This window comes from Heterocephalus glaber, unplaced genomic scaffold (genome assembly GCF_053883595.1).
Source record: "Heterocephalus glaber isolate CG9 unplaced genomic scaffold, H.glaber_assembly_v1.0 deba00001550, whole genome shotgun sequence".
Lineage (NCBI taxonomy): Eukaryota > Metazoa > Chordata > Mammalia > Rodentia > Bathyergidae > Heterocephalus > Heterocephalus glaber.
The window spans coordinates 1,017,412-1,089,500 of NW_028258343.1; the positions used below are offsets into that span (position 1 = coordinate 1,017,412).

General features: G+C 37.7%; 1 long non-coding RNA gene across 1 annotated transcript; it reads right to left on the minus strand.

Annotated features, from left to right (window-relative positions):
* Window positions 1–4,813: 4,813 nt before the first annotated feature.
* On the minus strand, window positions 4,814–34,498 carry LOC147824199 (uncharacterized). The gene is made up of 3 exons (XR_015442476.1): window positions 34,110–34,498; window positions 12,336–12,421; window positions 4,814–7,579 (listed from the first exon to the last, which is right to left on the minus strand). It is a non-coding gene; the product is annotated as an uncharacterized LOC147824199 (long non-coding RNA).
* Between the last annotated feature and the right edge of the window lie 37,591 nt (window positions 34,499–72,089).

Below are 72,089 nucleotides of genomic sequence, written 5' to 3' on the forward strand. Positions count from 1 at the left end.
AATGCCCACTATGTTTCATAGCATGTCTATTAAATTTCTATAAATTATACTATTCTCTTTTTTATTGTACTCACGTTAGACTTTTTTGTTTTAGTTCTGATTATGTGCTTCTTACATCCATGCATGTTAGTATTCTGTTATCAAAAATGTGCTTCCAGAGAAGAGACCATGTTTCACTTTAAACAATGCCTTTGTTTTGTATGGTGACAGTGACAATGACAAAAAAAAGAGGCATTGACCTACTAGTTAGTTTTAAATACTGCCTGAGACTTTAAAAATATCTATGTCACATGGTATTTATAAACCTAGTTGATGCTCATAGTTATGCTTGAGATATAGACTTCTATTTTCTTTTTCATGGTCATGCCAAGGGACTCTGATGACACTTGGACCAATTGGTGACAGAATGGTTGGCACAGCCTTACTTTCCTAAATAGTTTGCTGATTCACTTGTTCCTTTTTTAAACATCAGCAGATTGCCATTGGTGACATCTGCTAATTACTTGGTTTTACTTGTGGCTGATATGAGACTTCCATCTGCAGTAATCAGTAAAGCATGATCAATAGGAGGTTAATTTTCTTGATCCATGACCAATTTGTAGTGATGAATAAGTAGCCTTGTCTATTTTTCTGTTTTCCCCAGAGGTATTATTATTTATCATGTGCTGGAAACATGGCCACCAGAAGTTCAGGATAAGCCTGGAGACACTTTTCCAACTTCGCTCAAGTGGAGGTTGCACCGTCTTCCTATTAATAGCCTATCAATTCTCAAATGGCACTAGCCCACCAATGGCATATTGAAGACCTTCTCTGTCTCTCTTAGAGTCTCCTCCCAACCCTTATTCCTATGGGGAAGCAGTCTTGGAAGACAGCTGAAGATTATGTTTTCATACTCTTTGTCATTGCTTTCTGGGACCAGATTTTTAGAAGTTCTCTCAAAGGACTCTTTTTTGTAGTTCACTTTTTTTGTACCGGGGATGGAACTCCGGACATTGCGCTTGTGAGGCAGGCGGCAGAACCACTGAGCTAATTCCCTGGCAGGTCTCCTTTAAAAAAAAAAAAACCCATCATCATGTGACTGCTATAACTTCATTAAGACATATTAGATATATTTCCTGATTTAACCCAGAGTGAATTAAATCATACCCAAGAAACTCACTGAGTTTTGCTTGTTTATTACTGAGGATCGAACTTGGGACCTTGTGCTTGCGAGGCAGGCAGTGGAACCACTGAGCTAAGTCCCCAGCCCTGTTTGTTCGTTTTTGCAATGCAAGGCTAAGATGAAAAGAGAAATGACCTCCAACCATGGTAGCAGCTTCATTTGCTAATTTCTTATTTAACACAGTGAAAATCAATGTATGTTTTCCCCAGTTAGGGAGCTATCAAAGCAAATGAGGAGAATCCTTCCTGCCCCCTGGTGCTCATTGTTTGCTATTGCAGCCGATGACTGGTCAGAGCCCTTCCAGGCAGGAGTAGGATTTGAATGTCCACTGTTAAGGGCATCTGGGGAAGTTACATTTGAGGGATTTTCATGTCATGTAGGTGCTCATTATGTAAGTAGCAGGTGAACAAATGAAGAGGAATACTCGAGCCAATAAAGCCCTGTTGAGGAGAAAGCTTCATTTGCCCCTCCTCTGGAAACTCCTGGAGTGCTATCTGGGCCACACTGGCCATGTCTCCATCTCCTGATTTTGCCAGCCCACTACCTGGCTCAACACATGAACATCTGATTCTCTTTCTACCAAAAAATCTTCCTGAGCCCCTTGACTCACTAAACCCACTAAACTGAGTTTAGCTGAAAAGCCACTTTCACAGGGACCTGTAAATCAGATCAGCCCCATTTAATCTTCTGTTACCGCCTGGTTCTTCTCTTTCAAGGCATTCATTACAACTGTACCTGAATTGTTTTTTGATCTGTTAAAATGTAAGCCGTTCCAGGGCCTGATTTATTTATGTTTGGACCTCTGATTTTTATACCGAGTAGAAATACAATGTATATTTTTTAAACAAATGAATTCTGAATTGAAAATTTGACATTCTTAAATTTGAAAATTCTTCTCTTAGGGTTTTCAGACAAAGTAAAGTTTATTATGGACTATAATTTCAAAGATAACCAGTAGAAGGAGAGAAGAGAAGGTAGGGGAGGCTGGGATGGAATCGGGTCAATATTCCCTTCGTTCCGTTTTACCTAGGAGTAGTTGTATGCTAATATCATTACATGCCAAGGCTAGATTTCAGAAACTTTTCTTTCTTCAAACTTTCCAACTACAAAAAGAGTAAGAATTATTTTCAAAGCACTCTTGCTTTTTACTCTTTGCCTGTAATACTGATTTATCCTCCACAGCTCTAAAAGTTTTTATTGTTATTCTTGCTCTTGGAACAGAGGCTTAGCTATTAAGTCAATACTCACTGCTTTGCATTTCTACCACCAGTGCTTTTTGAGACTGGGCAGAAGCTCCTACAGTAATATCTTCTATAACCTTATACTGGAAATAAACAGTAATTTTGATTTCTCTTTTGCAGATGGAAGCAATGGGCAGATATAAATCTGGAATCATTGCCCATTGTCACACAGAGCCTTGGTAGCAGACAGACCTGCCTGGATCTTTTCCAGAGCATTAGTGGAGGGAAATTCCCAGAACTCCAGGCCTCCTGGCAGTTTCCAAGGCCTGCAACTGGTCACAGATCCTGGTTTTCTTCTCATTGGCTAAAAGTATACAAAATACAATTTATAGCCTGACAAACTTTGTAAATGGTTAATATGGGAAAGAAAGGAAAGTCCAGATGTTTGATTTTTTAAAAATGTTTTTGTTCTTGCTTAGTGTGAGTTAAATGCTAACTTGAGAGTAGCTTTAAAGGTGGACTGGAAAGTATTTTCTCTTTATGACTCAACCCTATGTTGGAAAAGTTGCAGGGTAGTTACCATGGGACATAGGTGAGGAAGGGAGGAGAAGTCACACATGTGTGGTCAGTATTATTATCCCACCTACTTAAAATAGAAGACAAAAGGAAAGGCTAAAAAGCAAAAGCCATATGTGGATTCCATTGCTTTAACAGTACATTGGTTTTTCATTCATTTACTTTCAACAAGTATTTATTGAAAATGGACACCGTGCTAACCTTGGTGGATACAACAGAATAAACTAAAACCTCTGATCTTCTGGGCTTTGCATTTTAGGGTCTGGGAGCTGATAGAGGATGGAAGGAGAGATAATGTATGGGGGGAATAATCAGGATAATTTCAAACACTAATAAGGGTCACAGTGATGATAAAACAGGGTGATATGATAGAGTAAATGGGGCTTGGTTCTGTGTTGTCCAACATAGTGGCCACTGGCCACATGTGCTCTTGAGCATTTAAAATGTGACTAGTCCAGCTGGGCATGGTGGCACATGCCTATAATCCCAGAACTCTGAAAGGCTGAGGCAGGAGCACCACAAGCTGAAGTCCAGCCTGAGCAACTTACCCATTCAGCAAGACTCGGGGAATAGAGCTCAGTGTGAAGGCAAGCAAGCAAGCAAGCAAGCAAGCAAGCAAGCAGGCAAGCAGTTCAAATGAAGACGTGCTTTAAGAGGTGGGCTGAATTTCTAAAGGTTACTAAAGATAAAAGATAGAACATAGTTCATTAAAAACTATACTAACTCTTGAAATGATAGTATTTTATGTACACATTAAACAAAAATATCATTAAAATTAATTTCATACCCATCAACAGACAACTGGATAAAGAAAATGTGTTATCTACATACAATGGAATACTACTCAGCTATAAAGAATGACACATTTGAGACATTTGTAGGAAAATGGATGCATCTGAAAAATATAATGTTGAGTGAAATAAACCAGACACACAAGATTAAATAGTGAATGGAATTTCTCATTTGAGTGAAGAAGTATAAATAAAGAAAATAATAAAGGATGGAAAGAAAGGGACAAGGGGATGGATCTCTTGCAATAGGGAAGTGGTCCAAGGAATAAAGGTGAGGGGTCAGGAAGAGGGTAAGGGGAAATGAAAGACATAAAGATATGCCATGCACAGGAACCTAATAACCCCAATTAATGTAAATACCATATGCCATAACAGAATTAAGACAAACAATATCAACAACTATGAAAAAGAGAATAGGGGAACCGGAGGAGGAGGAGGGAGAGGGAAAGGGAAGGGGATTCAAAAAAAAGAAACAAGCTGTAATATGTACATGTAACCACTCCCCGAGATGATTATAAACTGCCTGAATTGCAAACATGTACTACTAAAATTAAAAACTATACCAAAATTATTTCACTTCCTTTTTAATGTGACTACTGCAAATGTACATACACGGCTTACGTGTGCCTCACTTTGTGTATCTCTTAGCCAGCAGGGTCGTCAGGGTAGGCTGCCTCACGAGGTGAGCACACTTAGGCGGGCCTGACCGTAGGAAGGTCTGCGAGCAAAGTGATGTAGGCAAAGAGAATAGCAAGTGCAAAGAAGCTGGGATGGGCATCAGTGTGGTGAGTTAGAAAAAGAAAGAAAGCTGGAATCCCTGGGCAGAAGGCTGCCAGAGGGTGGTGGGAGCTGAGGCAGATCCCGAGGTCAAAGCTTGCTTCGCTTATGCAGGGCTTCATAAACTAGAGTAAGAGGGTAGAATTTTATGTAAATGCAGATTTCCCACAAAACATCACAGCAGATTTGCTTCTGTGCAATTTCCCAGGAACTATTCCAGAATATCAATATTCAGCATAAAAACCTCATCTAAAAAAATGCAATAGAACCCACTCAGTTTAGAATAGCTGCATGCTAATGAAGGCTTACACTGGAATATGCATTTATTAAACTCATTTATTTTCATATACAGTAACAGTTGTGATGTTTATATATAGGTGCTTTTTAGTGAGAAGGAAGAACATAGACTGACAGAATGTACTCATAGAAACCAAATGAGAATCTCAGGCTCATCTTCATTTACTCATTTCAAGCTCAAACTCTGAGTGTGTGTGTGTGTGTGTGTGTGTGTGTGTGTGTGTGTGTACCTGGGGAAGGCAGACAAACCAAACCCATGTCCACCCAGAAAGTATGAGGTGTGGTTTGAGAGGTAAATACTGAAGCTTTCCTTTCTTTATACATGTGAGTCCACTATATATAGATTTTCTACTGGGCTACTTCCAGGAAGAAAAAAATAAGCCAGATATATTCTTTTCCTTTTTCTTCCTGGGATGAATGGTTCTAAAATTAAAAAAAAAAACAGTATATCCTTTAATAACCAAATATTCCTGATGTATTTTAGAGTTTCTCTAATGAATTTATTGCCATAAAATGAACATTTTGAGTTTCATAAATGGAAAACTTTTATTCTGAAATTGCAAAAGGAGACTGTCATTCACATTGTTAGGAAGCTCTTACACACACACAAAGCCAATCTACACATGTCCTCATGAAGGATACATGGTCACGATAAGGGATTCTACCCAAATTTTCAGTGCAGGGGCACTGTCAACATTGGTGCCTACTCAAATTATGTCAACCCTGTCAGTCACTGGGGTGACGAACATAAGAACTGATGTGGAGCTCTTGATGTGCCTGGATCCCTGGGAACCAGCATGTGGGTAACAATGCTGGTACAGGTGGAGCCAGGTGTAGTCCTTTTACTTAAAGTTTCTTAATCTCTGACCTTATGGATGGGTGGGATCATAGTACTTTATCTGGTGCAGTGATTTCAAAAATTCTGTAATCATAAGCAGTTAACAATCTAATTTAGAACCTAGACTTCGCCTTGCTGATGGATGGTCCAGCAACAAATGACAACTCTGAATGGTGATGCGTGAAATGGATCCTAAGTGCATCACCAGCTTACTTTCTCAACATAAAAGCCTCTATTTAAACAAAACACAGAAGGCCACTGACAGCCTAAATTAGTTCCTGGTGATACTAGGTACTTATTAAATACTTGTTGAATATTAAAAAGTCCAAATGTTAATTAAGATTTTGGGTACTTTACTGTGAAATTAGTCAACAATTCGATGAGCAAAGGCCGACCCCTATTTTGGCTTAATCATTTCTTCCTTTCTTCATAGGAAACTGTGAATACAAGGAACAAGGACGTGTAAAAAAATTAAAATACTTATTATTTTCAAGAGATTCCAGGATCACAACAGTGCAATCTCTGACTGGCTGAAACTCACCTTGGGGTTCACTACACCTCTGAGTCAGTCTTTTCAGTCTAACTTTGGAGCTGAAGAGCTGAGTTCTTCGGTGCTTTGGAAGCTCATTGGTGCAATAAGACAGAAAGGAAGATGGCCAAGCCCACACTTCTGATGCAGTGACCTTTCCAGACAACCAGCATGGCCCACACCATTCCTCTGAGCTCAACAAACAAATTTGCAACTCCTTCTTTAGGGGACCCAAGGGTTCTCCACACAACAGTGAACTCAGTAGGGAAAAATCTCAACTGAAAATAAAAGACAGTTGTAACTTGTAACTAAAAAATTTGAGAACTTGAAGAACAAAAGTGAGTGCAATTTTGAAATGTGGGTGCATACCGTAATTACCATTACTAAGAGCAAAGTTTGCCTAGTAAGTTTTATGAAACCTATTTAAAATTTAATCAAGTGGAGGTTCCTGGTAATTAAGGTACTTGGCAGGGCCAAAAAGTAATGAAGAGAGGGGGCAGATACTTGAGCCCAGGTTTGAGCTCCTGTTTTCTGACCATGGTACACATGGCACATTTCTGTGAAGTAACGTCACAACAGAACACCTTACCACTTTAGGATTGTGAAAGCACTCGTGGAATTTTCCAAATAAGAAATTGCTTGGTTATTACATTATATATCCTCCTTTATTGTTATTGATATAAATTGCATTAATTATACTTAGGCAAACATCAATAATTAATAGGAGGAGATGTAGCAAGGAAAAAACATTCACAATGTAAGAATTCCTCAGGGCTACAGCAAGAAAATGAAGTGTGTATTTGGTTTTGGCTTTGTTTCTTAGCATGCCGATCCTGAACTTTGCAACATCTTCACCTCACACTCAAGATGAATACATAAAGTCTGGCTTAACAACTTCTTTCCCAAACCAACTCATCTTTTAAGTCCTTGTTTTTGTGATTTTTGTTTACTCTCCCAATGAACCAAGCAGCCCTCAAATCATAGGCCTATCTCTCTTTTCCACTGAATCAGGTAATTGCCCCACCTCACCAATCCTACTGCAGCAAAGATTTGTGTCTGGGTCTCCCTCGTTTGGTCTTTACTACTTTCCTTCTGTTTCAGTTCTAATTCATACTTGCATTATTTCATGCATTAGAAAATTCCAACTCATATTGACATAAACATTAAGAATATTAATTAGTTCATATAACAAATGTTTAAATGGAAGGCAGTTACAGGTTTAGGTAAATCAGTTGTTCCATAGCATCACCAAGAAATCAGGTTCCTTGTTGAATATAGGCTTTGTTCACAGATGAGCTCCTCTTAGCATAGCAAAATGGTAGCGTGGCAACTCCAAGCGTCACATGGAGGCAATCAACTTCCAGCAGAAGGTGAAATTGTCTCTTCTCAAGATGCTCTTTTCAGAAGAAGATATTTTCCACAAGGACCCTAAAGGATGCATAATAACAATTTATACCCATGTCCTCCATGAAGATATTGTTCTAGAGCAGAGGCCTAATTATTACTATTAGTTATCTCAGTGATTAGAAATGGGCTCTATGGACTCATCCTAAAGTGAACTCATCCTCTAGACACATGGGACTTTCTCTTCTGAAAACCACAGAAAGGGGAGGAGGGAGGGAAATCATGAAATAAAACCAGGATTCAGTGAGGAAGGATGAAGCAGAGACAGAATGGCTGGTATACTGACCATCAGTGGAATATGCTGCATCTATCTCCTGCCTGGGCTGTCATTTTAGACTCCAAATTTGATCCTAGGCCCTAGAATTTCTTGGTGTTCATCCATTCCATAGACTCTCCGGGGCTGAAAGTTCATAAAGTATAGCATCGTCACAGAATTCAGCACCAACTTCTCAACCTGGCCTCCAAAGCTCTCTACAACTTATTCTAAATTTTCTTCTCCTAATGTTATCACATTCAAGACACATTCTCTCCAGAGCATCATCCCCTTCCTTCTCCTTCTCAAGTATCCACCTCTATCCTGTCACCAAAGTGATTTTTCTAAAAAAAAAAAAAAAGATCTATTGTACTTAAAATAATTTCTTACAGGATAAATTTAAAATTCTTTAGCATGGCATAGAGAGCCTTTCACAAATGAGCCCCTGCATGTCTTTCCCAGCAATTTCTCTGTTAACCTCCAACTCCACCCCCTCATCCTCACTCCAACCACACAGAAAGTCTCACCAGTCCCCAAACCATTACCCTCTTTGATGTCTTCATGCCTTGTCATGTGCTGTGCTCACTGCCTGGAATCTATTTCTCATCTTTTTCCATCTGGTAAGATTCCACTCATCATTCAAAGCCCAGATCAAAGCTCATTTCCTTTATGAATGCTTTCCCAATTCCCTAGGCAGAACTAATGTCTTCCTCCCTAATTGCTTCCAAAGAGTTCTATTATATCAGTTAGCACATTGTATAGCAACAATTTGTTGACATGAACATCCTCTACAAGACATTTTCTATAAGAGACTTTTATTATTATTGTTATTATTTTAATATTTGCACTTTAGCTTCCAGTACTGAACAAATTCTCAATAAAAGGTTGAGAATGATCTAGCATCCACTTTGTCTAAATTTTAATTATACTTCAGTGCCCAACTCGAATACTACGTTTCTAGGTCTTTGTTTTGATCCCTCTGCTGACGGGTTTTTCTCATTCATTATAACTTTGATATTTGTAACTAAAGGCTCTCTATCATATCTTGTTGTACCTTATGATTCTCCTGCCCTGCTCTCCCTGCCTGCAATACAGCCTGTGGCCTCCCTCCATAAGACTTGAATTTTACTACTCTGTGCCTCTGTTTAAGCCCAGGAGTACAGGCTCTACTTAGTGGTACCAATTCATACTATGGTTTGTTAGTACAAGTTCAGATATTGTCAGGAAAGAAGTCTTTCTCTTTCATCTCAGCTTGAGGGTCATAATTACTTAGGGATTTTTAGTTTCAAAGACTAGGAAATTACAAAAAAAAAATAGCTAAGCTGATATGCCAAATGTTTCCAAACATCCAAGGCCCAAAGGGAATGCTATGCACATTTTGTGGTAAGCTCCAGAAATTGTATAACAATTTTTATTTTAATATTTTAGGCAGTAATTTTTTAAACATATAAACATTTTTGATCATCTATATGATGATCCAACCGCAAGATGTTTTGCTTTCAATTCTGAAGGATAAGTACAAAAAGATTAAATAATGTTTTTATCTTCTTTATTTCTTTTAGAACCTATAAAAAGTTAAAAGAATATAACCACAAGTTGTCTTTTGGGAATGCATTTTCATGCATCAACCTTAATTTTAATCATTGGAGCTTTTCAAGTTCAAAATTTTGCCTCCACAAATATATTTTAGAGAGTGTTTAAAGCAGCAGCAGCAATTCAGCTTTGAAATTCTTAAAACAGAGACATGCCCAGAGATTTCTCTCTGCATCCCAGTAGTCTGGGAGAAGGCAGCACTGGGTGTTCAGTATCATGTGATCAGAATTCACAGTTGTGGAAGCAGGGTGGCAGAGTGGGCCTGGTGGAGGCAGATAGCATGGCAAAGAGTCTCTACCTCTGCTCAGGTATGCCACACAGTGACCAGAAAATCAGAATTTTAGCATGCAGTAAGGAAATTAAGAATAATAGAGCTTCTTTCTTCCTTCCACCAAATTTCTGTGTCCTTTTAATGGGAAACTTAGAGCCAACCTGTATGCTATACTCAGGAGAAGTACATGCCTCTTAAGTACCTAAAACACTTTGAACCTTAGCACTCACTTAAGAACTCAGTAGACTGGTTCAGCCTCTGAGAAGCCAGGAATTAAAAAGAATGTATATCCTTCTAGGTAGCTAAAGTTCTCAGGGAGAAGAAACAGCCTGGAGGGAAGACAGCTTGTTCCCTGAAGTTTGCAGACAGGAAAGCTGGGAAGCTACAGGCAGCAGGGCTTTTTGGTATTAGAAAGCAGTAGGGCCAGAGAAGTTGTGCAGCTAAAGTGGAGAAGAGCAATGGAAAGTCCAAGCTCTTGAAAGTAGGCAGGCAGATCAGAGGTGACTGTGATCAAGGGAAAAGCCAATGCTAAGGGCTCTGGGTAGAAAATTAATAAGGTTGGGAAAGAATTTTGTGTGTGGCCAGGAAGGATGAGACAGCAGGGCAGAGTTCAGGACTGAGAGGACGTGAATGTAAAGTCTTGGTCATAAGAAAACAAAAGAGATCCCCAGAAGAAGCACAAGAATAGAACTCTCCCATTAAAAAGTAAAAATTTAAAAGAAGCAAAAGCCCGTTTGTTACAACTAGGGTAGAACTAGAAATTAGAGGGATTCTGAAAAAGGAAAGAAGTAGAAAAACAAAGCCATTTCCTAAATGATCTGAATTTTTGAGGAGTTTTTTCCTTTTCCATTTGTATTTTTTGTCTTTTTCTTTAGTGTTAGAGGATTTCCTGGTATATTAGTCAGTTTTCTGTTGCTAAGACAAAATACTTGACACTTGTAAATGAGAGAAGTTTCTTTTGGCTCACAGTTTCCGAGGTTTCAGTCCATGATCAAATGGCTCCAAGGCAGAAACATCATGGCAGAAGAGCATGGCAGAGGAAAGCTACTCAACTCGTGGCAGCCAGGAAATAAAAATAGGGGAAGATCCAGAAAATGAGGAAAGGGCAAGGAACCACATATAGCACCCAAGGTCACCTGCACCTGCCATGACCCACCCAGCCACATTCAAAAGTGTTTCACCAATTCTTAGGCATCTCTCAACCCAATCAAGTTGACAATCAGTACTAACTATCACAAGTCTAACCCTTATCAACATGACACCCAAACACGTCTCTTTAAATCATACTTAATCTCTGAATAGTAACAATAGCGAGGTCATAATTCCACTTAACATGATCTAACTATCCTCAAACAACTGAAAACACAGTAATTTTCCCCCCAAATCTCAACAATTCCAGCACTGCTCACAATTCCAAGTTCAATTTCCTCTGAGACTCAAGTTGAACTCTTAGCTATAAACCCCTGTAAAATTAAAAAAGCAAATTATGTGCTCCCAAAATACAATGTCTCAAGGTGAACATTCCCATTCTGAAAAGGGGGAATAGGGAAATAGAAAGTTATTGGACCAAAATAAGAAAACTTAGCAGGGCAAATATTCAATCCTATAACTCTATGTCAGGCATGCAGGGCACATGGTGAAGTGATGTGAGCTCCAGAGAACTTGGGCAGCCTGACCCCATGGCCTTGTTGGTTGCAGCCCACATAGCCTGTCTCTTGGCCGGGTTCTCCTCACTGCCTTCCGCTTTCCTCAGCAGACAGTCTACATTCCTTGCATTTGCAACTTTCTGTGATTTCTGCTGCGACTTCAGATTCAGTTCTGAAGCTTCGTATATCACCCTGTCAGGGGCTCCCAGCAGGGACTGCAATTGTGTTATACACTGCCTGGATTCCCAGACCTTCTGAAATCTGAGTGAAGGCCTTCATAACCCTATAACTTTTTCATTCTGCATTCCTACAAAACTAGCATCACATGGATGAAGTGAAGGTCTGCCACCAACAAGAGCAGTAGGCTTAGACCATGACTGAAGGGGCCTCCAAGTGACTGGATAGCAAAATATGGGGAAATACTTCCCTAGGTGACCTTGAGTGAACAGTGTGCCCTTGGACTCTTTTCTCAAAGTAGTCTTTCAAAGTTTACACTTTTACACCATCAAGCCTCTGATGGCTGGGATCTTGCTGATTCCTGAGACATCCTCAAAGCATTTTATTTTTTTGTCTCTGTTGAAAATACTTTGTTTCATTTTAAAGGAGGAGAGGTTTATTTTGGCTCATGGTTTAAGTCCATAGTGGCTGGTTCCAAGGCAGGAACATGGTAGAAGAGCATATTTAATTCATGCAGTACTTAACTCATGGCATTCTGGATGCAGAAAGCAGGGGGAAAGCCAGAGAGTGAAGAAAGGATAAAAGATATACTCCCCAAGGTTACAGCCTCATGACCAACTGAGACATAACCAAAGTGTCCTTTACTAACTCCTAAGCATCTTTCAAGCCAATCAAGTTGGCAATCAAAATTAACCATCACACCTGACAATCCTTTGTCATCAATTAACTTTTTAAGAACAGGACACTAAGCAGCTCTGTGTGTAAGTGAAGAGCATATCGCCTGGTGACATGTTGTATAAAATAATCAAGACTGAAGTCAGTACTTTGTGTGACACTCACAAATATCACAATATGGAAATCTCTTCTTAGGTACATTCATTATCTTCAAAGAAGCATCTTCTGTTTTCTGCCTGAGAAGTATATATCTGAAAAAATAAAAATACAGTGGAAAAACTGGAAGGTTCCTACCATTCACTATACAGAGTTTTTCAATCCCCCCATCATCAGCCCAGTATCTCAATCTACCTTCTTGGTACCTACATGTCTGAAATGTGCCCCATTCAATGCTGTTTAGGAATAAACCTTAAATGTCCTGCCTCTTGTGGGGTATAGGTTAGTCATTTTCATACTAAAAGATATCTAGGGGTTCAGTTATGTAACAGTATGTGCCCAACCAGTTCTTTAACATCTCATTCTCTGTAGAACTCTGTGTGGGCAGCATGAGGCTTCTTAGGGGTTTTGTGATGGGAATAATTCATGTTCATTGGTACATTACTTTGGAGGCCCTATAAGAGATAGCCTGCTCTTCTCTGTTGGATTCATTATCATTTTCCATCTCCTTTCCATCTCATAAAAATGTTGGGATATTTCATCTTCTGATTTTTCTTCCCTCCTTTTTTTCTTGTCTTTGAATACTTTTGAGTTTTATTTATTAGCATATTATTATGTGGCTAAGAAAGATCCAGGTATACATCTTTTATTTAAAAAAATCTCTCTAGGTAACTATTGATGACATGAATAATGGGATGGAAATTTGTTATTTAACATTTTCATGGTAGCCTTTACATACTGTAAAATTACATGCATAGATATTTAGATAAAGTTATTGCAACAAGTTTTAATAGCCAGGAAAAATGATTCATAATTATCTTATTGGTTTACAGAGAATAGGAAAGATAGTACTCTAGAGATTAGTTATGATCTTCATTTAATCCCCAATATGAATATCAATGGGGGTAAGTTTGCTAAAGAAATTCTTGGTAAGAGTTGGTCCAGACTTTTCTCACAAGTTTAATCTTATTTGAGTTATCAATCTAGCTCAACTCCAAGTGATACATTCCATTTCTTACTTTCAAATCATGTATTTTGGCCCTCCAGAGCAGTTTATCCATTCTCTGGTAATCACTCATATTAAGGTAGACCTTCCTCACAGGCTCACAATAAGATGAACACCATATCCAACCACTTTGTTGATGAGTGGTTCCCAAATGCCACTGGTGTCAGGCTATTGGTGAGTAACCTGGGAAGTCTGTTTAGAATAATAGATTTACAGATCCCACACTCACATCCAGAGGAACTGACCCAACAGGTGGAACTAGTAGTGTCTCATGAAGATAATTCTGAGTTACTGTGATAGCATGGTCATTATATTGATTTATCCCATTTTTATCATGTCTGTATCTATATTGCTCACTTGCAGCTATCTAGATCATTAGGCATACAGAGACACAAAGATGAATAGTCCATCTTGACTTTTGAAGAATTGTAATTTTGTAAATGACATAGAGTCAGTAGAGTTTTATTTAAAGTCAGTAATATAATACAAGGATAAAGTGAATTATCTAAAGTGTTGTAGAAATTAAGAAGAGACAGAAAAACTGAAAGAATAAGGGAAGGTCTTATAAGGAGGGGACCGCTAAGTTGGACCTTAAAGAATAAGTGAAATTTCTATGGGCAGACATCCAGAGCATATGAGTAAATTTTTTAGGCATTTTCCTAAAAATAAAAATTGTGTATACTAGATAATTAATTTTCTTACAGTCTGTGTTAAGGAGCATAAATAAATTAAATGTCTAAGTTTATTCTTATAGGCACAACAAAATATTTTCAATAGGCTAGACTAGTGTTAATAGCTATTATCATCTGTTTTCTTTTGAAATCTGTTAACAAGTATTGGGCCACTACCAATAGCACAATATTTGTCTATCTTGGAGAAGTTAGGAAATTATAAGACATAGAAACAATACCTTAGAGAATATTCAGTATTTCCTAGTATGAGTATTCTCTCAATTTGATTTCCCTCCTTTCTAGTTAATGTAATACAAATCTTTTTGGGTAAAGATGGAACATGTTTTGTTTTCATTTTAGTATCATCAATCAGCAATTCTTCTTCCCATAATAATGGAAAAGCATTCTATATTTTTCTTTCCTTATTCCATTTGTAGTTAAAAATAATTATAAAACCTTCCCTTTCCTTTAAATATTCCATTTCATCTCTTACAATGCTTTTCCAACTTTATATCAATATGTCTTTGGCTATTTTTTGGGTTATCTTCACTTTCCTTATTAGTTTCAAAAACACTGTGCTCTTTATATTAGCTGCAAGCTCTTCTTTCAGTTAAAGTACAAAATTAGATTGGAATTTTTCAGAACATTTTTAAAGAAAAATGCTCATGACAGTAATATCTTGCACACTGTATTATTTTTAAAATGTTTAAAAATGTTACAAAGCACCTATTTGTGCTCTGTGGCATACAAAGAGATGGAAATTATTGCTACTCTCTAGGGAATCTAACAGAGATGAAGATGAATCAACAAATGACATAAACGTGAACAACAAATATAAATAACATAAAGAAACATGGTATAGGAAATAAACTTTAGACATTAATCAAGAGAAAGTGTTCAGAATATGCCTAGTTTCAGGATACACACACACACACACACACACACATCCGTGGCATCATTATGGAATAGATACATTATGTCATAGATAGTCTCCTTTCCCTCTGACTTCACTTCAACTATAATATGTTTTGCTTTTTCTGCATTTTATCCTGTCTGTTCTCCTTTCTTGCACACTTCTTTTTTTCTTCTCTTGATTCCAATCTTTTCTGCATTTAATAGAAGAAGAGCTCTCCAGCCTTTTTTATCCTACAAGGAGCATTTACTCTTCTCTGAAGACAGTCCTTGCCCACTGACATTCGAGATGAAGAGCCCTCTCACTGCTACTAAACTGTCCCTTGAGGTACTCCTAGTGAGCACCCCTCAGTTGGCTGTAACCTTCACTGAGAGTTGCCCAGAGGGGATGTGTCCTTCAGAGAATCCATCAGTTCCTCATGGAAAACATGAAAGACTGATACCACAAACCTGGAAAAATGGAAGTTAGAAGCAGTGAGTATGTTGGCCCAGCTCTGTCACTAGCTACTTCAGTGGCTTTAGACCAAGTGGGGCACAAACTCTTATCTATAAAATGTGGAGGTTTTGGCAAGCTAAATGATGCTTCTCCACTATGTCCACTTTCTAATCTCTGAAACCTATGAATGTTATCTTATATGAAAAAGGGGGCTTTATAGCTGTAATTAGGTTAAGGAACTTGAGATAAGGAGAATGCCCTGGATTCACTGAGTGGGTCCAATGTAATCACAACTGTCCTTGTAAAATAGATTCACAAGTGGTCACAGTCAGAGAAGGCAACATGAAGATGGAAGGAGGGATGAGATCTGAAGATGGTACAAGTGGCCATAAAGAAACAAATTTAGGCATTTGCTAGATGTTGGAAAGGGCAAGAAAATGGATTCTCTCCTCAGCTTCTCTACAAGGAACCAACACTGTGGACAAATTGATTTCAGCACAGTTAAACTAATGTTGGACTTCTCACCTACAGAACTGTAAGAGAGTATATATGGGTTGTTTATACCCTTAAGTTTGTGGTAATTTGTTATAGAAACAATAAGAAGCTAATACAAGCTTAAACTAGGTGACATCTATGGTTGCTTTCAAATCTTAATAGCTACTGCCATACCAATGACCCAGATTGGCCTAGATTTTTGCAGCCCTTGGGTGACTTAATGGATCTTGTTAAAGAGAACATTCTCTGACAAGACCGTTAATCCAGTGTTGCTGTTCTGAAGTTTAAGTGCATTGGAAGAAAGACAATTGAAGAAGAATCTCTGCAGTTTCAAGTGAGATTTTGTTCTAAGAGCTTAGTAGTAAGAGAAGAGCATCAGTCTTCCCCCATTATCTATCCCCAAATACCATTCTGACTTTTCCTTCTCCTAATCCTGGTCTCTACTCCATCAGTCTTCTCTTTATTTCCCCAAAAAGTCTTCCTAGTTCAATATCTTGGTTCATGCTCTCCAGGAAATGCTTTCTCTCATATCTACCCAAAGTTCCAACCAATGCACATCTTCCTGAAATTTCTCCTAACACCCACAATACTCTTAAATTTTTTTCCTGTGTTTTCTTCCAACATGTAATTTTTCCTTCTTCTATTCACACCCTTTAGTCCACTTTCCAATACCTTGAGGGCAACATCTCAATGAATGGCTAATGAATTTTGGTGGTCCCCAGGACCAGTACTATCTTAGTCACTTTCCCCTTCCTGGACACAGTGCCTGGCACCCACAATTTAAAGGAGGATGGGTTTATTTTGGCTCAAGTTACAGTCCCTGGTTGGCTGGCTCCAAGTGAGAAATGGCATGGTAGAAAGGCCAGGCAAAGGAGAACTGCTTATGTTATGTGGCCAGAAAGCAGAGAAACAAGAAAGAAGCTGGGGAGGGGGGCAATATACCCCTTCAGGTCACGCCCCCAGTAACCCACCTCTTCAGACCATGCCCCACCTCTTAAAGTACCTCAGCAATAGCTAAATCCCTTCCCATGATCAAATGACCTTCCAGCACCCCACCTCCAAGCACATGATAGTTTTCGGGGTCATTCTTGATCTGAACCATAATAAATGCCTACACGTAGTCAATGTTTATGTTTCTTGAATTAAAATCACAGAAGACTAAAAGCAAGAAACTATTTCTCCTCCTCAAAAATATTTATATCTTAGTGCAGAATTCTTCTATAGAAAAATTGCACAGGAAATGCCTTTGTAAATGCTCCCAATCTTTTCTCCTCATTTTCTGCAGCATTTTATGAGACAGTAAACTTCTTAGGCTTTCTTTTCCCCCTGCTATGCCATGGAGAAGTAAAAATCATTAAACACATCTTACTTGCACAATTTTTTCCAGTAAGAAGATCAAAAGTTAACTTAGGAGCCTAAAGAGATTTGTTAAAACACCCTATGTTGCAATTTATAGGAAGGACATAATCCCTTCTGATTTACTGTCTCTCCATAATTCTTTCTATTCTTTGAAATTCAGGATTAGGCACATTTTAAGAACTTAAAAATTGTTTTAAAATGTCAAGAGTAATCATTGATAACACCTCTTTATTTCCTTGATCCAAGCCAAATCCTAATTAACTAAAGCTTTTCAGTGTCTGGACAAAGGCAATTTATTCTACCTGCTTAATATTAAGCTATATTCCAGTTTGAATTTGATAATGGAAAATCAAGAGGTAAAATCAGTTCACTCCAGAAATATCTCCTAGCGATAGAATGCATGTACTTTTACTCATTTCCTTAATCATAGAAGGTGCTTATGCCAAGCCTTTCATTTAGATAACTAAGGGAGCTTAACTCTTACATCCTTAGTACACTAAAAAAGGAAATATGCAGGTAATGCTAATGTGCCTCTGCTATTTTTTCAGATACGTAAATAGACTCAGAGGTTAAATTCTTTTTTTTTTCCAGAGGTTAAATTCTTATTGCATACCACTAGAAGAACCATAATGAGAATGAAATTGATGAATTTTTTTACATCACCACTTGCTCAATCTAACACATTCAGTTGGAAACCTCTGCCTTGTTTGGACAGCACTATATGAATTAACGCTAATGCACATCAGATTCTGCTGGCAATGACACTGGAGGATACCCCACATAACAGATGTTCAGATGTAGCAACACTATAAACAATTTTATCTTTATAAGCAAGTGGATGCTGGTTCTCTGTAGAATAAAAATGCACTAATTCTTCTGTCTGAAAGAGAACATCCATGGCATGTGACTAAGTGGAAGTAAATGAACCTCTCAGACTGACCCCAGGCCACACACACATCCTAACATCTTTTGATCCTCAAGGACATGGTGTTCGAGAGTGTTTTCCTGTCCCTTCTCCATCTTTAGGATGTAGGTCAAGGCATCAAAACCTCGAGGTTAAGATTTGGGATTAATACATTTATACTGCTGCTCCCAGTTCCCATTTAAAAATTGCAACAATGCTAAAGTCTGAATATTTTTGGAAAAGGCCTATGGAAAGAATTCTTTGTCCTAAAAGGAATTGATAGTTAAAAAAAGACAGAATAAATTGTATATAGTTCAGAAAAATATGGCAAATTCAATGCATTCTGTGTAAAATGGCATACATGTGCTGTCTGGCAAGAAAAAAATACAATTACTGGCTGTATACAAATTTTCAATAAAGATATACAAATTCTAAATTCATTTTTCTATTACAATTTAATATCTTGAAAGGTATATTTAAAGCAAGCTTTTGATCTCTATATTTTAAAGAGAGAAAAGCCCAGATTAGAGATGGGAAACTTCCAGCCTAGATTTTGTTCTTGGCAGAATTTCATCTGGTTATCAGCTGGTTTTCTAAAATTAAGTGTTCTTTGATTTTGTCCCTAATTATTCAGATGAATCAAATTTTAGAGAAAACAAGCAAGTCATCTCAGGCATCATAATAACTGGTACAGTCAGATATATAATTTACAACAGGAAGTACATTTTAAAGCTTCATTAAAAAGCACAAACCAAAACCAGTCCAATGTAAGTTCCAGCTCTGGTTACGTCATTTGGTCTGTGTGCCCTAGAGCAACATAAACTCTCTTAGCCTTGGCCTCCTCATCCATAAGACGAGAATAACAGTACTTATTTGCAATGCTAAATAAGATGAAAAGTGTCATCAATTCTACCATATCTAAACATTCCAAAAGTGACAGCTATTATTAGTAGTTATGGGAAAGAGGCATTATTCATCCAATAGTTATATAAAATATCATTGAGAATTTTAGAAATGCTGTAAGCATTGTTCTGCCATACATCCTGTGTATCATTTTTGCAGAATGACAGACCTTATATCTAGTGGGTGCTAAATAGATATTTGTTAATTTGACTTCAGCATAAATTTTCTTCAAAACAAAGTTATTTCAGCTTTCTTCAGAGTTTCCATATTCTATGCTTCATTCATTAATTTCACTGATGTATTTTAAATTAATTTGCCAATAAATGACAAGACAGCTGAAGAATGAGTGGTAAGGAAAAGAAAAACACTAAAATCAAAACCATTCTGACCATAGAAAACTAGATATAAAAGGCAAAGCTGTCTCCAGAAGTTCATTTGTGGCCATCTGGGACAGTGTTCCAAAGGGAAGGGGCAGGACATGGTGAGTGGCTGTGTCTGCGAAAAGAAGTGGTGGACAATGTAGAATAATTTCGAACTCAACAAAAGGAAGTCATAACAGCAGCAGAGCATGAGTTAGAACTCAGGTCTTCAGATTTGCACAGTATCTGCTCAGATAACAGGTCCTAGCCATAGTGTTGTAAATTCCCTGCCATGCAACCTCCAGCCAAGAGCTTCAGAACATTGTTTCACCCCTCCAGATCTATTTCCTCATCTGTGGATGGAGAGTATTGAACCTGATGAACTCACAGGTCAGTTCCATTATTATATTCCTGAAAAGTACTACTTGGTTACCTAGATTATAAGGATTTAGATTTTGAAGCACTTCCAAAACCTTTTGCAGTTATCACTCTAATTGGCTGTCACAACTAATTTGTAAACCATGGCTTCTCATGGCCATTGTGCAGATGAGGGAAATAAATTCTGAGAAATCAAGCAAGTTGCCCAACATCACAAGATTTGCTAGCAGTAAAAAGATGCTCAAGCCCAGTTCTCACACAAAAGTTTCTCAGGTGTGTAGTTAATACTAAAAGTTCAAGGACATAATATAGAAGAAAAAAGTGCACCTACATAATGTAAAAGAAGGAAAGAGGAAATGCGGCACAGGTTAAAACAAAAAGCCAAAGGGTGAAAGGACTTGTGCAAACAGATTTTTATTTTATTATTTTTTTAGGGCTTTAAAAAATTGAGAATAAAGAAGAAAAAGAGGAGAAATGGCAAATATTTTTCTCTTGTTTTGTTTGTCTTTGAAAGAGAGTATCTTTAAGCTGGAAAGGGTAGCACATTCATAGTAAGACTTTGAGAGCAAAATAATGAGGAAATAATAAATACATTTTAAAATCAGCTTCATTTATCCATGGTCAAGATTTGGAAAGGATCCACATTCTGATCCAGAAGACAATTTCAGTAATTTTTACATTTATAGAAACAAAAGAACTATTAAATGTCCACATCCTCCCCAAGATTTTGAAATTTTTCAGCTACTATTCCTTTAAATTAAAATTTTCCTTTTTCCTATCTCTTCTCCTTCTATGACTTCCATAAAACACATATTTATTCACAAGATGCGCACACTTTCATGCTTTCTTCACTTTTTTAAATTCTTTTTTTTCTTTTGTTCTTCTAACTGGCTAATTTTATTTTATTTATTTATTTATTTGGGGGGGGGTGCCAGGGCTCGAACTTGGGTCCTTGTGCTTGCAAGGCAAGTGGCTGAACCACTGAGCTAAATCCCCGGCCCAAGCTAATTTTAAATGATCTATCTTCAAGTTCACTCATCCTTTCCTCTGTAATAGTAGATCATTGCATTATATACCAAAGTGTACACAATGTGTAAATATTACTTCAAAAAAACTAGAAAAAATAGTTTTAAAAATTAGGAATGAAGCATCTGAGACAGCCCTGAAAAAGTAGGTCAACTCCAGAGATGAACAATAGTGATCAAAACCTCTAAACAGAGGCCTAACATGCTCCTCAGATATCCATTACATTCTTTCCTCTACCCTTTGATAGATAAAAATTAGCATCCTTCTTCAAGCTTATGAAGTTACCCTAAGAATCTGTAAAACCTTTTCATCCTTGACAATAACCATGTAAAGAAAATGAACTAGAATTCCAGGTAGGATTTTTAAGTTCATATCACATACCTTACGATTTAAAATTGGTTTCAAAACTGATAATAAAACAAAGAGAAAAAAATCTCAGCAATTGAGAAAAACACTTCACCCTTTTCTTTTTAGAGTTATGCTGTCTGAGCAGATTAGAATAAAGACCCTTCTAGGTCTCAAGCCTTGAATATACCCATGATGAAGCATTGCAATGAAAAAAAAGAGTCTATGTATTTGAGTTTTTACTACATTCAGTGCAAATAGGAAGTAAACTTCCTATTTTTTGGTTATTAATAATTATATAAAGATGATATTTCAAACTAACAAAAAACTTAATAAGGGCCAATTTATAGCAATTAGGTTAGGGAGAATGTATTTCTGGCTTGTTTCTCAGGATTTCATAATGTTTATGAACCCTCACAAGTAGATTCTGAGCTCTTTTTTGGACATTCAGGATTAAATAATGGAAATATTAAGGCCCTCATATCTACTACCTGTATTTTTTAATAATAAACACAAGACAAGTTTTATTTGTTATCCTAAAATGAAACCTACAAGATCACAAAGAAACTGATCTAGATGGAAGGAGTAATGTTTGCAACAATGGCTGGAAGACAGAAGGGGTATGGACTTTGGTAGACAGAGAGAAAGAAAATATAGAATGCCTTGATTAAAGTCTTTATTTTAAAAGTTAACAATTAAAGTAAAACAAATATCTATGTTTATTTGAAAATACTTTATATTTAGTCAGCTGTTTGGGTTACTATTAGAGGGCAGGACCAAGGGATAAATTGTGCCTTGAGTCCGTCTTGCTTCCTCTCTGTCATATGTATAAGAAATAAATTAGTCAATAAGTCATCTGCATGGTCCCTCCTGAGATGGGAGGCAAAGTCCTCAAACTAAGAATATATTTCTTTCAGTGGTCCAGAATTTCCTGAAGCACATCAATACTCCTTGATGTGTGCAAGCTCCTCCTTATGGGGACTCTGGGGAGCTATTCAGGCTTCTTACCCCGTGGCCCTTAGATCCAGTCAACTCCAATCCTCTATTCTCAATGAAGCCTGATAGAAAACAAATGGGCTGCAGTAGAATTACTCTGTGTATTAGACTGTTTTCCATTGCTACAATGAAGTATCTGAGACCTGATACTTAATATAGTAAAGAGGATATAATAGCTCATAGTTTTGGAGGTTCAGAAGTATGGCATAAATATCTGTGCAGCTCTGGTGAATGCCCTCTTGGTTGTGTGACATGGTGGATGGTACCGTGTTGGAAGCATGTAGGTGAAGGAGAGATATGTAGCAAGACAAGAAGCCAGAGAGACCATAAAGGGGACAGTCATGTTCCTTTATAATAAACTGCTTTTGAAGGAACTAACTGGGAACCCACAAGAATTACATCAATCCTTAATAAGGGTAGTGACCCCAATAACATAATGACCTTACATTAGGCTGTGTCTCCTAAAGCTCCTACACCAACTCCTAACACCACTGGGGATCAACTTTCCACCACAGGAACCCTTGCTACATCCAAACTGCAGCATTCAGTTCCTCCTTCTCTACACATTGCAACCAGCCACGGAGAAGAATCCTGGTCCCTCTGCAGTGTCCAACAGGAAGCACTAAATGGGGAGGCTTTGCCTCCTCCCTGCAGCACCTTAGTGCTCTTACACCAGGTCAAGAGGCTAAGTTGAGTACTCAGTGTGTGACACTTATGGGGCATGATTCTTCATGGAAAGTGTATTACTTTTCCAGATGCCCTTTTCCTCCAGCTTTTTCTTCCTATACTCAGCAGGCCTTCGTGTGTCACATGGACATCTGGGAAGAGCTTCCCTCCAGTTAGTAATGATTGTCCTCCCTTCTTTTCTAGCTCTACTCTTGCAACAGGGGGTGAGGAGTCAGCCCTTTGATGTTTTTGGTTCCAAGAATATAGAATGAGAAGTTTCACTCTGGCCTAGGCACTATATTAGCCAACATAGTTTACCAGGAGCCATGTATCTTAGGGATTAAAGCATGCCTTCCCACATTAATAAAAGTTAATTGAATGTCTACTTGATTAGAGTTATATCCATATGTTCCACCAGTCAGACACCCAGAGGGAGCCAGAATATCTTGAAACTTGACAAGTCAAGGTAAGCAGGTGAGGCCTCTGGCCTGGGGTTCTTTGCTATCTGCATAAACCTGGGTCTCAAGGTAAAAGGAGAACCATCAACAGAACTCTAGGTGGACTGAGAAAGTCTCAATCTGTTGCCATTGTCACTGATGATCCATGTCTTTTTCATTTCTAGGAGCCTCTGAGACAGTTCCCATGTTATGAAAAGCAAACTAAATGCTGCACAAGATGCCTTCCGGCCCAAGTAGCATTCTCATCATTGCTACCACCCCTCTGAATATGCCATTTTCTCTTTCAAAAAATAATAGACCAGATAAAGAAATAGGGGATTTGTGAAAAAGTTGGTCCCAACAGGACATTATAATTGAATTACATTTTATGATTTCCAGTGAGCTTAGCATTCATTTGCCCATTCAATATTACTGGACGCCTTATCGTCAGTTAACTATCTGAGGTACTCTCCAGGCTACTATGTAGCAGAGCATTATTCTTCACTATGCTCCTATACTCATATTTTCCAAAACATATATGCAGATGGGCTTGCAGTTCAGAGCACCAGACAAGTAAAGGAGGGGAAAAGGCACAAGTTAATTACTTAAAACTACCATCCGTATTTATTATTTATCAGATCTGCACAGGGCATCTTCATGCTTCAAAAACTAAGCAGATTCTTCCCCCTATGGATCTTTCTTCGCTGCATTTTCATCCAAAGATTGCTTTTAAAGGTATGGTTTATTTGGTTGGTTCAAATGTCAAATTTGGATATCTTTCTGGTCTCTGAAAGAATGACAAACTATACTGTTTGGATATAGGGTTCTGACTCGCTTCCTTGCCACTTAAATCAGTATATCCTTGGATTTTTTTCTACCTTTACAAATATGGTTTCTTTCCTCTCCATATGCATGCAAGATGCATTCTATTTAATTGCATAGTCTGTAAAATCCCCTCCTTTGAAAATTTACTGATACTTACTTTATGAATTAAACCATCACTTTCTTAAATTTTCTTAAATGTTTCACTGTGGTTGAAAGAAGTTTCTATATTCTAGATGTTGGATACAACATTATATAAATGCTTATTAGATTTATTTGTAAATTTTGTTATTCAAATATTGTGTATATTTAAAAATTCATTGCTTAATAAACCAGTAGTTGGTACAAAAGTGTTCTACTGTGACAACAGATTTGTCTCCTTTATGTCCACCAGCTTTTGTATTTTATATTTTGAGCCCATGTAATTAAAGTATGAAGATTTAGTATATGTGCTGCCGAAGTGAACACTCAGGTATGAAAATTTAAAATTACCATTTTCTCCTAGTGATTTACTTTAATAGGTAAATAGAAGCTATCAAAATTTGCAGAGCACTGAAATAACACAAGTAAAACCACTGTTTTAATGGAAATAGTCTTTGCATTTTCATTCATTTTGTTTTTCATTTGTTTTATTAGAATAATAAATTCATCCTGGGAATGAGAAGATTTCATCTCTGGGCAGCATTTTAAGATTTGATTCTTTCTGACCTCAAGGAAAGAAAACTAAGTTGGCTTAGTGGATAATGATTTCGATTCTGTCTTTGAAAGCTGCCAAGCTCGACTGTAAAATAAAAGATATAGTACTAGGCCTCATTGTGATGATAGTGCTGGTGGAATGATAAAAAGGCTGTAGAAAATGGGAAGACAAATCAATTTTGGTTTTGTTTGCTTTGCAGGGTCAGAAAGAAAATTAGTAGATGATAATTCAACTTGAAACATATTGCTTCAGGACTAGAGGATTACATATAGGATATTGAGGCAGAGCAGTCAAACAAACAGTTAAAATGTAGCAGTTTAAAAAAACTATAGGAAGATTATGAAATAAAAACCAAAATATTTCTTTCCACAATAGTCATTAGTAACAATAATTAAAATATGAGCAATTTGGAAAATGGGATGGACATAGGCAGACTTAGTTTTCAAGAAGAACTCCAGCTACATCATGAAAGAAGGTCTGGAATTGGAAAGACCCTAGAGGGGAGATACTAGGTAATTAAAAACATTTGTTTGGAGTTGGTAAAGATCTAAACTCAGAAAATGACCATGGGAATGAAGTGTGGTGGCTGAATTTGAAATTCATATAAAGCACAGTTTAGCAATGAAAACATTGAGAGAAAAAGTGAAAGAAAAGCAAGCTTAAAATCATTTCTAAGATTTCTAATATAGAAAACTAGATGGGTAAACTCTATTAACCAGCCTGGGTATGTCCCAATTAAGATTTGCTCTTATTCCTTTTTCTTCCCTTTATACTTACATACATTTCTCATAGGTTCTGACAGATTTCAAAGGCATTAGATCTAATGTACTTCTGTTGATAAGACGAAAATAAATCCCTTGCCTTTTTAGGTACTTACAACTTCTAATCCACAAATAAATTTTTTGTAGTATTTGGAAAGGAGATTTAATAAATCATGTCCTGGGGCTGAGAGTAATTTGCTACCAACCAATGATCCTATTGTTTAATTCCAACACTCACTGTCTCATTAGCCTTCGTAACTTCTCTTCCAAGTCTCTGCTTCCCTCAGTGGACGATAATACAGACTGGCATAGCCAACTCCATTTTAGTCTATTCATCTCCATTCCAGTCTCCCTGAAACAGATTTTACAGCATCCCAGAGGCTGAAAACCTTAAGCCATTTCTCAGATTTCTTTATAGTGCTAGTTCCTCCCAAGGCTAACCTTCTACCAAGCAGATGCAGGCACACAAAGTTTGGAAGGCATAGATAAAAACCACAATTCTGAGGTCATTCCACCACCTCTGCTACTTCTAGTAGCATCTTTGCAATGGTGGCGTTTGTGCTTCCTGCAGCAAAAGTTCCAAAGATCCTGTCATGGTTGAATTGTACCCTACCCTTTTCTTAAACAAAGTCCTAACCACCAATGCTAATAAATGTGACCTTATTTGGAAATAGAGTTTTTTAAATCAAGTTAAGATGAGGTCACTAGGGTGGGCTTTAATTCAATATGACTGATGTTCTTAAGAAAGGGGAAATTTAAGCACAGAAACAGACAGACATACAGACACACAAGGAGAATGCTATTTGAACATGAAAGTAGAGATGGCAGTGATGTATCTACAAGCCAAGAAAAACCAAAGACTACTTCCAAATCACTGGAAGTTAGAAAAGAGAGACACTGAATAGATTCTCCCTCACAGCCCTCACAAGGAACCAACTCTGCTGATACCTTGCTGTATGACTCCTAGCCTACAAAACTGAGAGACGATACATTTCTGTTAAGATCCCCACTTCATAGTATTTTGTTGCAACAGTCCTGTAACAATAATATAGGTAGCCTTGTTTGGTTCCTAGCTTTGTAAGTATTAAACCACAGTGGGTAGAGAGAGAGAGAGAGAGAGAGAGTAACATCCATTCTGATGGTGGACATTATAGCATAGTGGAGTGTTCTGGAGCTAACAGTTAAAATTTTTGTTTTGTAATTTCCCAGCATTCTCATTATTTTAAAGGCAGCAGCTCCCTAGGTAGTCTGGTCAGTGGTAGCTCCATAAAACTCAAACTATACAACTTGTCCTTGCCTGAATTAAATGCCTTCTGCTTAAGTTAGATCCAGTAGCTTCTCTTCTCTGTAATATGTGTCCAGTATCCTGACCAAAGGTCACAATAACATCCTAAAAAGCATGGATAATTCTTGCCCACAGAAAACAAACATTTGATTTTTTTTCTTTGAACAATACAATGGGTGGGTCCATCACCCATAGGAACAAACCAAGAGTAAAATCAAGTCATGGGTCTAACTGAAATTAGGTCACAAATCTCCCAGAAAAGGAGTATTTCTTCTTATAGTTCCCCTATCTTAGTGAGAATTGACTTTGCAGCAGTAGGTAGTTATTACTCTGTAACTAGGTGAAGTGTGGGAAATTAGCCAGACAGAAAATGAATGAGTAAACAAGGATGGATTCTGTAAACATGAGGGTAGACATTGTAAATTTTGTCAGTCAAATTGAAATTTTGGTAGTCTCAGGGTTTTGGAAAGCTCCTTACAAAACCATACAATATTCCAGGCCCTCCTTAATGTACAGTGGGTCCTTTCTTTTTCCAAATAGTTTGGCTTAGTTTGAGGGTCCTTCCTCTCCAACCCCCTCTATATCACTTTATCCAGGTCTCCCTTTAATCTCTGCAGAGGCTTTGGTCAGAAACTTGAGGCATAACTCTACTGTCTATGTCATTTCCTTTAAGTACAAAAGGAAATAGAACAGGGAATGTGAAGTTTGTACTGTTGCCTGTTTTCTGCATTCGTGGTTGTAGTGTTCTGCTTGTCAGATGTCGTGTGGAGAGATTGGGATATAGGCTGCCATCATTTTCCTCAGGCTGCCCAGAAGTCTACATTGGTTCTCTTTGTAATCAAGGGTAGCCAGAAATAAACTATATCAGAAAGCTCATCATCAGCTTTAGTACATATTTCTTTTTTGAGAAGGAAAATTGAAGTTTTCAAATTTTCCTTTCTTGAAGAGAGACTCATGTAATTATATTTCCAAAAGAGTGATAAAAGCCTTTTAATATACTGTCTTAAAATATAGATTTTCAGCTGAGAAATAATATTTAGAAATAAATGTACAACCCATGTCTATTATTAATAGAGATTGAAATTTATAATTTCATTTTATAATCTCCTTTAAGTTTAGGATATCTAGAGATCTTCAGAATGGATTACAGAGCAGGGACTTATAATACAAGAAAATGGTAACAGCACAAATTTCAAATTACAGGTAAGGACCAACATAAAAAAATCAAAAGATAGGACTAGGGATTTAGCTCAGTGGTGCTGCCACCTGCCTCACAAGCACAAAGTCCCGAGTTCGATCCCCGGTACCAAAAAAAAAAAAAAAATCAAAAGATAATCAGTCACTCTCTCCATCTCAAAAAAAATGACAGAGGAAGTGAGGTAGCCACCATTCTCCACTTCAAGGACCAGGCCTGGTTCCAGGGCTGGGCCAAGCAACCAGAAGATGAGGTGGGAGCATCCTGTTGAACCACAGTGTACTCAGGCAGCACAACAGTGTGTCCAGGAGACAAAGGGTCCAGTGGAAAACATTTATAATGGCCACACCTGGAGCTTCTATTTGTGCATAATGTGAACTTTCCTCACACAGACACCAGGGAATCCCAGCATCATTCCGTACAAAGGGACCTGCAAGGCAATCCTGTTGGAATTCCTTTCAGCCCAAACATCAGCTGAAGAGAACTGGCATCTATGGTGTCTTACTATGTATAACATGGCTTATTTTCTGTTTATTGGATATTCTTTACATCTTAAGAATTAAGAATGTTTCACCATGCAAATACTTTACTATTTTTTTAGATTTATTCAGATATTATGCCTTTTTCCTTTCAAGTATATAAGGCATATTTTCAAAAGTAAAAACAAAAAAGACTCTACAATATGAAACTGCAGAGAAAAACCAGTTACTACAACTTAGGCCTAAGTTTCATGATTTATATCATCTCTTTATAAATAATGTGAATGATATTCAAGAGGAAAATTCAACATTGCTAATCACAATACTTTAGAATTATAAACTTTTTAAAAAGGCCATAATGCTTACTGAATCTAGGCCTTTATTTCAAACAGATAAACTAAATTTTAGAAAGGTCAAATAGCTTAACCAAGTCATGGAAACTGATTTGATCATTTAAAGGACAAATAATTAACTTTATGTAAGAAATAACTTGTCTCCTCAGCATGTTCAGAAAGTGTGTTTAAAGATCTCATTGTTTATTAAGCTCTGATAGATATGTACAAATAAATTTGGCAATTTAATGCTGTTAGCATTGATTTAGATGAACAGAAAACATTGCATAGTATAGAGTTTAGCTAAGCCTTTGAGGCCTTGCTCAAATGCCACGTCTGCTGTGAGCCTTTTGTAGTCTCCCAGCATACATGTCTGCTTCTGAACTCCTAAAGCATTTTACTTACATCTCAATCAGGACAGTAGTAACTTATTTGTTCTGCAAGTCTCCATGTAGCATTTACCTAGTAACAACCACTGTTCTAAGCATTTTCCTCAGAATAATCCTGTGACAGGCAGTATAATTATCTCCACCTTACAGATGAGTAAACAGTAGATAACTCTGACAAAAAGGATGAAACAGGAATCACACCAAGGAAGTCAAAGGCCAGTGTCCACATTCGGATCCTTGAAACCCTGCTAAAGCTATGGACATGCACCCCATTCACCCTGTCTTTTATGCAAGATTTTTTAGAATGTAATTCATTCTGAAACTTGTTTATAACTAAATTACACTTAAATAGTACCTGGGGTAGACTTAGGAATCAACCAAATGAATGAATGCGTGAGTAAGGGGTAAGCATATCTGAGATTAGGCAGCAAAAGCTTCTCTATGGTAAACACAGGTTGGTGGTGGTAAATTGCAGAAACAGATACTACTTTGCTCAGGCTTCTGAGCTAGGACTTATTAAAATATATGTGCTGTAGAGGAAAAAAAAAAACAAGCAATGGCAGGATTGTGATAGCTCTTAATGAAACTCTGAAGCACAAATGGAACTTTGTTGCTCTCTGTTTTTCCTATGTATGCCACACTTGAGCTCACTTGACGTTTAGAGGGGTCACCACTGGGCCACCAGGAAGAGAACAGTTTGACCGAAGCCCAGGGGCAATTATGTTAAGGATTACATTCACTCAGACATATGATTTAGCCACTCAAATGTTCCCTCTAGTTTAGATTTATACATTTGATCTGCCCCTCCTTTGCAATCGTCATAAAATTGCATTAGTGTGTGACTCACTTTCTTTCATTTACTTACAATTCTGTGATGTTAATTAACCTTGGCTAATAGCTCTCTTCACTAGACTGACTCAGGGTTTACTAAAGGCAACCAGCTGAGATAATGGATGGTAGAAAATGGAGACACAGAATGTAATCGGATTCCCATATTCTAGAATCATGATCTAACACCCTCTGATTCATTAGAGCTTTTTTCTGGGAGGCACTTTGATCAAGCATCATAAGTCTCTAATCCAAGTCCCCAATTTTGGCCAGTCAGCCCCAAGGCAGTGACATTCAGTAATCAGCAACAGGGACAGAAAGACAAGAAAAATAAAGTATTTTCTTACTATTTCTCTATTGTACAACAATCTGTATTATTACCTATTTGACTTGAAATTGCATGTCTTTTTCTTCAAAAGGTTAAATACAGAATTACATATGACCCAGAAATTTCACTCCTTCAAATCTACCCAGAAAAACTGAAAACAAATATATGTACGAATGAATATTTTGTTTCAAATTTGCAACAAATACACGTACATGCATAGCAGCAGTATCCCAATAGCTAGAAAGATGGAAGAAAAAATACCCATCAATGGATGATAAATAAACAAACTATTGTGGTGTACACGTCCAGTGGAAACCTTCAGCCATAAAAAGAAATGAATACTGAAACAAGCTGCAACACAGATGAATCATGAAAATATTATGTTAAGCAAAAGAAGCCAGGCATACAAGGAGGTAGCTACATTCTGTAGTATGATTCCATTTATTAATATAGTACCTCATAGAGGCAAATCTATAGAGACAGAAACAGAGTAATGGTTTCAGGTGGCTGTGAGGAAGGGGAATTGAGGAATGTCTACTGAATGGGTACAGGCTTTCATTTTAAGGGGACGAAATGTTTCAGAACTTAATAGAAGTGATGGTGGTACCACACTGTGATGTCACAGTGAGGAAATTCAATGTGGATCAGGTAAATGCTAGAAGTAATCATGTCTCTCCTAAGGTAGTCAAACATATCATCATTTAATCATTGATGCACACAAATGGATGAATGAGATTCAGACTGTTCTTACCTACTATCCAGCAAAACCATGGCCAAGAGAACAGCATTTCTTCAGTTTTGCAGAGGAAAATAAATTTCAGAGAGAAAGTAATTTAGTCAAGGTCACAAAAATATTCAGTTGCAGAACTAGGATTTGCATTTAGGTGTTCTTATTTCAAACCAAGAAAGTCATTTCTCAAGACAATTTTCAGCAAAGCAACTCAACTGCTACAAATTTTTGGAAAAGATTTTGGCCCTCTCACTGTTCTCCAGGTTTTTAAGTTATTGAAGGAAGAAAAGGGTAGAAAACACAATGATAAATCAGAACAGATTTCCTGAGATAAGATGTAATGGTACGTTTACATGAATAAAGACCAGTATTTGACAATTTATTATTTTGCAGAAATATATTCCTTGCCTATAAAGACAGCCCAAGAACAACAACCTCCCACAACCAAATCTGAAGTTGGTGCAGCATCCGGGGCCCACCTTGGTGAGTATGCAAGTCCAGGCCTTGGTGAGTATGCAGGTCCAGGCACACAGGGTCTAGGCTCAAAAGAGCCCTTTATTTGGTTCAAATCTCTGCCATTGCTGTCCTACAATTTGCAAACATTTCTTAACAAGGGCCCAACATGTGCATCTCACACTGGACACCACAAGTTATATAGCCAAAACTGCCACTATGCAACTAATTTTAATCTTATCTCACCTATGTAGAAGAGTTACTCAGAAAGTCAAGTAGGGCTATTGCTGTGTATTTCTTTACTGTTTACAAGGTACTTTCATATAAAAGCTATTCTTCTCCAGTCGATGAGCAATTATTTAGATTCCCACACTGTGCCTTTTGCAGGTGAAGAAAGTAATCACAGGAGGTAGGATGGCTGCAGAGATAGAGCCCATGTGTCAGGGAGGATAGAGCCCTGCCCGGTCTCTGTACTTAGGAAGCACTCTTTCCGCAGCTTCTTAGTTGCCTGCTTCCTTCAGCAGAAAGCTCCCCTTGCTTGCCTCCCATTCCCACTTATTCTCTGTCATGTCGCTCTGTTTGTATCCTTCATACCATTTCCACCATCTATAATCATTTCTTCAATTATTTGCTCTTTGTACTTTAACTCTACCAGGATATAAAAACTACAAAGGGAGGAACTGGTCCATCACTTCTCCAGAGCACGTGTTCCTAGCACAGCGTCTGCACATAGAGTAGTGGATACTGAAGTTATTTCTTGAATAAAGGAAGAAATGAATGAATACATGAATGCATATTCTTTTCTAGTGGACTTGAGAATATTTCTTTCTGCATTAACTCTAAACCACTGTGGTGTCCTTTGGCCATGTGGCCAATGGGTGGATTTCACTGGAATGTATTGGTTTACAAATGTTTAACTATCAACTTACTTATCTGCTTACTCTGAAAATGAGATTCTAAGAAATTAAAAAAGTGGCTTTGGAATTTGTACTAAGCCAACTGTGCACATGGTACAGAATGTTCTCAGAAGCAATAGGACTCATGAATAATAAGGCAGGCCACTTCCTGGACTTTATGGCCTCCTTCACCTAGTGTTCTCTCTTGCCCACAAATCTTTTGCCTGATGACATGAATTTGAACTCTCTCCTCTCCCAAGTGAGATGCTAGGTGAACTCCAAGTGAATTACCTTTATGGTGAATCTTGGCTGCCAACTGAGCTCAACCATTTCCACCTAGCCCCATGCTCACAGGATTTCTATTTTATGAAAAGAATGTAATGAACACCATATACCCTAAACTTTACTGGAGGAAGAGACAGACCCTGACCAAAGTAGCATTATTCCATTTAGGCTGTTAATGCTGGATTGCTCCAGTTGGCCAAGCTGAATCAACACTACCCAGCAGGAAGGTTGGGTTTATTTCACAGCACGTAGGAATGGGCAGTTGCAGCACAAACAGAAAATTGCTTTGACCTTCCACAAATTATGAATCTGTCATGCTTAATAAAATGAGAATCCATGAGGCTATTTGTTCCATGCACAAAAACTTTTTGACCAACAATCTACAAACTCTACACATAACACTATCCATAAGAACCAGCATCATTTTATAGACACACACTCGCAGTGCATGTGCACACATTATCTAAATGCATGCATATTTTTAAAAATTCAAATAATATGAAAATATAGAGAATAAAAATGTACAGGGCTTCTTTGTCGTATCCCACTCTCCTCTCTTAGAGGTATCTTAAAATTTTAAATTTTCTCTTAACATTTCGAAATCTACTGTTTTGACATTCTTTGTGCATTTGAAAATATTTACAAAAAGCATTAATGAAAATATTTATTGAATTTAAATACATAAGTTTTCACATTTTAACATTTCTGATATTAGGCTATCATATATTGATGGCTTAGTAGATTCAGTGAACACCGAATATTTTACTGTATAAGTAAATAGTTCATACTTTATGTGTTGTCCTAAAACTCACTTTCCAAGAGAGCCTAAATAAGTTCTTTACACGATAGCGTTCTTACCATGTTTATATTAACATTGCTATGTTGTGATGGTACAAAATATGGTCACAGCATTCATGTCTTTAAATTGCTTCAAATTTATTCCTGACCCCTCAAACAGAGCCATAAATATAAAAATGTAAGACCTTTATAAAAGTTTTTTTTGCAGATAAGATAAAGAATTTGAGTTATACTACTGGGAGGATCCACATAACCTGTAACTAATATGCATACAAAGCACAAATATCCCTTCTAATATTGAGGGTAATATGTGTGTCCCTTGACTAACACACCAGTTTATGTATTCTTTAAGGCTGTGCAATTAGGAATGTTCCACTATGTTATACATACATACCCCATAGGAGAGTCTGCTATAGTTCACATTTTTCTAGATAGGAAATGGGGAAGTAAGATTTCCATTGACCCCATCCCTGCTTTGACACTCCTGCTTATACTTCATACTCCCCTCCCCAACCCCGTTCTCCAGGAGCCCAAGAGCCTGAGTAGGAACTCAAGAAGACTCCAACTATGTAGATGAGGAACAGACAGAAGAGGACTATGACCTGTACTCACCTCGGCTCTCAGTCAGGACAATCTTCTGGGATGTAGATGAGCCCTGGCCTCGCAAGGGAGAGCAAAGTTCAGGTGAAGTCAGGCCTCCTTGGCATTTCTTCTGTGCAGGGGGGAACTAACTCCTCCACAGAGGTCCCATACAGCAGCTGGACCCACACCTAACACAGATCTCTTGGGCCTGATGAATGCTAGACTTACTTTCCCTCTGACATAGGTACCTCAGGAGAAGCCCTAACTATTTCCAAAACATGGAGTTCCCTTATCAGCTGATAACTGATCACTGGGCAGAAATGGGTCTCATTGGCTAGAGGCAGCAAGACAGATGCAACAGTGATAGGTATTCTAATTACTCAATGAAATAAATAGACACTTGTATTTTAAACCTGTGAGATGAGCCAGCATTCTTTCCATTTACCTTCACAGGAAGAAGGTCCTGCAGTGGCTTTTGATGCAATAGCCTGATCTACATCTGCCACATAGTGGTTCAGAATGCTTCAATCTGCCACCATCATTTTAGCTATCATCTGCTTCCAAGGAGACCCAACTCAACGCCTCCCTCATCATCTCCTCTGCTACCAGCCAGGACCAAGCTGTCATCATCACCTAAGCCACTTCAGTAGCCCCTTAGTTTCCTCATTTTCGCTATCACCCACCTACCAGTCTCCACACATAAGCCAGAGTAACCTGTGAAAATGTAAATTTCCTTAGATCGCTTCACTTTACCCTCCTTAAAAGTCTTCCACGGATCCATGTTGCACTGAAGTAAGCCCGAACTCCTTGTCTGGGCAAAGAATTTCTAGGCATCCACCTCTCCAGCATCTTACTTTCTCCAGTCTGTCCCTTACACTTTATGATCCAGACACACTGACCTTGAACATGGCTGAGATCTTTCCTAGGCAATGTTCTGGCTGGAAAATATTCATCTCTCTTCTGTGCACACCTGCTTCCTCTCACCCTGTTTTCTAAAGTCCCCTACTCATCATAGCTCTCCCTGAGCACTGTCTAACACCTCCACTTCTGTTACTCCATCCTATCATCTTGTTTGTTTCCTCCCTGAAGAGCACATATTACAATGCTGTAATTATCACACACGTTAATCTGTCCCTTTTCTGACTGTCTCTAGGAAAATTCAAACTTCTGAGAATCAAGGACTTCATTAGTTTCACCTACATATTCCTATTTTCTAAAGTAAAACATTTCCTGGACACTGGGTTATTTTGGGATGAAGGAGTGGGCATCATGTATATATTTAAAATTAATTAGGAAGCTCTGTCCACCATTGATGCGCAGTAGCCCAGGGCTGCCTAAACCAGCACGTGGGGAAATGTTGAGTGGAAATAGAATAAAGCAGCTGTCCACCATCCTGGTGCCAAGCATGTCAAATCTAGGGCCCACTCTGACCTGCTCAACACCATTTCTAGGGACAGACTGAGCATCCTTAGATTGGGAGTGCCAAGGGCCATTCTGATGCATCTTTGTTGAAGAATGCCTGAGAATTTCTTTCGCAACTGGCATCACCTTTGCTCACAGGGAACTGCTGTGGGGTGATGACATGTGTTTAGAGTCAGTGCTTTACCTGTGCTGCCTCGGGAGAGACACCTGTGTCCACCTGGTCAGTGAGAGCAAAGCTCTCAGAAGTAATGAGCTGCCCATGACAGAAGCGTCTTTCCAGGGAAGTTTACGAGCCAACTCCAACCAAAGGGCTTGAGTTTTTGTGGTTTATATATGAGCAGTGTGTGTGTGTGTGTGTGTGTATACACGCACATGTTTCACATAGCTCTTGTTATAAAAGTAAAATATGGTAGAAATTTTGAAATATACAGAAGAATAAGAATAACTCAAAAAGCACCCATGAAACTTCTACTAAAAGATCAGTATGTTAACATTTTGGGGGGTTTTTGTTTGTTTTGTTTTTTTGGTAGCGGAGATCGAACTCAGGACCTTGTGCTTGTGAGGCAGGTGGCAGAACCATTGAGCTAAATCCCCGGCCCAACATTTTGTTTATTTAAAAAAATCATAGCCACTACATACTTACTAAGTGTTTAGAATTTGCAATCTGTCAAGGATTTTCCAATACACTTCACATATTTTTAGTCATTTAATTCTCTCAACAATCCAGTAAGGTAAGCACTATTTTGTTTAGTGATTTTATAGATGACAGAGCTGAGGCATAGGAAAGGAAGGAAAGTTTGCCTCAAATCATATAATCCCAGGATTTTAACTTGGCAATTTGCCTCTAGAATCCGTGTTCTTTACTATTGGGCAATAAATTCTTGTCTTTCCATAGATGTTCTTTATGTGACTATATATATTTGTGTTTGTACAAAAATGCATATGCTATAGGAGAAAAGACATATATTAACAGCTTTTCCTCATCCTCCTTTTTAAAAAGAAAGTTCATTTTTGATTAAAGTTCATTTTAAAAAGAAAGTTAATTTTTGAAACCATATCTCTGTGAAATGAATAAAATGTTGCAGACACACTCTTTTCAAGTTGAGTGATCATCTGTCTACCACAGTTTTGTTTGTTAAACCATGAATGCATGAATGAATGAATGAATGTGTCATTTTATTGAAAGTTTTTTTCTGTGACTATAGACACATCTATAACCCCCTCACCTCCCAGAATTTCTTGTTTTTTCTCATTTATCATATTTTATAATGCTATATGGATAGTAAAATTCTCTTTTTAATTGCTACAATTATTTATTGATAAATTCTCTATTTTTCTTGATAAATTTTCACAGAAATATGTCATATTTATTACTCTTTTAGAAGCAAATTTTTTATGATAGTCTCATTTGTGACTTGGAGTTCTACTTCATTAATTTCTGTTTCTTCAATTTCCTTGAAGCAAGTTTTCCCCCCAAATTCTGAAATCATATGCTTAGCTCATTTTTTAATCCTTTCTTCTTTTCAACATAAGAATTTAAGGCTATAAATTGCTCTCTTAACATAGTCTTACCTATATCTCATAAGTTTTGACATAATATTTTTGTTCTTATTCTTTTCCAACAACTTCCTCATTTTCATTAATTCTTCTTTGAATTGAGAGTGTATTTTTAATTTTCTGAATGCTTAGCACACTTAAAGTTATGTAATTTAATTTAATTCTAATAAAAATAGGTATGTTAGCTACCTTTCAAAAATTTTTGAGACCTTCTTTAAGGCCTAATATATCCAATTTTCAGAAATGTCTCATGTGTATTTAAAAATGTAAGTTATGTTCCAGTTGCACCACGAAAGTCAGTTTCTGTATCCCCTGCAAATGTTTTCCCTGGCCTTTAAGGAATTCCCATATTTTCTTGCCAATAAAAATTGCATTAAGAGAGCATTTTTAAGAAATACTTGTACCCAGAACTTTTACACATACTAGACTAGGAAAAAATCTTGCTTTTAGAAATGGAAAATGCATACAAACTTCAGATGAATTATTTTCTCACTCCTCCATGCAATTTTACTTCTATTGTATTTCTGATTATATTGTATTATAATTGCGTGTTCAGAAGTTTCTCTCCCACTTTTGATATTAAAAACCTGGGAGGAAATGCTTATGTCATTCTTATTTTGTAAGTCATCACTTGCCTAGAACACAATATTTTACTTACCTTCAATGGATGAAATCGACCAACCAAAACCCCAAAATAACTAAGCTCCTTAAGGCAGAGAACTTCCTGCCCATCTGTGTAGCCCTAAACCTAACCTCATTAGGAGCATTAGTAAGGGCTCGAGGATTCCACTCATCCACCCCAGGAAAGTCACTTTTTCAAATTGAGTAGAGAAAATTTATATTATAAAGTCTAAAGAACACATGTGAGTCAGCCTTGGTAACATCATTTAATTCTGTGGTTTACTGCTGAGCCAAAAGGGGAGATCAAATTTATTTCCTGAAGGAATTTTAATTGGGTGCAAGTGTTTAACTCTTGCTGCCCCATCAGGTCATTTTACTGCACTCATTAAAAATGTATTTTGTGTATTTCTAGAAAGAGTTATTATAAAAATTGACAGATAGAATCAAACTTCCAATGCTCAGCAGTCCAAGTAACAACATAGAATTGATGGATTTTTTCCCATAATCCCTACCAGGCATGTCAGAATCAGACAACTTGATTTCTGCTCCAAGGTTCTAAGAATGGCTCAAGTTCAATGAGACACCATCTCCAGTCAGAGTGGAGAGAACTGAAATGGTTCAATTCTCCTAAACTAGGGGGAAAAAAAACTTGATCCCTCTTAGCCTTACCACACCTAGTACAATTACATGCACAATGCATAAATGCATAACTGATATCTAAATCTTGACTACTCCCCCAGCTTCTCACAAGTATTGAACTTTGACTCTATGAGTAGTGTTTTGTGTGCTCAGTCAGCAGCTGATCTGTCATTTGTCATTTATCTTCTTTGAGTTTTCATTACTCTTCTTTTAATAATATAAGAATGCTGAAGAACAAGAGCATCCTAAGTCAGAGCTAAGGGATGATACCTCAACAACCAGGAGAAACTTAATGGATATTTTGTCCAGTAAAATATGCCATACTGTCAGACTGTACTAAATAATTATAAAGAGCAAGAATCTATAAGCAATTAAAGTCATAAAGTATACAATTCATGTCTATTATAAAAGAGAAATCAATGAGTAAATGAAATGTTAATGTTTAATAATTTGCCTTGCACTATCCAATATAAGAACAACTAAATTTACTGTTTGTAAAGATTTAAAAATTTTATTTAGGAGAACTAAGATAAAATTACTTACAACCAGAAGAAGGAAGAAGAAAGAGAAGGAGACAGGGGAGACCATAGCCCACATTGAATCAGAAAGATACGTTTATCTTATTTTCATAAAACTATGTAAAACAAATATCTCCAAATAGAGAGAATATATATCTTACTTTATGTTGGATGAGTTAATTTACATTAACCTTTTCTCTGTAGCTGTTCACGTGAGTATAATTGAAATAATTTTCTAAGGATTTTCATTCTATTTAATGATAGAGACATGCTTCGCTTCCTGTCTGACATTTCAAAGCCAAAACAGTTAAAATGCATTTTGGATTGTATTGGCCTTGATTTTTCTTTAAGTATTACTTTCAGGCTGACTTCACATGATGAGAAATAACATGAAATATCTATGGTTGGTTTATTTATCCTAACAGAAGCTGTAACTCTTCGAATTCTGGGGCTGGTGGGAGAATCACTTTCCTTGATTTCCAAATGACTTTATTATGAAGGTAAGAAAACCATTAGAAAAACATTTTATAGTCTTTGTTTCAAGCACAAATGCACTTTAGACTATTTCCAAATATATCCATTAAACGGAAAAAAAAAATCTACCTGCCAAAAGGAATTGGTTGTATCCTCTAGCCCTGTCAGACTGCAAGGGTAATTTGTCCTTCCCCAACTAAAAATTGTTCATATCTCTCCCTCTACATCTCCTTTGTCTGTGGGAGTAGGTGGTAGAATCAAGTAACTGTTAGTAATGCCTATGGTATTTGAATCAGCAGACCTGAGTTCCTGGTTTCCTATAATGCTCGTTACCTCCTCCTGCCCACTAATAACGTATACTCAACAAATCTCTGGGAATGCATCCCCCACAGTGTAAGATGGTGACACTCCGGGAAGAGGAAGTTTTGAGTAGAGCACTTGATGGCTTCCTGAGTTTGTCTGGATAGAGTTTTTCCTTTATTCCCAAAGAAAGATTTCATTTCCCCATGTCATCCATAGCAGCCAGTTACACCACAGTAGCAGTGACAATGACAATGCACTAAAAACTCAAGGTATACACAACTGAGAATGTGTCCTCAAGCAACTTGCTTCCCTTTTTCCTGCACCTGTTATTTTTGTTATGTAAAACATTATCAGGGCACTTAAGCTATTGTCAAAATATTTACACCAGGAAACGAAAACATGCTTGGAAAGTCATAGTCAATAAATTTTGATTGCCTAATGATAGTTATTCTGGGGTGCTGAAATACACAATTTCAATTTCTGGATTACTCAGGTAGTGTACTGAAGTATACGCTCTTAAATTAAAAAATTGTTAAAGTTATAAACACAAAGACTTTAAAACCATCAAGTCATCACTGTCAGGCTCTCTGGCCCTGGCTCAAACACATCTATGTTTCCCTAGTGACCTTAAATAACATATCTTAACTTCTAGGTGATTTTCAAATACATATATTTTGATGAGATCCACCTATTTAGTTGGTAACATTTCTTTTTTATTACAAAATGTTAAATGTCTATTGCTTCATATTATATATAGATATATAATATATATTTACTACACTGACATAAAAAAGAAAAAATACATAATGCTGCCTTCTAAATTTTGCTTCCACAGGTATTTACCCACCATTAAACATATGTAGCTTGAGTTTTACCAAAGTGAAATTATGATTTACATATAATTCTATAAAACTCTCCACCTTCTATAGCATAGACAGTTGTCAATACCTCCACCTTTAACTTTTAAATGCTGCGTAACATTTGACTGAGTGATTATGTCACTGTTTATTTAACTACTTTCAATATTTAAATTATCTCCAATTTTTCCCATTGTAAACAATGTTGCAATGAACCAGTTTCTTTTTCATCATAAATATATGTAGCTTGGAAGTAATTAGATTTTTTTAACTCTGCCTGCCTTGGATACCAAGTGCTAATTTCTTTAGTCAACTACCAGATTGTTACAAAGTGCTGGAAACTTCTTGGACTGCCACTAATTCATTTGTACTGCAAATCAGAACAAATCTTCTTCAGAGATCATACATACCCAGCTAGCCTCCCAACATGAGCACAGAAAAGTCTGTATTATATGAGTTAAACTTGTGCTTTCTTAATGTTGCTATAACTTGTTTCCATTGTATTATAAAATATTTTCTCTCATAAGGGAAATCAAAACATAAGCTTTAAAAATCATACAGATAAAAAAATTGCTACATCCATTTCCTCATTAGAATTGTGTCCAGGGTGTGGTGGTAAAAGTAGATTTTAACCCATCTAGTTAAGTTCCAGAGAAGTGAATCAGTTGGAAATTTCTAACAATTTAATGAATGGAGCCTAAGAATTTGAATGCTCTGTTTAGACGCAGGAATAAAGATAGTATCCGACCTGCCCCTCTTCCTAGAAAGAAATGAACATTAGAATAACAGTTCTTCACCTGTGTATCTCTGGTTTAAAAAGTAAGTGGTAAGTTCCTAAACATTAACAGGTTGGGTCAACTTATTTGCTAACTTCACTAACTATTTGCCATTTCTAACACTACCTCTTGTGAGTTTACTCCCTAGCAGATAATATACTGTATAATTTTACAAGCAGGGAAACGACTGCAGTCTAGGTCCAGTAAGAGGTGCCTGTCTGAGGCTTGCTGGGCCTGTGCTACTCTGTCATTTCTGCTTGTTACGCCACTACCTTGGCACAGCGTCGCCATGATTCAAGCTCCTTTCACACCCACTAAATAAATGCAGCCACGTCCCTTCCAGTCCTGAGAATGTGCTATTTTTCATTTAGCAGACTGTCTTTTATCTTGCTAAATGAAAGATAGATATTCTCTACACCCTCCAGGATATTTCTTTCCCACAGTCTTTCTTCTTCTGGGAAATTGAAAGATTTTCCTGAAATGATGCCCAACTGATCCAATCTTGACTGCTATTTCCCCTGAAGAGGAAGCCATGGCCCAGAGATCCGAGCCATGGGTTTCTTTGTGTTTGACAATGCTTCATATCCCAAGGATGTTTTTAAAGTGTGACCACTGGTACACACCATGGCAGGGTGGTGAGGAGCATGGGAGCTCTGGCACAGAGTTAGGGTTTTACTAATGACCAGTTGCCAGCAACGGGAGCCAGGCCAGCGCAGGCTGTGGGCGCTGCACTCAGGCTAGATGTGCCTCTGCCCAGGCTCGGCCCTCTGCCTGCCTGCCAGCACACGGCCTGCTGGGCTGGGGATTAGGCAAACCAGAAAACCAGGAACCACAGCTCCCGGAGAGATCCTGAGAGTGGGAGGAAGACAGCAAGGAGTGGGTTCTTTGAACAGCTCTTCTGGTTGCCCGCTCCTCACTCTCTTCCTTCCTACCCCACTCAAACGCCTCACCCCCATGCACTAAGTGGGTAGAGCAGTGACATTGATCCACCACTCTCAATAGCCTGAGTGGACTTTTTCAGGAAATGTCTAATTCTACCCGACCCCATCTTGCATCTCTGATCTAGCATGTGCTTGCTCTTCAGAGAGAGGGAGAGCGCACTGTTCATCTGTGATGTGATTTGTTGTAATATCATGGAATATAAATTTATGGAGAGTAAGAGTTGTATTACCCATATGTTGTTATTGATTGACTCATAAACACAAAGTCAATAAACAATGAGAACAACATTTTGCCCTTCCTTGACGATTGGTATCAGCAAATCAGGCACTCAGGGCACCAGATCAAGGTGAGAGGTCAATGGACTCCATGCTTCTCTCTGACCTCCTCTCCACCCCTCATACCCTGCTTTCCCATGAACACTCACTTTCTCTCACTAGCTCCTGTCTCTCCTGTCATGGTGGACCCACGATGAGACCAGGGTGATTTCTCCAGAACAAAACTCTGACCCCATGACACCTTCCCAGAGTCCCTCCTCTATGTCCCCACAACTTCCTAGGGAATGTTGATGCCCACTGAGAGCTCACCCAGGCTGTCCACCTCATGGCCTTGACCCACCCCACCTCTTGCAGTATGCACTCAGAGTTCTCAGAGCACACCAGGCTGTTTTCTGCCTCCATACTAACTCCCACGGCCACCACCACCGGTGCCACCCTCTCCCTGCCACCTGACGGACTCAGTAATATTTTCTTTTCCATCACACAGCTCCCACCCCGGGTGGAATAAGTTCCCTTCCATGGATCCTTTTGTTCTCTGTCCTCATTTCTATCATGCACCCATAACGTCAGTCTCTCCTACTCGTATGTAGACACTAGATCTGGTTTTCTATCTGCCCTGAGCCAGCACCCAGGTGGAAACCTGGCTGTTACTGAACACATACGAGCTTTAACCTACTGAAGAATGATTCTGTGCTTCAGGTCAGTGCTAAGTGAAGCCCAGGCTATCAACAAGCCCTGTCCTCTCTGGGTGTCCTCTCAGCCCAGGTAGGTTACTCCATCATTGCTGTCATGCACTTAGCACTGTAGCTACCACTGCTACTCCACACTTGAAATCACTTAATAAAGGAATACTACTGCAATGCTGTGTCCCCTGTTGCCTCATACTTGTGCTCATCTTAATAGCTTGGCAAAGAAGTTCTCAACCCAGGAGCCCTTGGCTCTATTGAAATCACCCAGATCACTTCCCAAAACATGTTTGTGTGTCCAGGCCCCACCCCGGACCAATTAACCTGAACCTCTTAAAGACAGCCGAGGCTTCATATGTAGGCTTTTTAAAACTCCTCAGAAGATGCCAAAGGGCAGCCTGAAATGGCTGCACTGCCTTAGTGGCACCAGGGCCCCTGCTCCAGCAGTATGGAAGTAGGATGACCCCTAGTGTTGCCCATATTGGAAAGGAAACTCCAAAGCATTCCACAGTGAGCTCTGTCAAGAAAACTTTGACTCAGAATTATGCCTGCTTCTGGGCTCCAGGCAAAAGGGCTGGACTGTGTGTTTTATAGTTTACAACACATAATCCTGATGCCTGGCAGCAGGCATCTCCATGCTTCAAACCACTGTTGACATTCTCCTAGTGATGTGGTATAATTTCCCAGACAGTATTTCTCAAAGACAGTTCAGTCTGTGAGATTATTTGTTTGTTCGCCAGTTGGTATTTTATTCTTCCTTTTCATAAGCTAAATTTTCTAGGGCAATTCACAACAGCTTTATCCTAAACAGCAATGAAAGATCTAAAGAATTGTAAATAGTAATACCATATCTTGGCTGGATGCTTCCTCTCCCCTTGCTGCCTCTCCTGCCCCACCTCCACCTGAATCCACACCCTTGGCCCCTTCAATAATGTGTTATGGCTATGGCTGCTGCTGAAGCTGACTTCTAAGGTCTTTACCAAGCATGCCTGGGAAAATGAGCACCAGTTCGAGAGCTCACAAGAGAATTTGGGGCCTCTATGACATGCTGTCAACCACTCATCCATGGAAGGACAAACCTAGTGATGCTTTTTCATTTATACCGTGAACATAAAAATATTCCAAAGTTGAAAAAGATTAAAATCATAATCTCTTAAAAGTAATCCTTCATGAAGAAATGAAATGAAATTATCCTACTAGCCCCTAGCTGTCTCCGAAGGTCTGACATGCTGTATTCAAAACAAGAGATAAAAACTGAGCATCTACTATGCTTACAGGCTGAGGATCCTGGAAGTAAAAGCACTGAGATGTGGGTCTTGCTTCCCAAGGAATCACTATAAAGCTATAAAGATGTTCACAGGTACAATAATATTTCATAACAGACCATCCTAGCAAATATCGCTAAATAGAATTAAGAACAAACAACACAGCTTAATTTTACAGGAGAATGCTTAATTTCGACTAAAAGAAAAATAGGTTAATATGTTACTTATATTTATATCTAAATATTTTTCTGAGTCAATAAAGGTATCTTATAATAAGCCAGGGAGGGCCAGGGACTTAGCTCAGTGGTTTCGCTGCCTGCCTTGCAAGCTCAAGGTCCCGGGTTCGATCTCTGGTATTAAAAAAAATAAAAAGATATCTTAAAGTAAATGTTATTTTTCTTGCCTTTGCATATTTCTTTCCTTTCCTAACACACATACATACACACACACACACACACACACACAAATATTCATCACATCACAATCTCCAGTTTCCTTTGAAATAGCATCAGCAAGAATTAGCCATATGGGGGCTGGTGGGAAGTTGGGGATTCAAGCAGTTTAAAAATAATTTTTAAAGAAACTTCAGCCTTGGGGCATCTACAGATAATGGCACAGCAATCTGTTCAGAGAAGGGAGTTTATTGCCATGTCTTACATCCCTCAAAAACGTCTTCCTAAGGTACAGATCATGACATGCCTTATTTGAATGTGAAATATATTTAAAGTCAACCTAATGGAGAAAATCATGCTTTACAAAATTAGCTCTTTACATACATGCTGTTTACAAATTACTTAAAACTGAAATTATTTTTACTTCATACCATGGAAAAACACTCTTAAATTTCCACATATAACCAGCTCTCTTTTAGACAATATTCTGGCTTAGAGGAAAGAATTGTGTCGTTCAGCTGTGCATCCATATTTTCACTTCTATTTTTACTGTGGCAAGAGACAGCCTCCCTGTCTTGCACATTCAAATGACCAGCATGGCACAGCATCAAAGTACAAAGTGCACAGTGTCCATGGCACATTTGTCTCAATTTGTTGAAACCCTTAAAAATCAAGTTATTTAATAACCAAGGAAATATAAAGATCAGCTATTCAATAATAGGACAAAGACAGGAACAAATAATGGGAGTGAGAGAGAAAATAGTGTCTATTCATCAGAGTATAACCATCAGAAAACCTGAGTGTATCACAGGGCTCTTTTGCTCTGAGTGGACTATAAGAGTATGAATTTATTGATATTTATATAATATCAAGGATTTAATTTAAAAAGCATTCTTTCCAATGTTTCTAGAGCCAACCACCTAGTTTGTAGAGCATCTAACTAGTGGCTTTACTTCCTCCATCTCCCTCCTGTGGTTATCATTCTTTTATTTCTTTGTGTATTGTAAAGTCTACAATATTGTTTAAAATGAAATTTGAAGGCTATCTATTGATTTTTCCCCAGGGCAAAGATGAACTAAGAATTGCCTAGTTATTTTACTACCTGAATGAAATTATAAATGGCTCTTAAAGGGTTTGGAGGGTTGACTTAACTTTGTTTCACTATATTCTTTGTGTGTTTGATGGAAGATGAGAATAGGGAAAGAAGTAAAAAGGACCAAGATGTGATATGTATGTGTACTGATTCCATTTGGCAGAAATTATATCTCATGGAAAATTGGGCTAATCGTTACAAAAAAATACATTGAGTTCGGGTTAATACACCAGGAGTTCAGAGGCCTTGTCCATACAAAGCACATTTCCCCATCAGTGGGTGACTGGAGGACTCTATTTCTAACTCCAACTCAGCTATGAGGATAATGAAAAAGCAATAGGAAAATAAAAAAGTATGCCTTTGACGCAGGACCTGCCCTTCACCTAGCCGTTCAGTTGACTTTGTTTAAAATAGGTCTATGTTTAAATATTCAGCTTTTTAGTCTTTCATTCATTCATTCCAGAGATAATAGATAGATAGATAGATAGATAGATAGATAGACATAGATAAAATATGGAGGGAGGGAGAAACTAAAGACTATTAGAAAAATATAATTTTAAAGTTAGGAGAGTGATTTTGAATGCTTTTATCAGATGGGGTAAAAATAAAAAGGAAAAGACTAATTAATAAACTCCTGGAAAGATTTTAATATATATTTGGGACATCCACATCTTTGAAAAAGAAGAATTTGTGGATTCCGTAATGAACCTGCCTTGTTAGAACCAACATATATCCTTTACACTGATTTTAAGACACCATGAAGCCACACTCTTCGTGTGATTTGTGTTCACTACACAGCAAATGTGGTGCCTTATGTATAATCAGAATTAAGAGTATATTAGCAAACATTAACAGAGCCTCAAAATTTTTCAATTTTAAATGATTATAGAAATTTAAAGCTAATACACTTCAGCCTTTTAAAAGCCTAGTAGAAATAAGCACACCCTGATGTGAACTAGTCTCTGATTATAATTTGATCCCATTGGCAAAGATGGGCTACTTTCTGACATAGGGTCCAGAAGTGCCTTGTGATTGAACTGGGGCCCTTTCAAATACACTTAGAAAACACAGGGCTCTGTCAAGGTATGTAACTGATGACCCAGGCTCTCCAACTGAAATCCCGCATGCCTGGCCAACAGATGTCACAGAGGTTAGTGGAGGTCACCGGGAAGGTTGTGTTGAGTGAGCCTTGAGGAAACACACAAGTAGAGAGGATGAACATACTGTGATGACAGTCAATGGCTGCAGTGGAGGCGGGGGGAGAAAAGTGGCTCACTCGATGTATTTCTCTCCCCTCATTCAATCTGATGTAGTAGCTAATCTCTTTTTTATTTTCTTGGTGCAAAATAAATCTCCTGCTTCAGTGAATATATTCAAAGGTTCTCATTATTTTTCCTACTAGGCACATGTGTACTTAGGGTGAGGGAGTGATTATGATAAAAAATGGTTTCCTTTTTAATTTATACCCCAAAATATTTTCTTAAATACCAAATTTGGAACACCTTTTTACAAGGTACACTTTCTTGAAAGCAAACTTAAAAATAAACAATTTAAAAATCCTAACACCATCAATTGCACCTTCTATCTTTCATGGTTTTTATTTCCAGAATTATGTTGATGTATTTATTGACATCACAATGTCTCTCTTCAATGGAATATTGGGAACATCTAATGTAGAGCTAGATAGAGATGAATAATAGCAGGTTCCTGACCTCGGGAAGCTACCCATCATATGCAAGGTGGAGACATCTGGCAAATAATCATCCCTAGGATCTGTGGAAGATTAGTTCCAGGACCCTTGCAGATATGAAAACTCAAGTTCCTTATATAAAAGGCTCAAGTTCCTTATATAAGGCTTCCTTATATAAAATGCCTTAGTATACGCACATTACCTACACATATCCTCCCATATACTTTAAATAACTTTTCTAAGTTATTTGTAATATATAATACAATATGATATAAATGCTTGTATTGTACTATTATTTAGGGAAAGATGACAAGAGACAAATCCATACCTGTTGAATACAGATGAGTTTTTAAAATATCTCCATTAGGTTGAATCCATGCATGTGGACTTAAGGATAGAGGGCTGACTGTAATTGCAAATGTTGTATATTGTGCAATAATAAACCATGATCACTAAGCACACCTCAGTGAGAGAGAGGTAGGGAGAGAACATTAAAGAAAGCTCTCTGGAGGAGGAGACACAAACTGATCTCCAAAGCATGAGTGTATGTTAAACAAAAAAGACCAAAATCTTTTCCCAACGTTCATGTTCCCCTAGGTGCTAACTTTGTCTTCCTCACCAGCTACCTCTCTCTTTACTCCAGCACATTGGCATTCATAACTTTTCAACTCTCCTTCCTTCCTATGGACATTTGGATGCTCTTTCCTGTCCCTAGAGCTTCCTGCTACACCAGGTTAATCCACATCCTCCTGGAAATCTCAGCTCATACATTACTTTCTCAAGAAAGCTTCCACAGATACCTTTTGTATTTTCCCTGGCATGCACCACTTTACCTTTATTGCATTTGCCAACTTTTAGTTTATAATGAATCGTATACTTGGTTAATAACATTCTGTTTCCCTCACAAAAACATAAGCTATATGAAAGCAAATACCTATGTGCATCTTTTTTAACTCTAAAAACCACTTAGTATAGGGTAATGTACAGGGCAAATACCCAATGGCTATCTTGTAGCATGGATGTCCACACTCAAGGGGATGGGAATATGAATTACTGGTAAGGGAGTGGGAGTAGGGATGGGGAGAGGGGAGACTCTGGAAATGATTGTAAGATGCTCATGGGCATGGCCGGATCAGGCACTTGATGGGCAAGAAGAAAGAGGAGAAATAAAGGACAACTTGCATATTCACCACTTCACCTGTCCCTGTTAACTCATCAAACAGTAAAAAGCAGAGCCTTATATCACTCTGTACTATCACACTTAAAAGATATTCCACAGCAATGTACTCACTGGCTTTTAATAGAGATTTGAGAATTATATATTTAAAATGGTTTTTTTAGACAAAAACATCCTATCTTTGCTTTTGTCCAAACTCAACTGTGCAGTAGTTTAACAATCTTCTAGCTCTGACCAGCAATAGCAATCACAGGACATGGTCTGGAGGGGACTTGGAGCAGTTCAGTGAAACCTATGTCTTCTCCAGCTCTGCCACTCTCTGCTTTATCCCTTCTCTCCTCACTATGCAGACAAAATGGCCCTGCCCCTCTTTGCCCAGAAAGGACCTAAAGTTGTGGGGCTGGGACCTTGTCCAAGATGTGAACATGATGTGTTCCATCGCTCTTTCCAATCCTAAGCTTATCATTTCATCTTTCCTTTCTTCAATTGCAGAGCCTTTTCAACCAAGAACTAAACATTTCTTTCATTAGACTTTACCTGAGTTTATTGTGTCTAGATACAAAGAAAGACTGTGAATAAAATTGGAACCTGGCAATTAATTCACTACACTGCATTTTCAAGCATTTCCAATATTTGTCTCTAACTTACACCCTCTCCCTAAACCACCTAAAGAAGCTCTAATATTTGCCCCTTACAGACATCTTGCTCAGGAACATAAATCCCAAGTAAAATTTTCTCATAATACACATTTTCTCCAAGATTTCATAGCCTAATCCATGATCCTGGAAGGAGTTTCAGGAACCATTTAAAACTAAAGAGATACACCAATGATGCAGACTATTTCCTTAAGTAAAAGAAATCTGGCTTACCTTTTGAGCCTTACAGATAATAATCATATACCAAAATGGAAATAATTTACATGTTTCACCCAGTAGACAAAGAAGTTCTGGAGTGCTCTAATATCTCCAAGCAAGTACATCCCAGAGCACCAGAATTGCTTTGCAATTAATGGGCATTTTCTCATCTTAAGTACTGAAGTCCATTGAAATACTAAGCATACTTCTACAGCTGCTGCATCTTACTCTATATTTCTTCTATCATTGCTGTTTCTATCTATCTATCTATCTATCTATTTATCTATCTATCTATCTTTCTCTCTTTTCTCAAATATTTCCTGGAGTTGTTTTTTTTTTTCACTCAATAATTATCACACTGTACCCAGGACTAAAAAGGTTACTGACCAGCGCTGGAATATAAAGTCTAAAACAGTGTTCCTCACGGGGTTCTATGTAACATTTAAGTCAAGGAGGTAACCAGAGTGATGGTTTGGAACAACAAAACAACCACACATAAACAGGCTTAAGTAACAAGGTTATATAACTGCATTGTAGGTCTAGCGGTAAAGCTCTACTTAGATTAAGAGATGGAGGTTCAAGGTTCACATTATCTAACAACATGTCCCTTAGGTACAAAATACCAGTGATTCACCTCACTTACACAGTAACATTTAATATGCTTGGCACAAATTTTCATAAAAGTTGGCTAATTCTAAGAATGGAACCAATCAACAGCAGAGAATGTTGTGTCTAAAAATCACCCCACCTGCTCTTGCCATTCTATTTTCTAATCTGCTCTGACTTTGGAGGAACAGTCCATCATCTCAAAGGCTCCCCAACTTTGACTTTGCTCCTCTGATGCAGCAGGTTTCAATGGCCCAGTTTATTCCAGGTCAGCCCTTCTGTGAAGTTCTGTTTCACTTGACCTTTGGCTAACACCAAGGAGCTCAGGCCTTTTATTGAGATTGTGATTAAAACTCATGCAAAACCAGAACAGAACAGCATTCCCAGATTGTAGCGCACCACCTTTGCCCTGACTCTGCATGTGAAGAAGTGTAACACAAATTATCAGCACTAACCAGGTGTAAAAGCCTCTTTTCTCATCTGTGCACATCTTCACAGTATCCTGCTGTGATTTTTCTTGTTCCTCTAGACTGCTTTTGCTGTATATTTTATTTTGTTTCTTCAAGATAGGGCTCTTACACAATTCAGGTTGCCTTACAAACTTTCTTCTCTCCACATCCCCAGCACAGGCCATAGTGAAATTAAGAACCAAGTAAGTAATGAAGGCAAGAATCCATCTGGGACATGGCAGCCCCTGGGTGGCTTTATCTATTCCTTTAGTTGTTATCTCATCAGCTGTTGTATTCTCTCCCCAGCAAGAAATAAGAAAGGATCTAACCAAGGAAAATCAAATTCAATAATTAAACAATTCATTATTTGTGTATTATTTTTTGAGTTGGAAGAAATCTCTTAATCATTCAGTGCATATATTTTTATTTTGTGTGGTATCAGGAAATACATATCATTAGTTTTGCAAAATGAGCCCAATGCCCTATCAAAAGAATGGTCACCTCTGGATGATTCTGATGAAAATAAGCACAAGATGTTGTGTAACCCAAGAGATAAATAATGGAGGACAAGGCTTTGTACTGCTTTTCTAGCAGGAATGGTAAATGTGAATTCATCCACCCACCTTCCATTGCCTACTTGCCATCCAGAGCTTATACAGTAGAGACAGTTGCAGTTTTCAATAAAATTTAGACCATAAAAATCTATAAGATAATTTGCTTGAATAGAACTCAAACTGTTCAGAGCTAACTAGCCCTCACCAAGATCAAACTTAAGACTTTGCAACATTATGTCCCAAAACTCAACCATTGACAGTCTAGGCCTGAGAAGGGGACTCAGAAGAGACCATGAGTAAATTACTCAAAAGGAGAAAGAAAATACTAAACAGATTCTTGCGCATCTCTCTTCATTTCTAGAGTTTTCAAAAATCAATGAGCAATGAAAGATCAACAGTTCTGGTGATCGCAGTTTTCCTCTTTCTTTAGGGAAATTGCCTTTTCTCAGATTCATAGAATCGCAGCAGGTGAAGAGAACTCCACCAAGCCCCAGCCCTGCACTCTAAACCACAAATTACCAAAAAGCTGTGCCTTCTCTCAGCCAAAGTCATCCTAGCAACAAAAAACCAAACTGCACCACAACATTGTCTGTTCCATTTGGCGGCAAGTCAAATTGAGCAAAGGTTCTAAACTTTGTACAATCTTAAGAATCTAGAAACCCTAAGCTGTAAAAAGATTTTGATGCTCCCTGCCTTTCAAGCATATATAATTTATGTATTTCAAAATTTAAAACTATCAAATTGTAAAATAGGGAAACAAAATAAAGTTCTAAATTTCCTCGTAATAAAAATTTGATGTTTTCTCTTTTAAATTTCAAATGTCAAATTCTAACTATTTTTAAATTTCTTTTTGGACTTCAGTGTCCTTGTTTTTCCAGTGGGGAATTCATCTTGGCCATTTTTTTTTAACTCTTTAAGTTTATTGGTGCATTTACATTTAGGTATACAATAGCATGACATTCACCATTGGGAATTTGTACCTTTACATGATATATCTTAGTACTTATTTTTTTCCCCATTCCTCTGCATCTTGGCCATTTTAAATCTTCCCTTCTTCAGAATAAACAGCCTCTCTTCTTTTTAACCATTCCTCAAGATAATAGTTTCCAGATTTTCACTTTTACTTCTAGTTTACCATTTTCTTTCTTTCCACTCTCAGTACGTCCAGCTCAGCTGGAACCCAAATAATGAACATCTTGCTCCGGGTATGCCCTTTCGATAAATGCCCTCTCCAGCTCTTGGAGAACCATTACAATAGAAACTCAATTAGTTCAAAGTTAACTAAAGCCCCTAACTGTGTGTGTGTGTGTGTGTGTGTGTGTGTGTGTGTGCGCGCATATATATGTCTATATCCTTGTGCTTTATGGTATTTTTTTGCAAATTAAGTAGATATCCCCTCTTTGGGTGGACACAGCCCCTTTCATGCCCTCAGCCAGGTGCCTGAGTATAGGATATGTCCTGCTTCAGTCTATCTGTTGGACTTGCAATCACCTACCTCCTGTGTTTACGTTGGTAATTTTCTGGAACTAAAGACAGTCTTTATCTCTCCCTTTTACTTTTTTATCTTGTTAGAATTTTTTGGCCCATTGTTCCATCCTGTCTAGCTATTTTGGGCTCCAACATATCTGCCCTCCCACCCAGCTGCAGAATCATTAAGACATCACGAGTTGCTTAATCTGCCAGCTCAGCGGCTCTATCAAGAGGAAGTGAGGTCTAGTATTCATCTCACTGTGACTTAAATGATCGCCTCTTTCCTTTCTATCAGCTCATAATGAAAATCTATTCCAAAGTTTTTTTCAGTATCAATATAGAATTTTCCACTGTGCAGTCTGAGTAGTGTAAACTTCTTCCCTTTTCTGAATACCAGCACGTTTTCTGATCCTCATCCAGTCTCTGGATACATCTCCAGGCTCCACAATTCCTCCACGATCACTGACAACCATTTTCAGTTGAAATCTCTGTAAGCCAAGGGCAGAGGTCTCATGAAATTTCTTTTGAAGTAGCTTAACTGGAGATTTTTACAGATAAAGGAAAAATTACTATGATACAGGATTTTATTTTTACTGCAGTTTAGAAGTCCCTTTATTCACCTTTTTCAGAGGGGGGTAAACTGTTATCCTTTTATTCAATGTAGGATTTTTTAAATGTAACAAAATTTCAGCAACTAAAAAAATGATTTTCAGAAAAATACATAATTTTTTAATCCTTTTTGTTTTTGGCAGATGAGTTTTTCTCTCATTTGGCTACAATTTCAGTATTGAAATCTCTTTTATTTGTAATCTTACATAATCATGTAGCTGTGATTATATAACTTTATTATCAGTGAATTATTTTTAACCTACATTGAACCGTTATCAGAGTGAACTATGCTGAGCTCTTCGGATTAACGCTACATCACTAAATGTAAAACCTAGTTTTGACTTAACATTGCTTCTAATTGGTGCAGAGAATGATGCAGAGTTATTTTTTTTCAGCCGTATATGAGCTCTTTCAGAGTAAGTATCATCACTATGTTTTATAACCAGACTGAGAAGACCCTTTATATAGCAAAGCGATTTGCAAAGAAGCTTCAATTTTTAGTGCAAGTTTCCCCCAACTGCATGAATTTCTAGGGGCAGCAACAATCAGAGTGTCACATCAGAAGCATGGTGCCTGATTCAAAGGTTAGCTTGCAAAAGCCAACAACTAAAGAAAGTTTTGCCTTTATAAGGATATCATAAACAGTCTCCCATTTGACAGGAAGTCAGTGTATACAAATACTGTTTTAAAGTCTCAGGATATTTAATTGTACTCTAATCTTTATTCTTTATGTTTTCAGGTGCAGTGTCTACAACTATCGTCCAAGTGTAATGGAAATGAATCCAGCGGCAGGAAGTCCAGTATCCACTCTCAGGCACCTGCCGCAATTTAAATCAAAAAGAGTACTTGCAAGAAAATGCATGGATATAGAAAAGACAGCAGTACATGTAGCCATTGGCCCTGTCTTACTAACATAAAAGGGGATTAAAACTCTACCTGCTACCTCCAGTACCTTAGGTGACCCTGGAATCACAGGAAGAAATGGGGGAAAAAAAGATGTAAGTAGTAAGAAACCAGGGCATATTCTTTTTTTTTGTTTTTTCTCATTGGGAATTGGACCTTTATATAATGCATCTTGGTTCTTATTTTTTCCCCATTCCTAGCCCTCCCTTCACGCCCTCCACCCTTCCCTATTTACAAAGACTTTATTTCCATTTTTTCCATTTCTCAGCATTTTTCCTTTCCCTTCTTTCCTTTCCCCTGACCCTCCCACTACCCCTACCCCTTTGGACCTTTTCTTCCTATTTTACATTATCGATTATTTATTCTAATCATTGGTACATTTTAGGTATACAATATAATGACATTCATCATTGGAAATTTGCACCTTTACATAGTCTCTCTTGGTTCTTATTTTTCACCCTTGCCCAGCCCTCCCTTCAACCCCTCCAGTCCTCCCTAGTTACAAAGATTTTGTTCCTATTTTTCCATTTTCTCATATTAATCCCATTCCCTTCTATTTTTTCCCCTAGCCCTCCCACTTCCTTCCCCTTTGCCCCTTTTCTTCCTATTTCACATGACCTATTATACATTTAGTCCTTATTTACACTTTCAGTTTCTCACACCAGAGAAAATATTCGGTATTTACACATCTGTGTCCTATTTATTTCACTTAAGAGTATTGCCTCAATGTGCATCCACTTAGCTATAAATGTCTCTAATTTCTCATTTTTTATGGCTGAGTAGTACTCCATTTTATAAATAAACCACATTTTCTTTATCCAGTCTCCAGTTGATGGGGATTTGGGCTGTTTCCAAGTTTTAGCTATCACAAACAGTGCTGCTATGAACATGGGCACACATATATCACTGTGGTATGATTCTTTTAATTCTTTGGGGAAGATCCCCAGCAGTGGAATAGTGGGGTCAAATGGGACTTCCAGTCCTAGTTCTTTGAGGTATCTCCATACTGATTTCCACAGTGCTTGCACCAGTCTACACTCCCACCAGCAGTGGAGCAGGGTTCCTCTTTCCCCACAGCCCCCCCAGCATTTGTTATTGGTTGATTTCATGATAGCAGCCATTCTTTCTGGAGTGAAGTAGAATCTCAGCATTGTTTTCATTTGCATCTCTTGAATGAGCAGTGATGTTGAACATTTTTTCATGTATTTATTTGCTATTTCTACTTCTTTGTCTGAGAAATGTCTGTTCATTTCAGATGCCCATTTTTGGATTGGGTCTTTAAATTTGGGAGGTCTGATCTTTTTAAGTTCTTTATAGATTCGAGATAGTAGACCTTTATCTGAGGAAAAGCAGGTGAAGATTTTTTCCCACATTGTGGGTTGTCTCTTCACACTGCTGGTGGTTTCTCTTGCTGTGCAGAAGCTTTGTAATAAGAAGAGATCCCATTTGTTGATTGTTTGTGCTAGTTCACGGGCAACTGAGGTTTTGTTCATAAAATCTTTTCCTACACCGATGTCTTCAAGGGTTCTACCTAACCTCTTTTCCAACTGGTTCAGAGTTTCTATTTTAATATTTAGATCTTTAATCCATTTTGATTTTAGTTTAGTGCATGGTGAGAGATATAGGTCTAGTTTTAATCTTTGGCAAGTTGAAGCCCAATTTTTCCAGCACCATTTATTAAAGAGGCTATCTTTCCTCCAGTGAGGGTGCTTGGCTCCTTTGTCAAAGATGAGATGGCTGAGTGTGTCTGGAGTTGTTTCTGCATCTTCTAATCTGTTCCACTGGTCCTCAAGTCTGTTTCTTTGCCAGTACCATGCTGTTTTTATCACAGTAGCTTTGTAGTAGAGTTGCAGGTTGGGGATTGTGATACCCCCTGCCATGTCTCTGTTATCTAGAATTGCTTTTGCTATTCTGAGTCTCTTCTTGTTCCAAATGAGTTTTTGGATTGTTTTCTTGAGGTCTATGAAGTATGCTGCTGGGATCTCAATTGGAATTGCATTAAATCTATATAGCAGTTTTGGAAGTATGGCCATTTTCACTATATTAACCCTTCCTACCCAGGAGCAGGGGATGTCTGTCCATTTTCTGATATCATCTTCAATCTCTCTTTGCAGAGTGCCATAGTTTTCAGAGAAGAGGTCTTTGATTTCTTTCGTTAAGATGATTCCTAGGTATTTCAGTTTTTTGGATGCTATTGTGAAAGGAATTATTTGCCCTATTTCTCTCTCAGTGAGTCTGTCATTGGTGTAGAGGAAAGCTATTGATTTTTGTGTGTTGACCTTGTAACCAGCTACTTGACTGAATTTGGTTATTAAGTCTAGAAGACTTTTGGTGGAGTTTTTGGGGTCTTCTATATACCAGGGCATATTCTTAAAAGAAAAAATATGAGTAAAGAAAGATTTCTAGGAAATAGCCAGAGAATTCTCACTTTCCTGCCTTAAATAACAGGTTCCTTCCTATTACAATAATTCGCATAGTGAGGAGCATTTGTTACACAAGGAAAAATGTAGGTGATTCACCTTTTGAAATGAACAGGAAAACTGGACTTGAATTACTGAACTTGGAGACACAGTTACCAATGACTCAAATTAATGGCATTTGGCTGTTTTTGGTACTGGTGCATTCTCCTAATGTACATAGGAGATCCATTTGGAAAATGGGTAAATAACAAATGGCAGTGAACTTCTTTCTTCTACTCCTGACCAGGATTCTGTCACCTGGATATCAGAGAATAAGATCTCATTTTTATTGGCTATCCAGTATTCACCAAGTCCTGCTGCTCTGTCTGCTACATAGGGTGTAATCCATAGACACTCCACTGGACCTTGAAGGACCAATGTTAACCCTGGTTTGCTATGAAGTGAAAGAAAACATCTCTCTCTGAAAGTCAAACAATTATTTTAAACTCTTAATAGGTTCAATATAAAGAAGTTTAATAAGTTAATAATAGGATCTGTAAGACAATAGTATTTAGACTATATAGTAGGAAAGGATATAATACATGAAACATACAACATGCTAACTTATATAAGTAAAAACAGGAATGTGTTAGCTTTCTGTTTCTGCGCCAAAATAATCTCAGATGAATCAATTTAAAGAAAGAAAAATTTACTTTGGCTTAAAGTTCCAGAAGTTTCAAAACACAGGCAACTGGCACCTTTATTTCCAGGTATAAGATAAGTAGAAGGACATGGCAGACCAAAGCTATTCATCTCATAGAAACTGGGGGTGGGAGAGACAGAGAAAGAGGGCCAAGGTCCTGATACACCTTTCAATGGCAGGTCCCCAGTGACCTTTTTCCTTCAGGGAGCCCACACCTTCTAAAGTTTCTATCATCTACCAGTAGCACTACCAGCTAGGGACCAAGCCTTCCACACATAAGCTTTTGAAGGATATTTCAGATCCAAACCATAACAAAGTATAAATTCAATCTCATTAAAATTAAGAAATTGACACTAAGTTTATTAAGAGGCACCTTAAATAGACTGAAGACAAACTACCAACTGAAAAAATGTTTAAAACATACACAACCAACAAAGGATTAATATTAACAATATATAAAGAAGTTCAACAATATATAAGAATCACACAAACAACCCAATTTTAAAAAGAGAAAAAGACGTGATCAGTTATTCCTCAGAAGAGGAATCCAAATGGCCAGTAAACACATGAATGAATGTTCAACCTCAGTAATCAGAAAATATAAATCAATGCCAAAAGAAAGTGTCATTTTATACCCACTGTAGTAGAAACAATTGAAGAATCTGATAATACCTCACATTGGAGGAGATATATATCCACAAAGCATTTCTTGAATATTTCTAGTGGGAATATCAGTTGATAAAACTATTTGGAAAATGTTTTAGCATTACCTTCTAAAGTTGAATACTGCCATACTTTTTGATTCAGCAATTCTATTTCTAGGCATATACTCAAAAGAAACTTTGAGCATATTTACCAGAATATTTATGGTTCATAATAACAAAAACCTGGAAATAGCCCAAATATCAGTGAACAAGAGAGTAGAGGAACAACCTGGACACAGTCATATGATAAATGATACCAACATGCAGAAATATAGAAAAATCTGAAAGATTATCTAAGGATGATATCCTTATATATAAAATTAAAAACTAAAAGTGAAAAACTATACTGTTTAGAGATACATAGAGGTGGGGCAGTGATTTAGCTCAGTGGTTCTGCCGCCTGCCTCACAAGCACAGGTCCTGAGTTTGGTCCCCAGACCCCCCCCCCAAAAAATAGAAATACATAGAGGTGAGCTAAAAGTATGGGAGGATAGCAAGAGGATAATAAATACAGGATCAGGATATGGCTCCTCAGGAAGGGGAAAGCAAAGAATGAGACTGTGGAGGACCACTGACTGGATGGAAATTATAGGGTGACAGATCCATGGATGATTATTAGATTGTTTTTTTTAAAGAATGCCTTGCATACCCTAGTGAGTATGTGTCATGAGCTAAGAAACATTTTTAATCAATTTTTAGGCAACATTAAAAGAAAAAACCTGTCCTGTTTTGGTTACATGCTGTTAGCCATGAAAGAAAGAAGTGTCCAGAATTTTCTAAAAGGAAGCTTGCAATCATTCACTTGCCTTCTTTCCATTGTTAACCCCACAGGAATATCAGACACAAGTGGAGCCAGAATAAGACTTTCTGATTGATAAATCCTGTGCACACTCAAGATATCAGTCACATCTGCAATGCTGGACAACTCTTTCTTTTAGATGAGTTTTCTATCAGGACCCTTCTGTCCTTCACTGTCGTGGAAATGGACCTGCTTCTGGACAGAATCCCCCAAGTTTCACGCATCACTCTGCACTGAGGTTGAGAAGAGTCCAGCAGAGGGACAAGCAGAGCAGCAGGTCTCCAGCGGGAAAGATGGCCATGAGTGGCGTCCCTTCCGTAGTCCCCGTCCGCGTTTCATTTCCAATGTGCTTCACGTTTTTCACCAATGTTTCCATTGACCTTATCAATAATAAACATATAAAGAATCATAGAAAAGCATTTTTAAAAAAAACACCTGGCCAACTCCTCAGTCACTCTTGACTGGAATGAACGGATAAGCCTTATTTGTCACTAGAGTAGGAATACCCTGCTCTGGAAAGATTTATCTTCCACAGCGCCAAAAATGTGTTTTTATATGCTCTTAACAACAGTAACAAATAAACACATTTTAAAGAATATGTATTGTGATATTTGATCCAAAGGCATAATAGACATTGTGAAATAGCAAGAAAAGGTCCAAAGGGGAAGGGGAAGTGGGAGGGATTGGGGAAAGGAAAGAAGGGAATGGATTAATATGAGAAAATGAGAAAATGGAAAAATGCAAACAGTCTTTGTAAATAGGGAGGGGGGAAGGGTTGAAGGGAGGGCAGGGGAAGGGGAAAAATAAGAACCAAGAGAGACTATGTAAAGGTACAGATTTCCAATGATGAATGTCAATATACTGTATACCTAAAATGTACCAAAAAATTAATTTTTAAAATACATAAATAAATAAAAATATGGAATATTCAGAAAAATATGAAAATAAAAAATTTAAAATATCCATTATCCCCCAACATAGAAAACAAAGGTGTATTAACTTGTTTTCCCTTCCTTTTATCTTTTGCTTTTCTTAATTTATACACATTTTTTATTGCTTTCCTGTGCCCTCCATCTCCCTTAATATTCAGATCACGTTGTCTTGTATGCTGTTTTTTGTTTTAATTTAAAAATATATGGTTAGCATTCTATTTTGTCATTATTCTTAAAAATATAACTTCCAGGGCCGGGGATTTAGCTGAGGACCTGAGTTTGATCCTGGGTACAAAAAAATATATATATATACATATATATATATATATATATATATATATAAAACTTCCAATGGTTATAGAATCCCCCATTATGTAGATCCATCAAATTTTGTTTAATTACTTCCCTATTGTTAAAAATGTATTGTTTTCTCAATATTGTGTTATAGGCTATGATGCCACATAAATATGTTTACATGTGACTAACTCTGTATATCTCTTCTTATTTCCTTTGGGTGATTTCTTAGAAGCGGAATTTCTGGATCAAAGGGTAAATTTTTAAGATTTTTACAATAAGTATTCCAAATTGTCCTACTGGAAACTATCTATTTACATCCCTATCCACAGTGCTTACAGTGCCTCACAACACAGGGCTTTAAAATTTAAGATTTTTTTTGTCAGATGTGGTGGTACACACCCTAATCCCAGCACTCAAGAGACTGCAGCAGGAGAATCACTGTGAGTTCAAAGCCAGCCTAAGCTATGTAACAAGAGCTTTTCTCAAAATATCAATAATTAATTACTTAATTAAAGTTTTTGATAATTTGATGGGAAAATGGGCAAAAAATTGATTTCATCTGCATTTCTTTATTATTAGAGACAGACCTCAAGGTGTTTATTAGTTATTTGTGCATTTCTTATTGTCTATTACTTGCTTATTATCTTTACTTAATATTTTGGCATTTGCATACTTTTATTGATTTATAAAAAATTTTTTGTATAATGGTGGGAACAGTATGCTGCCAATATTATTCAATAAGTTTCTGTATTATAAATTAATTTTTTATAGATATATGCATCTGCCAAGTGTTCTTGATAAAAAGATCCAATTCATAATCTTATATTTCTTTTCAGTTAGCAGTTTCATTTTAATGTACAACTATTTTATCCATATTGATCTATGATAGCAAATAAGAACCTAGTGTGGTTTTTATTTAAATAATTAATGATTTGTCTTGACATTGTTTATTACATATCTTTTTTCAAATTGGTTTGTAATGTCACCTTTATATTTACTAATGATCTTTTATTATATTATCTCTTCTTAGCCCTCTTTGATTCAGTCTGTACTTCTGTCAGCGTCACACTGACTTAAATATTATACCTTTAGAATACAATGTAATATGTAGACAGCTCCCCCGAACCTCCCACAACTATTTTCTTTTTTCAAAATTTTTTTCTTTACTCTCATTTATTCTTCCAGATAAAAATCTGTTCTCAGGGCAGGTGGTTGAGCTCAGTGATTCCACCACCTGCATCGCAAGTGCAAGGTCCTGAGTTCAATCCCCGGTACCAAAAAAAATAAAAAAATAAAATCTGTTCTTCATTTTAAAGTGGTACTCTGAAGAATAGCAGATACAAATTAGAAAGAAATTTGAAAAATAGATTAAGGCAGGATAAGATTTATAGCCATGTCATATTTACAAGCTGAGCTGATGATTTTATTTAGAGATGTTTCCCCTTATCTGGATCTACACTAGAATTAATTATCCTCTCTTGATGTATACTAGAACCAATTATCCATCACATATATTAAGATGGTAGACTAGCATAGTAAATATTAATATTACCAGAACTATGTCATTTCAGTCAGTATTTCTGACTTCTTCCCCTCAAACTTTTCACCAATGCCATCAGAGAAAAGCCAAGGGAAAAATCATTAAATCTCTCTCTCCTATCTCCTCTCTCCCTTTCCCCCCTCCCTTCTCCATCTCTCTCTCTCTCTTTTGCAAGGAAAACAACAAATCCCAAAACCGTTTATTGATAAAGCCAGAGACCCGTGAGTGGTGCATAATCTTCTTGTTAGAAAATATTTCGGAAAAAAGTCAAAGGCATATATCAAGCATTTATGTGCTTTTCTTTAGAATTAAAGAAATACAAAATAAAAGAACAAGCTGTAGAGCTTCAATTGAAAAAGCACTGCCTGTGGTAAAATAATGGGGTTGAATCTGAAAAGACCATCTGTCAACATCCACTGCACCCATCAAAGAAGGAATCTCTTCTACAACACCTCTGGCCAATAGACAGTTTTCTTCTTTTATGAATAGGCATCTCTCTGACCACCACCTAACTATTGGAGGGAAAAACCTAAAAATAGAAATTAGAAATTATTCAACAAAATGACACCACATTTGTTTAAAGGTAAACGATCTGGGAATCAAAATTACAACTGTAGAAATAATTGTCGCTATATTTATTGACATTACAATTTTGGGTGTTCCAAGGTAGAGCCTTTTGTGTAAGAAGAAACACAACCATCACCATCAATATGAGCAAATATTTATGTGGCACAGACTAAAAATCAGACTGAATAAAATGAGAAATTTAAAGAAGCCCAAGACAGAGGCTTTGTTCCTGAGGAACTTACAATCTAACTGACTGGTCAGGGCACATAGGAGGTCATGCAAAATCAATGCCAAATTAGTATAAGAAAAAATAAATCTTCACTGTGTGTTCTGGGAACCAATTCCTTTGCAGCTCCAGTTTGCTTCCTATTCTTTATTTTCCTTTTGCCTGAATGTTCTGAGTTTTTTGTTTATTTAATTTTGCTAAATGATACATGTCTTGGTGGGGTACTTTCTCTGAGAGATGAGGTAGAGGTGCTTGTAGGGAGTACAAAGAAGCAGTCACGAGCTGGGATGAAAACAGCTCATCCAGCAATACCTGTAAAGTCCCTGGTCTGGCTCAGAGCCTTAAGCCTGCAGCCTGCTGCTCTGCCTTCTTCTCAGTCATTGCTCTTACTGGCATCAGATTCTTTGGCAGTATCATATTCACTTTGCAAATATTAACCCTTTTGCTCTAAATTCAGTTGTGAAAAACTGCATCACGGTGGAAATAGGGTTCCTTTACACCAAAATAAACTAGGTACTTTAAAATATTTAAAATCAAACATGAAAACATTGCAGTACAACTTTTCAGGACTTTCCCTTGTCTAATTTACTTTTGATTTACCACGTCGCATTTTGTAAAAGGATTTGTATTCCTACAGTGTGCATGACATCCACATGGTCCACAATCAATATCAAATGAAAGACCTAACTGGTTCCCTAGTCCTCTGCCTACTAAAATAGTGCTGTCTAATCAGGCATCTCCCAGCAGGAAACAGGCCTTCCTACAACAGGAAGCATAGGAAAGAGAACTGGAGACAGCAATCCCAGGGGCTTTTTTGCCAGAAAGGACAAAATGGCTCTTCTGGCAACTCCCAACTCAGGAAATCACTGAATTAAGTAGTCAATCTGCAGAGTAATTTAGTATGTCATCTGCTTCCTGGCAACAGATATTTGGAAGCATTTATATTTTAATTCAACTCTGTCATCATAGGAGTTAGAGCTACTTCTCTCTAAGGACCTCAAGGTCAAAGATGTTTCTGTTTCTACAAAGCCAGTTCTTTTAGCATCCTCCTCCCTTTCCAGGTCCCAGTGATCTTGACTCCCCTTTGATTTCTGTCTGGGTCAACCAAACCCTTGTCTTCAGAGTTAAATATAAGTCACAAGTGAATGGGCAGAGGTCCTTGCAGTGGCTTCCCTGGAAAATATACTAGCAAGGGTGCAAAAGAATAAAGACATAATTGCATGCCCAAGAGTTGAAATAGTGTTGTTCTCTCCGGGGAAGAGGGAATTGGACAGGAGGTCACTAATCTGCTTTGTCATGGATTTTTGTGTGTGTGCTGTTGTATAGTCTCCCTCCCCTCTCCTCCATCTCTCTATTTTAAGAGTGAAGTTAACAAACACCAGTCATCTTCCTCATTTGCAGACAGTAGAGATGGGCAATGCCTGCAAGTCAGGCGTTGTGCCCTGGGGAGACCTGTAAACACATGTCCTGGGTGATAAGAATTCTGTACAAGAATAGAGCAGTTTCTTACATCTGGTAAACATGTGTCCACAAAATACCTAAAAGTAAAGCATGTAAACTATATGCAGCAGGACCATGCAGCCCTAACTCTATATATACATCTGTGAGTCCTTGCCACTTCAAGCGGGGGTAATAAACATGACGAAGTTAATGATCTTGTGTGGGGCAGCAGTCACTTTGCTCCTGTCTTGGCATCAACTCTCTTTATCAACAGGGCTAAGAAAAGCGTGTCCTGACATCCTGCGTAACAGAAGACAGATGTCAACTAAATACCCTGAAGCATTGCTTTTGGAGTCTCCCAAGGGTCAAGTCCTATATCCTCCAGCAAAAGCTAAAATGAGCTTTTCACATGTGTTCTTGACTTTGGTCTCACAACAACTCTGTAAAGTCAGAAGAGTTATCCCCGTTGTACAGACAATTAAAATGGGGTTTAAGGAGGTTACGCATATTTCCACAGTTTATAGAGATCCTAAGGGGTAGAGTTGGGGTGTTTAATGTTTGATCCCAAAGTCCATCTTCTTCCATTAGATTATGCCACCTTCTATGTTCTGTATGCTATTCTCAATGTGCCTCAGTTTTCCAATCTGTAAGTTAGAGATAATAATACTTAACTTTGGGAGACTAAGAAAACTAAAAGAAATTACATAGGTGCAAGCACCTTAGAGCAATGTAAATTGCTATTCTGTTAGTAATTTCATGTTCACTTCTTCTGTTACCAGCTTCCTTATTACAAATACATGTAAAAAGCTTATATTTGGCCATGTATACTGATCTTATTTGGCACGTAAATGAATTACCACTTTACATTTCATTGACATTAAGGAATTTACATACTTTAACCCAGTTCAGCTATATTTTGAGGTGCTGCATCTCAAGAGTTCTTACAGATCTTCAATTCCACATGGACCATTTGTTCACGTTCAGGTTATTGCTTCAAAGTTATCATTTAAAAATCCACATATTCTTAAGCATTGTCATATTATTTAAGAAAAATCTTGCATAGAAGTCAGATTATGCCTAATTAGGTATGAATCCAAATGCAGAGGCAAATATCAAAATAGAAAACTTAACAAAATAACAGAATGTGTCTTTGTCCTGGTTTTCTTCTAATTTCCTATCATCATCACCTCCCTAGTACACAAGGAGCAATAACAATACACATGGTAGAACCTGCCCTTCCAGAAACATGATTAAATATAAAGATTGCTTGTATATGATTATAAATAATTTGCTATTCAAACTCACTAATGGCAGTACTCAGCAGGCAAACTATCTAAAAACCTTCTTATTAAGAACTAAATTCCGAAGTTTAACATTTCAAACTACATAATTTGAATACATTTTTGAACCAGCCAATGGAAAATGATATTGATTGCACATGTCCTGAGCTTGTAAATAGCTCAGGAACTCCCTTACTCTTTCCAGGAACAAACTAATGGCCTCCTTTTCTTTCCCTGGTAGAAAGGAAATGAGGCTGCTTTTTTCAATGTTAGGGGAATAAGGACCATAATGGAATATGCGAATCACTCAAAACTGTGCTAATGTATTCAAGACAATGTGAATCTTTTCTTCACAGGACCTAGTTCCTGCAGAGAAAACGTCTCCCACTACACCAGGGATTAGTACACAGCCATAGAACAAGCTAAACTTTTTGTCTTGTTTAACAAAAGAAGTAAAATCTTTGACTCATACTGTGGGTTTTTATAATACTGAGAGAAAATACTAATTTCAGTAAAATGCTCTAAATAAATAAAAGAGTCTTACATAAAAATTATTTTATATTCAGGAGTCGTTCGCTCACTTCTCATTTTCAAATTCTCCAGCTGGAGAGGTGTTTGATGGTGACACACGAAGGCAGAACACTTGGGCTTTATACAGGACTTCTGATCTACAAATCTTCTTAAGCCTTTGAGTAAATCCCACCCCACTTACTCTACATTTTCTTACTTCTAGGATCCCACCACCCATACTCTGGGGCTTAGAATTAATAATGGTACTTAGGAGGTTAATATGAGGATTAAATAAGTAATATCTAACAATAAATCATAGAATCATGCCAGAATATAATAAATGTACAGTAAGCATCCATTTTTGTTTTAGTTATTATTGAAATACAGATGATAGTTGCTAAATAATTGGACCTTTAATTTCAACTTCAATACCATGTCACTTAAAAGAAATAAAATTAATTATCCTGCCTAATCAGATATGAACATGCAAATATCTTCCAAATCTTTTCTGTTTGCTCTCTAGCAGCTGAGTTCATATATTGCTGTATCAATTTTATTTCCTTTATTAGGAAAGGCCAGTGAACAGCACCCGCCTGGGAGATCTTTCCACAGTTGCCCTGGGCCCAGGGATGGTATCTTGGTACAATTTTCTCCATTCACATTTAAAGAAGGTGCTTAGTGACTGCAAGAGGCTCCAAAGGCCGCAGGATCTCGTGGGGTCCCCGTAGGACTCCTGGCAGGGTCTGCTTTCCAGAAAAATCAATCAACAAATGAGCCTCAGTGCTGTAACCAGACAAGGTCACCATAGAGTTTAATAAGGCAACCTTGTAAAGTCCTTGGAGATGAAAGGAAGTGTATGACAAAGGGCTACAGATATTCTCTCTGTCCTTCAGGGTCCTCCCTGCTTATGAAAGCACTTTCTATAACAGATATTTAAATAGTATGCATGTAGTAAACAAAAACCTTTTGAAATTATTTTAATTAGCCTTGTTGTTTGGGTTTTTTTCCAACTTCAAATGGAAACAGAGATTTCTGTTCAAATAAAGGATTGTTCCCCTTCAGAAGTCATAGGAAGGACAAGGTAAATTGACACAGGACAGACGGCCCCCGTCTTGGGAGCTTCCTGAGCCTCATTCCTTAGCCCAGGTACTTAGCATAAAATTTGACTGACAGTGAGCCAGGTTTTAGTTCAGAAAATAATTTTCAATATACAGGGATTGTTTCCACAGGTTTCCTTGCTCAGTCAAAATCCATTTCAAAACTATTCAACCCTCTCTGAAGAATCAAACCTCTAAGTATCAGGATTTTACAACAAGCACTTAGTCTGCAGCTGCTATTCCAAGTGTTTCATTATATTAAACAATTTAATTCCTACAACAGCTATGGCTGTTATTACTCTTCCCATTTTACAGATGAGGAAGATATACAGGCACCTTAAACAACTTGCTTAACATCTCTCAGGGCTAGAAAATGACTGAGATGGTACTTATACCCCAAAAGTCTGACTCCAGATTCCTTGATCTTTGGGGTTTTCTTAATCTTTATTTTTTTATCTTTTTTTTCCAAAAACAGAAAATTAATATCTTTAAAATTTAAGGTAACACCTAGCATACTTCCACTTTAATAAAACTTTCAATGCCTCTCTCTAGAATGCAATTAAAACAACTCTAATTATTAATGTATTCCAGAAATCTAACTTATTAATTTAAACTATGAGTTTGTTACCTCTCTATGTCTATATCCCTTCAATCAATCTGCAAACATTTATTTTCAGCAAAGAACATTGTCCAGTCTACATCTTTTTTTGCAGCGAATATTTTTTGGTATTAATTCCACAGGAGTGATTTTTTTTTTAATTTTGGTTTCGTTTTCCACAGAAATGTTTTAAAGGCCCTTTTTGCTGGCTCTTATGTGAGATGAAGTGCCCCAATATTTACATTTCAGGCACCCTCTCCTTAGAGTTTTTGCAGTATCAGTCAGTTACTTGAAACGTATTGCTATTTAGACACTAAGAAGTAATGTGCCCTAGTCTATAACTTTTTATTGCAGAAACCCTAATAACAATGGACAGCTGCATCTGTGTCAAAGTAATGATTAATTTACAACACATAATAGAAGACACTTATTGGTGAAAAGCTATTCCCAAGTGTTTGGAAATAACCTGTCTATTTATAGGCACCAAAGTCCCCCAGTTGCTTCCCTCTTTGTTGCTGTAAACATAATTTCCTCCCAGGACTCGGTTTCTGTGTCTGCCTGTCAACCCTGTGCCAGGCGCTGGGGCTCTCATATTCACTGTGACTGTTCCCTCATCCTGTCTAGAGGCCAAGGAAGATGACCACAGATCCAGAGTTATTTTAACTCACCAGAGCCTGGGAGAAACCATCCAGCTTCGCTTTTGTCCAAGACCATTCACTCATCAGTTGGATCTTTAACTACATATTGCTTTTTAACAGCCAGTCACTATAAAAATTCATTGGCTTGTGCAAACAAACAGGTTACTGCTATTTTAAATTACTAAGCCTGCACACTAAGAGTCACAAAATCCCCTCAATGGCCTCCTTAATGGAGAATTGACTCTATAGACTAGAGGGAAAAGGACCCTTTTCTGTTTCAAGTGAGTCTCCTTGGAATTGTTTGGGGACCATTTTCTTAAGTAAATAAATAGCTATTTGGTCCCATACCAAACCAATTACACCAGGTTCTCTCTTTTTAAAAGTTCTCCTGGTTTCTACTGTGCAGCTAGGAGCATAAACCATTGCTCAAATATCTTTATTCATTTCAAACAACCAAGCAAACAAATATTTTAGGCATGATTAGATATATGTTTAATGTCACCAAACCTTCCAAACAATTTTAGATGACATGAAACGGCCACACTGGTTGAGTCCAGAAAGCAGTGCTCTGGCAAAAAGGACTCTAGTGTGTCATTCAGTTCATCCTCCCCCTCATTTGATCCACACAGTGGCCTAGGCCTCCTACAGAATGGGCTAGCCATACCAAGGTTCAGCTACTAGAGCCTTGTGAGCACAAAGAAATTGGGTTATGATCCCTTGCCATGGAATTCCAGTTGAAAAGAGTTAAGACAGTCCCTTGAAGTTAAAAGCAACTCCCTTCCAGAGATCAAAAGGCAGTCTCTGAAAGAGATCACAGAATGTCTTCAGTGTCAGAAAGAAGAGATCAGAGATTACAGCTCCAAAGTCCTGTCTCTAAAGATGCCTTCCACCCACCCAGGCTATCAAACAAAGATCTTTAATGAAGCTACAGTGCTGCTGAAAATCAATTACTATTGGCAAAGAGCAAAGCAGCCCAACTTGGTTGCTGGGCTAGAACTCCTAACAGAGACCTGGGGTTCTGCTATTGGTTGTCAATGATCATAAGATCAATTGACATAAGATTAACACTAGGCAAGGCACTTCAGTGACCACAGTGAATCAAGATTAAAAACTTGAACACTCCATAATAATGTCTAAACACAAAAACATGAACATTTTCCAACCAAAAAGGGATCGAAATTATTGAGCAATGTGGAGGAAAGAACACAGGGAATGCAATGACGCTTTGTACCATTTCATGAGTTAAGGACCTGAAGATTTCATTCTTCTCTTTGTTCAACAGTTTCATTAATTAGCACTTTACCTCACCTTTTTTTAAAAAAGTGAATAGTTTTGGTAAAGAAATGCACCTATACATTCTTCCAACTTTTCATATTCTCTCTGTGTTTTGATGAGAAACAGTGTGTAGTCCTTTGTGTAGCCTGAAATACAAATTGGGATAACATGATTCCCATGTTCTGAGATTGTACTAGATTTTTGACACATAGAATATAAAAAATAATACATAAAAGGTCACTGCTGACATCATCTAGAGAGATCCATGTGATGTGTCTAAAGATTATTCAGTTGACTAGGAGAATTTGTCAGTGAATTAGGCCAATAAAATACTACCACTTCTAACTTAATGTATGATAGTTTTGTTCCTCATTCCTCCCTCTGTCTTCCATTCCAGAATTAATTGGTTTAGATGTAAGTCAAACAATATATTCTTGTGCTTCTCAAACAACATCTACACATTTTATGTACTTAGCTGCCACTTTATTATTTCAGATCAATGGCTTTAAAAGTAAGCTATAAAAATATCTCTCCTTTTTTTCTTCAAATGAAATTTTATAGAAGCCATGACGTAAACCTAATAGAGAGTGGTCTGATTGAAGTACAGTAGGGTAGGGAAACCCAACCCACCTCAGTGCCCTAAAAGATCTCTGAGAAAGTTCTAGGTAGTCAAAGAACACAATGCTAGAGCCTAAACTGCTTGCTTCTCTCAGCCACCTCCTTAGCTCTTGGTTATGGTAGCTATACTTGGATATCAATCTGCATCTCAAATTTGTCTGTCCAAAAAACATATGCCCATATCTTATTACCCTCTTCAACCTGAGGACTCCTCTTTTCAGTGACACAACCCTGGCACGTTTATGGGGTCCTGAAGTAGAGAAAATTGGAAGAGCACAGTTCAAGAGCCTCCACAGATTCCTATAATTTGTGGGCAATATATCAAACTGATTATTGAACTTTCTGACAAAGCCTAGAGTGACAGAGCAGCTTAAGTAAAGCAGTGAATGAAGTCCTCTCTTAAAATAATGATGAGAGAGATTTTGTTACAATTATGCTCCTATTTTTGTTGTTCTTTTTTGTTGTTGTTGTCATAAGGCAAATCACCAAGATATTATGCAGAGGATAATAAACTTTAAATTGTGCATTTAAAGAAAATGAAGTGTCTCCTTTTCAAAAAATGTTTTTTTCTGCCAGATATCAAAAGTGAACATGGGATTGACTTTCAGTTGGTTGTCCCATCAAAGCCCCAAAGAACTAAAACATTCTGAAACTTTGGGACCTTTATCAGCAGCATTCCATGTCCAGGATGATTATTCTAGCCAAACAACAATAGCAGTTGATATCCATTATCATTACTCTCTCCATTTTACAGGCCAGAAAAGGGGCTTAAACACGCTTCATATCTTCCCCCACACCCAGCAGCTGGGAAGTGCCAGAGTTTGTAAAATTTTCACTTGACCCTGGTGACCAGAGTGAGATGGTGCCTGTCTCCCCACAGCGGGATCATCTGTTCAAATCATTCTTCTGTTGCCCGTGTTTGTGTAACCTATTTAACCAGTTTGTACTTCTCCATCTCTCTGGGAAAACTACAGAAAAATGGCTATATTTCCTGTATTGTTTCATCATGTTTCTAATCCTCTTACAAGAATTTGGCCAGTTACAAGTAATTGGTAATTTACAAAGAAATAAATCCCAGATGGAGTCCATGAAATCTGTATAATTCAAGTTATTTGTGCTACTGTTTTTTAAATCAATGAAGAATAATAAGGCTCAATATTGTACATCAGTCTAAAGGATTTAAATCACCCAAAACTGAGATGTTTTCTCTGCCAGTACTTCTGCAAATCTCTATTTGAAGACATTGAATTGTTGCCTCCTTACTCATCAGGCAGGAGCATCATGGGGGGATGCACGAATGACTCAGTGGCCTGATTTGCATTTTGTCTGAGGATATGGAGCCACATTAGATATGGAGAGGATAAACCACTCTGGTTCTAGGATAGTGGATGAGGAAGGAGATACGTGAATTACATCACTAGTGTTTCTCCCCTTCTCTGAATTCAACCATCTATGGGCTTCACTGCCCTAAATCTGCTCCTCTGCATAGTCACAGCCTTATTTAGGAATCAAATCCATTTTTCATTTCAAGGCTCTTGATTCCTGATTCATCACAGTCCACATACCCTGGCAGCCATCCACTCACACACATAGGCCATGCAGCAAATGTCGCTTAGTAAATTTGATGCTTGGAGTGCCAAACACATTTTCCCTATTCAAAGTGTATTAGAGATTGTGGTTCCTTATTCAGTCCAGAAAGCAAATGGCTGCACGTACACAACCCAGGTGAATGATGATATGAAGAGACTTTGAGGAATTACGGCTCTAACACTGGTTCGTGGTAAAGGGTATGTATGCTGTGAAAGGAACCAGGGGAAGGTGCTGGAGCATGTGCCTGTGCTGGCATTGAGACTCCTCTGTGTCTCAGGGTGCTGGGGTTCTGGGGCTCCAATGAAAGTCCACATGTTCCTCTGGTGTTCTGAGCAAGCAGCCACGGCTTGTCCAGAGGGGCAGCAGTTACCAGAGGGAGACTCTTAGGCCAGAGCGAGGCAGGAGGAGCACAGTGGGAGTACAGATACTAAGCTATGTGGCTGTTTACTCAGGCAGGAGGCTCAGCATACTGATGCCCAAAGAAAAGAGGCACCTCAAATCAAGGCAGCATTCTGCCCATAGGAGGATAGGAGGCCAGATGCTGATAGGCAACCAACAGTCTCTGACCTTCACATGTCATTTCCACTCATTACAAACAGATTAGCTCAAATCTAGAAGTTACTCAGGGGGCAACTGAAGCTCTGTATAGGAAAATTTGACTTAAA